The sequence below is a fragment of the Calliopsis andreniformis genome, unplaced genomic scaffold (assembly GCF_051401765.1).
Source record: "Calliopsis andreniformis isolate RMS-2024a unplaced genomic scaffold, iyCalAndr_principal scaffold0008, whole genome shotgun sequence".
Classification (NCBI taxonomy): Eukaryota; Metazoa; Arthropoda; class Insecta; order Hymenoptera; family Andrenidae; genus Calliopsis; species Calliopsis andreniformis.
The window spans coordinates 20,519,742-20,591,830 of NW_027480426.1; positions in this window are offsets into that span (position 1 = coordinate 20,519,742).

The following is a 72,089-nucleotide window of genomic DNA, read 5'->3' on the forward strand; positions in this document are numbered from 1 at the left end:
TCCGGGCAACCTAGGCTTCACCCTAGGGCGCTGCTCCAACAGATTGATTAGTTAGGGCCTTAGAAGTCAATGCCCGAAGCATAAAGTGCAATAAAAGTACAACAGTTCTTCCATCATATAACAGGAATAATTGCAACCAGTGTGAAAGTAATGGTCATTTCCATGTTCCGGGCAACCTAGGCTTCACTCTAGGGCGTTGCTCCACCAGATCGAATAGTTAGGATCTTAGAATTCAACGCCAGAAGCATAAAATACAATAAAGATGCAACAGTTTTTCCATCGTATAACAGGAATAACTGCAAACAGTATGAAAGTACTGGTCATTTCTACGTTCCGGGTAACCTAGGTTTCACTCTAGGGCGTTGCTCCACCAGATCGTATAGCTAGGGACTTAGAATTCAACGCCATAAGAATAAAATACAATATAAATATAACAGTTTTTCCATGGTATAAAACGAATAATAGCAACCAGTGTGAAGGTTATGGTCATTTCATCGTTCCGGGCAATCTAGGCTTCACTCTAGGGCGCTGCTCCACCAGATCAATCAGTTAGGGCCTTAGAAGTCAACGTCCGAAGCATAAAATACAAAATAAATAGAACTGTTTTTCCATTGTATAAAACGAATAATTGCTACCAGTGTAAAAGTTATGGTCATTTCTACGTTCCGGGTAACCTAGGCATCACTGTAGGGCGTTGCTCCACCAGATCGAATAGTTAGGGCCTTAGAAGTCCACGCCAGAAGCATAAAATACGATAAAGATGCAACAGTTTTTCCATCGTATAAAACGAATAATTGCAACCAGTGTGAAATTTATGGTCATTCCTACATTCCGAGCAACCTAGACTTCACTCTAGAGCGTTTCTCCACCAGATCGAATAGTTAGGTCCTTAGAAGTCAACGCCAGAAGCATAAAATACGATATAAATACATCAGTTTGTCCATCGTAGAAAAGGAATATTTGCAACCAGTGCGAAAGTTATTGTCATTTCTGCGTTCCGGGCAACCTAGGCTTCACTCTAGGGCGTTGCTCCACCATATTCAACAGTTAGGGCCTTAGAAGTCAACGCCCGAAGCAGAAAATACAAAATAAATAGTACAGTTTTTGCATCGTATAAAACGAATAATTGCTACCAGTTTGGAAGTTATGGTCATTTCCACGTTCCGGGCAGCCTAGGCTTCACTCTAGGGCGTTGCTCCACCAGATGGAATAGTTAGGGCCTTAGAAGTCAACGCCCGAAGCATAAAATACAAAATAATTAAAACAGTTTTTCCATTGTATGAAACGAATAATTGCAACCCGTATGAAACTTATGGCCTTTTCCACTTTCCGAGCAACCTAGGCTTCACCCTAGGGCGTTGCTCCAACAGATTGAATAGTTAGGGCCTTAGAAGTCAACGCCCGAAGCATAAAATACGATATAAATACAACAGCTTTTCCATCGTATAAAACGGATAATTGCAACCAGTGTGAAAGTAATGGTCATTTCTACGTTCCGAGCAACCTAGGCGTCACTCTAGGGCGTTGCTCCACCAGATCGAATAGCTAGGGACTTAGAATTCATCCCTAAAAGCATAAAATACAATTAAAATACAACAGTTTTTCTATCGTATAACAGGAATAATTGCAACCAGTGTGAAAGTAATGGTCATTTCTACGTTCCGGGCAACGTAGGTTTCACTCTAGGGCGTTGATCCGCCAGAGGGAATAGTTAGGGCCTAAGGAGTCAACTCCAGAAGCATAAAATACAATATAAATACAACAGTTTTTCAATCGTATTAAACGAATAATTGCAACCAGTGTGAAAGTTATGGTCATTTCTACGTTCCGGGCAACCTAGGCTTCACTCTAGGGCGTCGCTCCAATAGGTCGAATAGCTAGGGACTTAGAATTCAACGCCAGAAGGATAAAATACAATATATGTACAACAGTTTTTTCATCGTATAAAATGAATACTTGCAAACATTGTGAAAGTTATGGTCATTTCTACGTTCCAGGCAACCTAGGCTTCACCCTAGGGCGTTGTTCCACCAGATCGAATAGGTAGGGCCTAAGAAGTCAACGCCATAAGAATAAAATACAATATAAATATAACAGTTTTTCCATCGTATAAAACGAATAATAGCAACCAGTGTGAAAGTTATGGTCATTTCAACGTTCCGGGCAACCTAGGCTTCACTCTAGGGCGTTGCTCCACCAGATCGAATAGTTATTGCCTTAGAAGTCAACGCCCGAAGCATAAAATACGATATAAATACAACAGCTTTTCCATCGTATAAAACGGATAATTGCAACCAGTGTGAAAGTAATGGTCATTTCTACGTTTCGAGCAACCTAGGCGTCACTCTAGGGCGTTGCTCCACCAGATCGAATAGCTAGGGACTTAGAATTCATCTCTAAAAGCATAAAATACAATTAAAATACAACAGTTTTTCCATCGTATAACAGGAATAATTGCAACCAGTGTGAAAGTAATGGTCATTTCTACGTTCCGGGCAACGTAGGTTTCACTCTAGGGCGTTGATCCGCCAGAGGGAATAGTTAGGGCCTAAGGAGTCAACTCCAGAAGCATAAAATACAATATAAATACAACAGTTTTTCAATCGTATAAAACGAATAATTGCAACCAGTGTGAAAGTTATGGTCATTTCTACGTTCCGGGCAACCTAGGTTTTACTCTAGGGCGTCGCTCCAATAGGTCGAATAGCTAGGGACTTAGAATTCAACGCCAGAAGGATAAAATACAATATATGTACAACAGTTTTTTCATCGTATAAAATGAATACTTGCAAACATTGTGAAAGTTATGGTCATTTCTACGTTCCAGGCAACCTAGGCTTCACCGTAGGGCGTTGTTCCACCAGATCGAATAGGTAGGGCCTAAGAAGTCAACGCCATAAGAATAAAATACAATATAAATATAACAGTTTTTCCATCGTATAAAACGAATAATAGCAACCAGTGTGAAAGTTATGGTCATTTCAACGTTCCGGGCAACCTAGGCTTCACTCTAGGGCGTTGTTCCACCAGATCGAACAGTTAGGCCCTAAGAAGTCAACGCCAGAAGCATAAAATACAATATAAATATAACAGTTTTTCCATCGTATAAAACGAATGATAGCAACCAGTGTGAAAGTTATGGTCATTTCTACGTTCCGGGCAACCTAGGCTTCACTCTAGGGCGTTGCTCCACCAGATCGAATAGTTATTGCCTTAGAAGTCAACGCCCGAAGCATAAAATACAAAATAAATAAAACAGTTTTTCCATTGTATGAAACGAATAATTGCATCCAGTATGAAACTTATGGTCTTTTCCACTTTCCGAGCAACCTAGGCTTCACCCTAGGGCGTTGCTCCAACAGATTGAATAGTTAGGGCCTTAGAAGTCCACGCCAGAAGCATAAAATACGATAAAGATGCAACAGTTTTTCCATCGTATAAAACGAATAATTGCAACCAGTGTGAAATTTATGGTCATTCCTACATTCCGAGCAACCTAGACTTCACTCTAGAGCGTTTCTCCACCAGATCGAATAGTTAGGTCCTTAGAAGTCAACGCCAGAAGCATAAAATACGATATAAATACAACAGTTTGTCCATCGTAGAAAAGGAATATTTGCAACCAGTGCGAAAGTTATTGTCATTTCTGCGTTCCGGGCAACCTAGGCTTCACTCTAGGGCGTTGCTCCACCATATTCAACAGTTAGGGCCTTAGAAGTCAACGCCCGAAGCAGAAAATACAAAATAAATAGTACAGTTTTTGCATCGTATAAAACGAATAATTGCTCCCAGTTTGGAAGTTATGGTCATTTCCACGTTCCGGGCAGCCTAGGCTTCACTCTAGGGCGTTGCTCCACCAGATGGAATAGTTAGGGCCTTAGAAGTCAACGCCCGAAGCATAAAATACAAAATAATTAAAACAGTTTTTCCATTGTATGAAACGAATAATTGCAACCCGTATGAAACTTATGGCCTTTTCCACTTTCCGAGCAACCTAGGCTTCACCCTAGGGCGTTGCTCCAACAGATTGAATAGTTAGGGCCTTAGAAGTCAACGCCCGAAGCATAAAATACGATATAAATACAACAGCTTTTCCATCGTATAAAACGGATAATTGCAACCAGTGTGAAAGTAATGGTCATTTCTACGTTCCGAGCAACCTAGGCGTCACTCTAGGGCGTTGCTCCACCAGATCGAATAGCTAGGGACTTAGAATTCATCTCTAAAAGCATAAAATACAATTAAAATACAACAGTTTTTCTATCGTATAACAGGAATAATTGCAACCAGTGTGAAAGTAATGGTCATTTCTACGTTCCGGGCAACGTAGGTTTCACTCTAGGGCGTTGATCCGCCAGAGGGAATAGTTAGGGCCTAAGGAGTCAACTCCAGAAGCATAAAATACAATATAAATACAACAGTTTTTCAATCGTATTAAACGAATAATTGCAACCAGTGTGAAAGTTATGGTCATTTCTACGTTCCGGGCAACCTAGGCTTCACTCTAGGGCGTCGCTCCAATAGGTCGAATAGCTAGGGACTTAGAATTCAACGCCAGAAGGATAAAATACAATATATGTACAACAGTTTTTTCATCGTATAAAATGAATACTTGCAAACATTGTGAAAGTTATGGTCATTTCTACGTTCCAGGCAACCTAGGCTTCACCCTAGGGCGTTGTTCCACCAGATCGAATAGGTAGGGCCTAAGAAGTCAACGCCATAAGAATAAAATACAATATAAATATAACAGTTTTTCCATTGTATGAAACGAATAATTGCAACCCGTATGAAACTTATGGCCTTTTCCACTTTCCGAGCAACCTAGGCTTCACCCTAGGGCGTTGCTCCAACAGATTGAATAGTTAGGGCCTTAGAAGTCAACGCCCGAAGCATAAAATACGATATAAATACAACAGCTTTTCCATCGTATAAAACGGATAATTGCAACCAGTGTGAAAGTAATGGTCATTTCTACGTTCCGAGCAACCTAGGCGTCACTCTAGGGCGTTGCTCCACCAGATCGAATAGCTAGGGACTTAGAATTCATCTCTAAAAGCATAAAATACAATTAAAATACAACAGTTTTTCTATCGTATAACAGGAATAATTGCAACCAGTGTGAAAGTAATGGTCATTTCTACGTTCCGGGCAACGTAGGTTTCACTCTAGGGCGTTGATCCGCCAGAGGGAATAGTTAGGGCCTAAGGAGTCAACTCCAGAAGCATAAAATACAATATAAATACAACAGTTTTTCAATCGTATTAAACGAATAATTGCAACCAGTGTGAAAGTTATGGTCATTTCTACGTTCCGGGCAACCTAGGCTTCACTCTAGGGCGTCGCTCCAATAGGTCGAATAGCTAGGGACTTAGAATTCAACGCCAGAAGGATAAAATACAATATATGTACAACAGTTTTTTCATCGTATAAAATGAATACTTGCAAACATTGTGAAAGTTATGGTCATTTCTACGTTCCAGGCAACCTAGGCTTCACCCTAGGGCGTTGTTCCACCAGATCGAATAGGTAGGGCCTAAGAAGTCAACGCCATAAGAATAAAATACAATATAAATATAACAGTTTTTCCATCGTATAAAACGAGTAATAGCAACCAGTGTGAAAGTTATGGTCATTTCAACGTTCCGGGCAACCTAGGCTTCACTCTAGGGCGTTGCTCCACCAGATCGAATAGTTATTGCCTTAGAAGTCAACGCCCGAAGCATAAAATACGATATAAATACAACAGCTTTTCCATCGTATAAAACGGATAATTGCAACCAGTGTGAAAGTAATGGTCATTTCTACGTTTCGAGCAACCTAGGCGTCACTCTAGGGCGTTGCTCCACCAGATCGAATAGCTAGGGACTTAGAATTCATCTCTAAAAGCATAAAATACAATTAAAATACAACAGTTTTTCCATCGTATAACAGGAATAATTGCAACCAGTGTGAAAGTAATGGTCATTTCTACGTTCCGGGCAACGTAGGTTTCACTCTAGGGCGTTGATCCGCCAGAGGGAATAGTTAGGGCCTAAGGAGTCAACTCCAGAAGCATAAAATACAATATAAATACAACAGTTTTTCAATCGTATAAAACGAATAATTGCAACCAGTGTGAAAGTTATGGTCATTTCTACGTTCCGGGCAACCTAGGTTTTACTCTAGGGCGTCGCTCCAATAGGTCGAATAGCTAGGGACTTAGAATTCAACGCCAGAAGGATAAAATACAATATATGTACAACAGTTTTTTCATCGTATAAAATGAATACTTGCAAACATTGTGAAAGTTATGGTCATTTCTACGTTCCAGGCAACCTAGGCTTCACCGTAGGGCGTTGTTCCACCAGATCGAATAGGTAGGGCCTAAGAAGTCAACGCCATAAGAATAAAATACAATATAAATATAACAGTTTTTCCATCGTATAAAACGAATAATAGCAACCAGTGTGAAAGTTATGGTCATTTCAACGTTCCGGGCAACCTAGGCTTCACTCTAGGGCGTTGTTCCACCAGATCGAACAGTTAGGCCCTAAGAAGTCAACGCCAGAAGCATAAAATACAATATAAATATAACAGTTTTTCCATCGTATAAAACGAATGATAGCAACCAGTGTGAAAGTTATGGTCATTTCTACGTTCCGGGCAACCTAGGCTTCACTCTAGGGCGTTGCTCCACCAGATCGAATAGTTATTGCCTTAGAAGTCAACGCCCGAAGCATAAAATACAAAATAAATAAAACAGTTTTTCCATTGTATGAAACGAATAATTGCATCCAGTATGAAACTTATGGTCTTTTCCACTTTCCGAGCAACCTAGGCTTCACCCTAGGGCGTTGCTCCAACAGATTGAATAGTTAGGGCCTTAGAAGTCAACGCCCGAAGCATAAAATACGATATAAATACAACAGCTATTCCATCGTATAAAACGGATAATTGCAACCAGTGTGAAAGTAATGGTCATTTCTACGTTCCGAGCAACCTAGGCGTCACTCTAGGGCGTTGCTCCACCAGATCGAATAGCTAGGGACTTAGAATTCATCTCTAAAAGCATAAAATACAATTAAAATACAACAGTTTTTCCATCGTATAACAGGAATAATTGCAACCAGTGTGAAAGTAATGGTCATTTCTACGTTCCGGGCAACGTAGGTTTCACTCTAGGGCGTTGATCCGCCAGAGGGAATAGTTAGGGCCTAAGGAGTCAACTCCAGAAGCATAAAATACAATATAAATACAACAGTTTTTCAATCGTATAGAACGAATAATTGCAACCAGTATGAAAGTTATGGTCATTTCTACGTTCCGGGCAGCCTAGGTTTTACTCTAGGGCGTCGCTCCAATAGGTCGAATAGCTAGGGACTTAGAATTCAACGCCAGAAGGATAAAATACAATATATGTACAACAGTTTTTTCATCGTATAAAATGAATACTTGCAAACATTGTGAAAGTTATGGTCATTTCTACGTTCCAGGCAACCTAGGCTTCACCCTAGGGCGTTGTTCCACCAGATCGAATAGGTAGGGCCTAAGAAGTCAACGCCATAAGAATAAAATACAATATAAATATAACAGTTTTTCCATCGTATAAAACGAATAATAGCAACCAGTGTGAAAGCTATGGTCATTTCTACGTTCCGGGCGACCTAGTCTTCAGTCTGGGGCGTTGTTCCACCAGATCGAATAGTTAGGGCCTAAGAAGTCAACGCCAGAAGCATAAAATACAATATAAATATAACAGTTTTTCCATCGTATAAAACGAATAATAGCAACCAGTGTGAAAGTTATGGTCATTTCAACGTTCCGGGCTTCCTAGGCTTCACTCTATGGCGTTGCTCCACCACATCGAATAGCTACGGCCTTAGAAGTCAACGCCTGAAGCATAAAATGCAATAAAAATACAACAGTTTTTTCACCGTATAACAGGAATAATTGCAACAAGCGTGAAGGTAATGGTCATTTCTGCGTTCCGGGCAACCTAGGCTTCACCCTAGGGCGTTGTTCCACCAAATCGAATAGTTAGGGCCTAAGAAGTGAACAGCCAGAAGCATAAAATACAACATAAATACAACAGTTTTTCCATCATATAAAACGAATAATTGCAACCAGGATGAAAGTTATGGTCATTTCTACTTTCCGGGCAACCTAGGCTTCACCCTAGGGCGCTGCTCCAACAGATTGATTAGTTAGGGCCTTAGAAGTCAATGCCCGAAGCATAAAATGCAATAAAAGTACAACAGTTCTTCCATCATATAACAGGAATAATTGCAACCAGTGTGAAAGTAATGGTCATTTCCATGTTCCGGGCAACCTAGGCTTCACTCTAGGGCGTTGCTCCACCACAACGAATAGCTACGTCCTTAGAAGTCAACGCCTGAAGCATAAAATGCAATAAAAATACAACAGTTTTTTCACCGTATAACTGGAATAGTTGCAACAAGCGTGAAGGTAATGGTCATTTCTGCGTTCCGGGCAACCTGGCTTCACTCTAGGGCGTTGCTCCACCAGATCGTACAGCTAGGGACTTAGAAGTCAACGCCAGAAGCATAAAACACAATATAAATACAACAACTTTTCCATCGTATAACAGGAATAATAGCAACCAGTGTGAAAGATATGGTCACTTCTACGTTCCGGGCAACCTAGGGTTCACTCTAGGGCGTTGCTCCACCAGATCAATCAGTTAGGGCCTTAGAAGTCAACGCCCGAAGCATAAAATACAAAGTAAATAGAACAGTTTTTCCATTGCATAAAACGAATAATTGCTACCAGTGTAAAAGTTATGGTCATTTCTACGTTCCGGGTAACCTAGGCTTCACTCTACGGCGTTGCTCCACCAGATCGAATAGTTAGGGCCTTAGAAGTCCACGCCAGAAGCATAAAATACGATAAAGATGCAACAGTTTTTACATCGTATAAAACGAATAATTGCAACCAGTGTGAAATTTATGGTCATTTCTACTTTCCGGGCAACCTAGGCTTCACCCTAGGGCGCTGCTCAAACAGATTGATTAGTTAGGGCCTTAGAAGTCAATGCCCGAAGCATAAAGTGCAATAAAAGTACAACAGTTCTTCCATCATATAACAGGAATAATTGCAACCAGTGTGAAAGTAATGGTCATTTCCATGTTCCCGGCAACCTAGGCTTCACTCTAGGGCGTTGCTCCACCTGATCGAATAGTTAGGGCCTTAGAAGTCAACGCCAGAAGCCTAAAATACAATAAAGATGCAACAGTTTTTCCATCGTATAACAGGAATAACTGCAACCAGTGTGAAAGTAATGGTCATTTCTACGTTCCGAGCATCCTAGGCTTCACTCCAGGGCGTTCTTCAACCAGATCGAATAGTTAGGGCCGAAGGAATCAAGGCCAGAAGCATAATATAGAATATAAATATAACAGTTTTTCCATCGTATAGAACGAATAATAGCAACCAGTGTCAAAGTTATGGTCATTTCTACGTTCCAGGCAACGTAGGCTTTACTCTACGGCGTCGTTCCACCCAGATCGAATATTTAGGGCCTAAGAAGTCAACGCCAGACGCATAAAATATAATATAAATATAACAGTTTTTGCATCGTATAAAACGAATAATAGCAACCAGTGTGAAAGTTATGGTCATTTCTACGTCCCGGGCAACCTAGGCCTCACTCTAGGGCGTTGCTCCACCAGATTGAATAGTTAGGGCCTAAGAAGCGAACGCCAAGAGCATAAAATACAATATATATACAGCAGTTTTTCCATCGTATAAAACGAACAATTGCAACCAGTGTGAAAGTTATGGTCATTTCTACGTTCCGGGCAACCTAGGCTTCACTCTAGGGCGTTGCTCCACCAGATAGAATAGCTAGGGCCTTAGAAGTCGACGCCAGAAGCATAAAATACAATATAAATACAACAGCATTTCCATCGTATAAAATGAATAATTGCAAACAGTGTGAAAGTAATGGTCATTTCTACGTTCCGGGCAACCTAGGCTTCACTGTAGGGCGTTGCACCACCAGATCGAATAGTTAGGGCCTTAGAAGTAAACGCCAGAAGCATAAAAGACAATATAAATACAACAACTTTTCCATCGTATAACAGAAATAATAGCAACCAGTGCGAAAGTTATGGTCATTTCTACGTTCCAGGCAACCTAGGCTTCACTCTAGGGCGTTGCTCCACCAGATCGAATAGTTAGGGCCTTAGAAGTCAACGCCCGAAGCCTAAAATGCAATAAAACTACAACAGTTTTTCCATCACATAACAGGAATAATTCCAACCAGTTTGAAAGTGATGGTCATTTCTACGTTCCGGGCAACCTAGGCTTCACTCTAGGGCGTTGTTACACCAGTTCGAATAGTTAGGGCCTTAGAAGTCAACGCCCGAAGCATAAAATGCAATAAAACTACAACAGTTTTTCCATCGCATAACAGGAATAATTCCAACCAGTTTGAAAGTGATGGTCATTTCTACGTTCCGGGCTACCAAGGCTTCACTCTAGGGCGTTGTCACACCAGATCGAATAGCTACGACCTTAGAAGTCAAAGCCAGAAGCAGAAAATACAATAAAAAGGCAACAGTTTTTCCATCGTATAACAGGAATAACTGCAAATAGTATGAAAGTACTGGTCATTTCTACGTTCCGGGTAACCTAGGTTTCACTCTAGGGCGTTGCTCCACCAGATCGTATAGCTAGGGACTTAGAATTCAACGCCATAAGAATAAAATACAATATAAGTACAACAGTTTTTCCATCGTATAAAATGAATAATTGCAACCAGTGTGAAAGTTATGGTCATTTCTACATTCCGAGCAACCTAGGCTTCACTCTAGGGCGTTGCTCCACCTGATCGAATAGGTAGGGCCTTAGAAGTCAACGCCAGAAGCATAAAATACAATAAAGATGCAACAGTTTTTCCATCGTATAAAACGACTAATTGCAAACAGTCTGAAAGTAATGGTCATTTCTACGTTCCAGGCAACCTAGGCTTCACCCTAGGGCGTTGTTCCACCAGATCGAATAGGTAGGGCCTAAGAAGTCAACGCCATAAGAATAAAATACAATATAAATATAACAGTTTTTCCATCGTATAAAACGAATAATAGCAACCAGTGTGAAGGTTATGGTCATTTCAACGTTCCGGGCAATCTAGGCTTCACTCTAGGGAGTTGCTCCACCAGATCAATCAGTTAGGGCCTTAGAAGTCAACGCCCGAAGCATAAAATACAAAATAAATAGAACAGTTTTTCCATTGTATAAAACGAATAATTGCTACCAGTGTAAAAGTTATGGTCATTTGTACGTTCCGGGCAACCTGGGCTTCACTCTAGGGCGTTGCTCCACCAGATCGAATAGTTAGGGCCTTAGAAGTCCACGCCAGAAGTATAAAATACGATAAAGATGCAACAGTTTTTCCATCGTATAAAACGAATAATTGCAACCAGTGTGAAATTTATGGTCATTCCTACATTCCGAGCAACCTAGACTTCACTCTAGAGCGTTGCTCCACCAGATCGAATAGTTAGGTCCTTAGAAGTCAACGCCAGAAGCATAAAATACGACATAAATACAACAGTTTGTCCATCGTAGAACAGGAATATTTGCAACCAGTGCGAAAGTTATGGTCATTTCTGCGTTCCGGGCAACCTAGGCTTCACAATAGGGCGTTGCTCCACCAGATTCAACAGTTAGGGCCTTAGAAATCAATGCCCGAAGCATAAAATACAAAAGAAATGGAACAGTTTTTCCATTGTATAAAACGAATAATAGCAATCAGTGTGAAAGTTATGGTCATTTCTACTTTCCGGGCAACCTAGGATTCACCCTAGGGCGTTGCTCCAACAGATTGAATAGTTAGGGCCCTAGAAGTCAATGCCCGAAGCATAAAATGCAATCAAAATACAACAGTTTTTACATCATATAACAGGAGTAATTGCAACCATTTTGAAAGTGATGTTCATTTCTACGTTCCGGGCAACCTAGGCTTCATTTTAGGGCGTTGCTCCACCAGATCGAATAGCTAGGGCCTTAGGAGTCAACGCCTGGAGCATAAAACACAAAATAAATAGTACAGTTTTTCCATCGTATAAAACGAATAATTGCTACCAGTGTGGAAGTTATGGTCATTCCCACGTTCCGGGCAGCCTAGGCTTCACTCTAGGGCGTTGCTCCACCAGATGGAATAGTTAGGGCCTTAGAAGTCAACGCCAGATGCATAAAATACAATAAAGATGCAACAGTTTTTCCATCGTGTAAAACGAATAATTGCAAACAGTCTGAAAGTAATGGTCATTTCTACGTTCCAGGCAACCTAGGCTTCACCCTAGGGCGTTGTTCCACCAGATCGAATAGGTAGGGCCTAAGAAGTCAACGCCATAAGAATAAAATACAATATAAATATAACAGTTTTTCAATCGTATAAAACGAATAATAGCAACCAGTGTGAAGGTTATGGTCATTTCAACGTTCCGGGCAATCTAGGCTTCACTCTAGGGCGTTGCTCCTCCAGATCAATCAGTTAGGGCCTTAGAAGTTAACGCCCGAAGCATAAAATACAAAATAAATAGAACAGTTTTTCCATTGTATAAAACGAATAATTGCTACCAGTGTAAAAGTTAAGGTCATTTCTGCGTTCCGGGTAACCTAGGCTTCACTCTAGGGCGTTGCTCCACCAGATCGAATAGTTAGAGCCTTAGAAGTCCACGCCAGAAGCATAAAATACGATAAAGATGCAACAGTTTTTCAATCGTATAAAACGAATAATTGCAACCAGTGTGAAATTTATGGTCATTCCTACATTCCGGGCAACCTAGGATTCACCCTAGAGCGCTGCTCCAACAGATTGAATAGTTAGGGCCCTAGAAGTCAATGCCCGAAGCATAAAATGCAATCAAAATACAACAGTTTTTACATCATATAACAGGAATAATTGCAACCATTTTGAAAGCGATGTTCATTTCTACGTTCCGGGCAACCTAGGCTTCACTCTAGGGCGTTGCTCCACCAGATCGAATAGCTAGGGCCTTAGAAGTCAACGCCTGGAGCATAAAATACAATATAAATATAACAGTTTTTCCATCGTATAAAACGAATAATAGCAACCAGTGTGAAGGTTATGGTCATTTCAACGTTCCGGGCAATCTAGGCTTCACTCTAGGGCGTTGCTCCTCCAGATCAATCAGTTAGGGCCTAAGAAGTCAACGCCAGAAGCATAAAATACAATATAAATACAATAGTTTTTCCATCGTATAAAACGAGTAATTGCAACCAGTGTGAAAGTGATGGTCATTTCTACATTCAGAGCAACCTAGGCTTCACTCTAGGGCGTTGCTCCACCAGATCGAATAGTTAGGGCCTTAGAAGTCAACGCCAGAAGCATAAAACACAATATAAATACAACAACTTTTCCATCGTATAACAGGAATAATAGCAACCAGTGTGAAAGATATGGTCACTTCTACGTTCCGGGCAACCTAGGGTTCACTCTAGGGCGTTGGTCCACCAGTTCCAATAGATAGGGCGTAAGCAGTCAACGCCAGAAGCACCAATTACAAAATAAATACAACAGTTTTTCGATCGTATAAAGCGAATAATTGCAACCAGTGTGAAAGTAATGGTCATTTCAACGTTCCGGGCAACCAAGGCTTCACTCTAGGGCGTTGTCACACCAGATCGAATAGCTACGACCTTAGAAGTCAAAGCCAGAAGCAGAAAATACAATAAAAATGCAACAGTTTTTCCACCGTATAGCATGGCTAATTGCAACCAGTGCGAAAGTAATGATCATTTCGACGTTTCGGGCAACCTAGGCTTCACTCTAGGGCGCTGCTCCACCAGATCGAATAGCTAGGGACTTAGAATTCAACGCTAAAAGCATAAAGTACAATAAAGATGCAACAGCTTTTCCATCGTACAACAGGAATAATTGCAACCAGTGTGAAGGTAACGGTCTGACCTACGTTCCGGGCAACCTAGGCTTCACTCCAGGGCGTTGCTAAATCAGATCGAATAGATAGGATCTTAGAAGTCAACGCCCGAAGCATAAAATACAATATAAATATAACAGTTTTTCCATCGTATAAAACGAATGATAGCAACCAGCGTGAAAGTTATGGTCATTTCTACGTTCCGGGCAACCTAGGCTTCACTCTAGGGCGTTGCTCCACCAGATCGAATAGTTATTGCCTTAGAAGTCAACGCCCGAAGCATAAAATACAAAATAAATAAAACAGTTTTTCCATTGTATGAAACGAATAATTGCAACCAGTATGAAACTTATGGTCTTTTCCACTTTCCGAGCAACCTAGGCTTCACCCTAGGGCGTTGCTCCAACAGATTGAATAGTTAGGGCCTTAGAAGTCAACGCCCGAAGCAAAAAATACGATATAAATACAACAGCTTTTCCATCGTATAAAACGGATAATTGCAACCAGTGTGAAAGTAATGGTTATTTCTACTTTCCGAGCAGCCTAGGCGTCACTCTAGGGCGTTGCTCCACCAGATCGAATAGCTAGGGACTTAGAATTCATCTCTAAAAGCATAAAATACAATTAAAATACAACAGTTTTTCCATCGTATAACAGGAATAATTGCAACCAGTGTGAAAGTAATGGTCATTTCTACGTTCCGGGCAACGTAGGTTTCACTCTAGGGCGTTGATCCGCCAGAGGGAATAGTTAGGGCCTAAGGAGTCAACTCCAGAAGCATAAAATACAATATAAATACAACAGTTTTTCAATCGTATAAAACGAATAATTGCAACCAGTGTGAAAGTTATGGTCATTTCTACGTTCCGGGAAACCTAGGTTTCACTCTAGGGCGTCGCTCCAATAGGTCGAATAGCTAGGGACTTAGAATTCAACGCCAGAAGGATAAAATACAATATATCTACAACAGTTTTTTCATCGTATAAAATGAATACTTGCAAACATTGTGAAAGTTATGGTCATTTCTACGTTCCAGGCAACCTAGGCTTCAACCTAGGGCGTTGTTCCACCAGATCGAATAGGTAGGGCTTAAGAAGTCAACGCCATAAGAATAAAATACAATATAAATATAACAGTTTTTCCATCGTATAAAACGAATAATAGCAACCAGTGTGAAAGTTATGGTCATTTCTACGTTCCGGGCGACCTAGTCTTCAGTCTGGGGCGAGGTTCCACCAGATCGAATAGTTAGGGCCTAAGAAGTCAACGCCAGAAGCATAAAATACGATAAAGATGCAACAGTTTTTCCATCGTATAAAACGAACAATTGCAACCAGTGTGAAATTTATGGTCATTCCTACATTCCGAGCAACCTAGACTTCACTCTAGAGCGTTTCTCCACCAGATCGAATAGTTAGGTCCTTAGAAGTCAACACCAGAAGCATAAAATACGATATAAATACAACAGTTTGTCCATCGTAGAACAGGAATATTTGCAACCAGTGCGAAAGTTATGGTCATTTCTGCGTTCCGGGCAACCTAGGCTTCACTCTAGGGCGTTGCTCCACCAGATTCAACAGCTAGGGCCATAGAAGTCAACGCCCGAAGCATAAAATACAAAATAAGTAGTACAGTTTTTGCATCGTATAAAACGAATAATTGCTACCAGTGTGGAAGTTATGGTCATTTCCACGTTCCGGGCAGCCTAGGCTTCACTCTAGGGCGTTGCTCCACCAGACGGAATAGTTAGGGCCTTAGAAGTCAACGCCAGATGCATAAAATACAATAAAGATGCAACAGCTTTTCCATCGTATGACAGGAATAATTGCAGCCAGTTTGAAAGTGATGGTCATTTCTACGTTCCGGGCAACCTAGGCTTCACTCTAGGGCGTTGTACCACCAGATCGAACAGTTAGGCCCTAAGAAGTCAACGCCAGAAGCATAAAATACGATATAAATACAACAGCTTTTCCATCGTATAAAACGGATAATTGCAACCAGTGTGAAAGTAATGGTCATTTCTACGGTCCGAGCAACCTAGGCGTCACTCTAGGGCGTTGCTCCACCAGATCGAATAGCTAGGGACTCAGAATTCATCTCTAAAAGCATAAAATACAATTAAAATACAACAGTTTTTCCATCGTATAACAGGAATAATTGCAACCAGTGTGAAAGTAATGGTCATTTCTACGTTCCGGGCAACGTAGGTTTCACTCTAGGGCGTTGATCCGCCAGAGGGAATAGTTAGGGCCTAAGGAGTCAACTCCAGAAGCATAAAATACAATATAAATACAACAGTTTTTCAATCGTATTAAACGAATAATTGCAACCAGTGTGAAAGTTATGGTCATTTCTACGTTCCGGGCAACCTAGGTTTCACTCTAGGGCGTCGCTCCAATAGGTCGAATAGCTAGGGACTTAGAATTCAACGCCAGAAGGATAAAATACAATATATGTACAACAGTTTTTTCATCGTATAAAATGAATACTTGCAAACATTGTGAAAGTTATGGTCATTTCTACGTTCCAGGCAACCTAGGCTTCACCCTAGGGCGTTGTTCCACCAGATCGAATAGGTAGGGCCTAAGAAGTCAACGCCATAAGAATAAAATACAATATAAATATAACAGTTTTTCCATCGTATAAAACGAATAATAGCAACCAGTGTGAAAGTTATGGTCATTTCAACGTTCCGGGCAACCTAGGCTTCACTCTAGGGCGTTGTTCCACCAGATCGAACAGTTAGGCCCTAAGAAGTCAACGCCAGAAGCATAAAATACAATATAAATATAACAGTTTTTCCATCGTATAAAACGAATGATAGCAACCAGTGTGAAAGTTATGGTCATTTCTACGTTCCGGGCAACCTAGGCTTCACTCTATGGCGTTGCTCCACCAGATCGAATAGTTATTGCCTTAGAAGTCAACGCCCGAAGCATAAAATACAAAATAAATAAAACAGTTTTTCCATTGTATGAAACGAATAATTGCAACCAGTATGAAACTTATAGTCTTTTCCACTTTCCGAGCAACCTAGGCTTCACCCTAGGGCGTTGCTCCAACAGATTGAATAGTTAGGGCCTTAGAAGTCAACGCCCGAAGCATAAAATACGATATAAATACAACAGCTTTTCCATCGTATAAAACGGATAATTGCAACCAGTGTGAAAGTAATGGTCATTTCTACGTTTCGAGCAACCTAGGCGTCACTCCAGGGCGTTGCTCCACCAGATCGAATAGATAGTGCCTTAGAAGTCAACGCCAGAGGCATAAAATACAATATAAATACAACAACTTTTCAATCGTATAAAACGAATAATTGCAACCAGTGTGAAAGTTATGGTCACTTCTACGTTCCGGTCAACCTTGGCTTCACTCTAGGGCGTTGCTCCACTAGATCGAACAGCTAGGGCCTTAGAAGTCAACGCCAGAAGCATAAAATACAATATAAATACAACAGTTTTTCCATCGTATAAAACGAATAATTGCAACCAGTATGAAACTTATGGTCATTTCTACTTTCCGAACAACCTAGGCTTCACCCTAGGGCGTTGCTCCAACGGATTGAACAGTTAGGGCCTTAGAAGCCAACGCCCGAACCATAAAATGCAAAAAAAATACAACAGTGTTTCCATCATATAACAGCAATTATTGCAACCAGTTTGAAAGTGATGGCCAATTCTACGTTCCCGGCAACCTAGGTTTCACTCCAGGGCGTTGCTCCACCAGACCGAATAGTTACGGCCTAAGAAGTCAACGCCAGAAGCATAAAATACGATATAAATACAACATCTTTTCCATCGTATATAACGAAGAATTGCAACCAGTGTGAAAGTAATGGTCATTTCTACGTTCCGAGCACCCTAGGCGTCTCTCTAGGGCGTTGCTCCACCACATCTAATAGCTACGGCCTTAGAAGTCAACGCCAGAGGCATAAAATACATTATAAATACAACAGCATTTCCATCGTGTAAAACCAATAATTCCAACCAGTATGAAACTTATGGTCATTTCTACTTTCCGAGCAAGCTAGGCTTCACCCTAGGGCATTGCTCCAACGGATTGAATAGTTAGGGCCTTAGAAGTCAACGCCCGAACCATAAAATGCAAAAAAAATACAACAGTGTTTCCATCGTATAACAGGATTAATTGCAACCAGTTTGAAAGTGATGGTCATTTCTCCTTTCCGGGCAACCTAGGCTTCACTCAAGGGCGTTGCTTCAATCGACCGAATTGCTAGGGCCTTAGAAGTCAACGCCAGACGCATAAAATACAATATAAATTCAACAGTTTTTCCATCGTATAAAACGAATAATTGCAACCAGTATGAAACTGATGGTCATTTCTACTTTCCGAGCAACCTAGGCTTCACCCTAGGGCGTTGCTCCAACAGATTGAATAGTTAGGACCTTTGAAGTGAACGCCCGAACCATAAAATCCAAAAAAAATACAACAGTGTTTCCATCATATAACAGGAATAATTGCAACCAGTTTGAAAGTGATAGCCAATTCTACGTTCCGGGCAACCTAGGCTTCTCTCTAGGGCGTTGCTCCACCAGATCGAATAGATAGTGTCTTAGAAGTCAACGCCAGAGGCATAAAATACAATATAAATACAACAGCGTTTCCATTGTATAAAACGAATAATTGCAACCAGTGTGAAAGTTATGGTCATTTCTACATTCCGAGCAACCTAGGATCCACTCTAGGGCGTTGCTCCACCAGATCGAATAGTTAGGTCCTTAGAAGTAAACGCCAGAAGCATAAAATACGATATAAATACAACAGCGTTTGCATCGTATAAAACGAATAATTGCAACCAGTGTGAAAGTTATGGTCATTTCTACATTCCGAGCAACCTAGGATTCACTCTAGGGCGTTGCTCCACCAGATCGAATAGTTAGGTCCTTAGAAGCAAACGCCAGAAGCATAAAATACGATATAAATACAACAGCTTTGCCATCGTATAAAAGGAATAATTGCAAACAGTGTGAAGGTAATGGTCATTTCTACGTTCCGGGCAAGCTAGGCTTCACCCTAGGCCGTTGTTCCACCAGATCGAATAGTTAGGGCCTAAGAAGTTAACGCCAGAAGCATAAAATGCAATAAAAATACAACAGTTTTTCCAATGTATAACATTATTAATTGCAACCAGTTTGAAAGTGATGGTCTATTCTCCTTTCCGGGCAACCTAGGCTTCACTCTAGGGCGTTGCTCCACTAGATCGAATAATAAGGGCCTTAGGAGTCAACGCCAGAAGCATAAAATACAATATAAATACAACAGTTTTTCCATAGTATAAAACGAATAATTGCAACCAGTATGAAACTGATGGTCATTTCTACTTTTCGAGCAACCTAGGCTTCACCCTAGGTCGTTGCTCCAACAGATTGAATAGTTGGGGCCTTAGAAGTCAGCGCCCGAAGCATAAAATGCAATAAAAATACAACAGTGTTTCCATCGTATAAAACGCATAATTGAAACGAGTATGAAACTTATGGTCATTTCTACTTTCCGAGCAAGCTAGGCTTCACCCTAGGGCGTTGCTCCAACGGATTGATTAGTTAGGGCCTTAGAAGTCAACGCCCGAACCATAAAATGCAAAAAAAATACAACAGTGTTTCCATCGTATAACAGGATTAATTGCAACCAGTTTGAAATGGATGGCCAATTCTACGTTCCGGGCAACCTAGGCTTCACCCTATTGCGTTGCGCCACCAGATCGAATAGTTAGTACCTTAGAAGTCAACGCCAGAAGCATAAAATACAATATAAATACAACAGCTTTTCCATCGTATAAAACGAATAATAGCAACCAGTTTGAAACTTATGGTCATTTCTACTTTCCGAGCAACCTAGGCTTCACCCTAGGGCGTTGCTCCAACAGATTGAATAGTTAGGGTCTTAGAAATCAACGCCCGAACCATAAAATGCAAAAAAAATAAAACAGTGTTTCCATCATATGACAGGAATAATTGCAACCAGTTTGAAAGTGATGGCCAATTCTACGTTCCGGGCAACCTAGGTTTCACTCCAGGGCGTTGCACCAGCAGACCGAATAGTTACGGCCTAAGAAGTAAACGCCAGAAGCATAAAATACGATATAAATACAACAGCTTTTCCATCTTATAAAACGAATAATTGCAATCAGTGTGAAAGTAATGGTCATTTCTACGTTCCGAGCACCCTAGGCGTCTCTCTAGGGCGTTGCTCTACCACATCTAAAAGCTACGGCCTTAGAAGTCAACGCCAGAGGCATAAAATACAATATAAATACAACAGTGTTTCCATCATATAACAGGAATAATTGCAACCAGTTTGAAAGTGAAGGCCATTTCTACGTTCCGGGCAACCTAGGCTTCACTCTATGACGTTCTTCCACCACATCGAATAGCTACGGCCTCAGAAGTCAACGCCTGAAGTATCAAAGGCATTAAAAATACAACAGTCTCTCCATTCTATAACAGGAATAATTGCAACCCGTGTGAAAGTTATGGTCATTTCTACGTTCCAGGCAACCTAGGCTTCACTCTAGGGCGTTGTTCCACCAGATCGAATAGTTAGGGCCTAAGAAGTCAACGACAGAAGCATAAAATACAATATAAATATATCAGTTTTTCCATCGTATAAAACGAATAATAGCAGCCAGTGTGAAAGTTATGGTCATTTCTACGGTCCGGGCAACCTAGGCTTCACTCTAGGGCGTTGCTCCACCAGATCGAACAGTTAGGGCCTTAGAAGCCAACGCTCGAAGCATTAAATACCAAATAAATAGAACAGTTTTTCCATTGTATAAAACGAATAATTGCTACCAGTGTAAAAGTTATGGTCATTTCTACGTTCCGGGCAACCTAGGCTTCACCCTAAGCCGTTGTTCCGCCAGATCGAATAGTTAGGGCCTAAGAAGTGAACGCCAGAAGCATAAAATGCAATACAGATAAAACAGTTTTTCCAACGTATAACTGGATTAATTGCAACCAGTTTGTAAGTGATGGTCATTTCTCCTTTCCGGGCAACCTAGGCTACACTCTAGGGCGTTGCTCTACTAGATCGAATAGCTAGGGCCTTAGAAGCCAACGCCAGAAGCATAAAGTACAATATAAATACAACAGTTTTTCCATCGTATAAAACAAATAATTGCAACCAGTATGAAACTTATGGTCATTTCGACTTTCCCAGCAACCTAGGCTTCACCCTAGGGCGTTGCTCCAACAGATTGAATAGTTAGGGCCTTAGAAGTCAACGCCCGGACCATAAAATGCAAAAAAAATACAACAGTGTTTCCATCATATAACAGGAATAATTGCAACCAGTTTGAAAGTGATGGCCAATTCTACGTTCCGGGCAACCTACGCTTCACTCTATTGCGTTGCTCCACCAGATCGAATAGTTAGTGCCTTAGAAGTCAACGCCAGAAGCATATAATACAATATAAATACAACAGTGTTTCCATCGTATAAAACGAATAATTGCAACCAGTATGAAACTTATGGTCATCTCTACTTTCCGAGCAAGCTAAGCTTCACCCTAGGGCGTTGCTCCAACAGATTCAATAGTTAGGACCTTAGAAGTGAACGCCAGAACCATAAAATGCAAAAAAATACAACAGTGTTTCCAACTTATAACAGGAATAATTGCAACCAGTTTGATAGTGATAGCCAATTCTACGTTCCGGGCAACCCAGACTTCTCTCTAGGGCGTTGCTCCACCAGATCGAATAGATAGTGCCTTAGAAGTCAACGCTAGAAGCATAAAATACAATATAAATACAACAGTTTTTCCATTGTATAAAACGAATAATTGCAACCAGTATGTAACTTATGGTCATTTCTACTTTCCAAGCAACCTAGGCTTCACCCTAGGGCCTTGCTCCAACAGATTGAATAGTTAGGGCCTTAGAAGTCAACGCTCGAACCTTAAAATGCAAAAAAAATACAACAGTGTTTCCATCATATATCAGGAATAACTGCAACCAGTTTGAAAGTGATGGCCAATTCTACGTTCCGGGCAAACTAGGTTTCACTCCATGGCGTTGCTCCACCAGACCGAATAGTTACGGCCTTAGAAGTCAACGACAGAAGCATAAAATACGATATAAATACAACAGCTTTTCCATCGTATAAAACGAATAATTGCAACCAGTATGATACTTATGGTCATTTCTACTTTCCGAGCAAGCTAGGCTTCACCCTAGGGCGTGGCTCCAACAGATTGAAAGTTAGGGCCTTAGAAGTCAACGCCCGAAGCATAAAATGCAATAAAAATACAACAGTGTTTCCATCGTATAAAACGAATAATTGCAACCAGTTTGAAAGTGATGGCCAATTCTACCTTCCGGGCAACCTAGGCTTCACTCTAGGGCGTGCTCCACCAGATCGAATAGTTAGTGCCTTAGAAGTCAACGCCAGAAGCATAAAATACAATATAAATACAACAGTTTTTCCATCGTATAAAACGAATAATTGCAACCAGTATGAAACTTAAGTTCATTTCTACTTTCCGAGCAACCTAGGCTTCACCCTAGGGCGTTGCTCCAACGGATTGAATAGCTAGGGCCTTAGAAGTCAACGCCCGAACCATAAAATGCAAAAAAAATACAACAGTGTTTCCATCATATAACAGCAATAATTGCAACCAGTTTGAAAGTGATGGCCAATTCTACGTTCCGGGCAACCTAGGTTTCACTCCAGGGCGTTGCTCCACCAGACCGAATAGTTACGGCCTAAGAAGTCAACGCCAGAAGCATAAAATACGATATAAATACAACAGCTTCTCCATCGTATAAAACGAATAATTGCAACCAGTGTGAAAGTAATGGTCATTTCTACGTTCCGAGCACCCTGGGCGTCTCTCTAGGGCGTTGCTCCACCACATCTAATAGCTAGGGCCTTAGAAGTCAACGCCAGAGGCATAAAATACAGTATAAATGCAACAGCTTTTCCATCGTATAAAACGAATAATTCCAACCAGTATGAAACTTATGGTCATTTCTACTTTCCGAGCAACCTAGGCTTCACCCTAGGGCGTTGCTCCAACGGATTGAATAGTTAGGGCCTTAGAAGTCAGCGCTAGAAGCATAAAATACAATATAAATACAACAGTTTTTCCATTGTATAAAACGAATAATTGCAACCAGTATGTAACTTATGGTCATTTCTACTTTCCAAGCAATCTAAGCTTCACCCTAGGGCCTTGCTCCAACAGATTGAATAGTTAGGGCCTTAGAACTCAACGCCCGAACCTTAAAATACAAAAAAAATACAACAGTGTTTCCATCATATATCAGGAATAACTGCAACCAGTTTGAAAGTGATGGCCAATTCTACGTTCCGGGCAACCTAGTTTTCACTCCATGGCGTTGCTCCACCAGACCGAATAGTTACGGCCTAAGAAGTCAACGACAGAAGCATAAAATACGATATAAATACAACAGCATTTCCATCGTATAAAACGAATAATTGCAACCAGTATGAAACTTATGGTCATTTCTACTTTCCGAGCAAGCTAGGCTTCACCCTAGGGCGTTGCTCCAACAGATTGAATAGTTAGGGCCTTAGAAGTCAACGCCCGAAGCATAAAATGCAATAAAAATACAACAGTGTTTCCATCATATAACAGTAATAATTGCAACCAGTCTGAAAGTGACGACCAATTCTACGTTCCGGGCAACCTAGGCTTCACTCTAGGGCGTTGCTCCATCAGATCGAATAGTTAGTGCCTTAGAAGTCAACGCCAGAAGCATAAAATACAATATAAATACAACAGTTATTCCATCGTATAAAACGAATAATTGCAACCAGTTTGAAAGTGATGGCTAATTCTACCTTCCGGGCAACCTAGGCTTCACTCTAAGGCGTTGCTCCACCAGATCGAATAGTTAGTGCCTTAGAAGTCAACGCCAGAAGCATAAAATACAATATAAATACAACAGCTTTTCCATCGTATAAAACGAATAATTGCAACCAGTATGAAACTTAAGTTCATTTCTACTTTCCGAGCAACCTAGGCTTCACCCTAGGGCGTTGCTCCAACAGATTGAATAGCTAGGGCCTTAGAAGTCTACGCCCGAACCATAAAATGCAATAAAAATACAACAGTGTTTCCATAATATAACAGGAATAATTGCAACCAATTTGGAAAGTGATGGCCAATTCTACGTTCCGGGCAACCTAGGCTCCACTCTAGGGCGTTGCTCCACCAGATCGAATAGTTAGAGCCTTAGAAGTCAACGCCAGAAGCATAAAATACAATATAAATACAACAGCTTTTCCATCGTATAAAACGAATAATTGCAACCAGTATGAAACTTATGGTCATTTCTACTTTCCGAGCAACCTAGGTTTCACCCTAGGGCGTTGCTCCCACAGATTGAATAATTAGGGCCTTAGAAGTCTACGCCAGAACCATAAAATGCAAAAAAAATACAACAGTGTTTCCATCATATAACAGGAATGATTGCGACCAGTTTGAAAGTGATGGCCAATTCTACGTTCCGGGCAACCTAGGTTTCACTCCACGGCGTTGCTCCACCAGACCGAATAGTTACGGCCTAAGAAGTCAACGCCAGAAGCATAAAATACGATATAAATACAACAGCTTCTCCATCGTATAAAACGAATAATTGGAACCAGTGTGAAAGTAATGGTCATTTCTACGTTCCGAGCACCCTAGGCGTCTCTCTAGGGCGTTGCTCCACCACATCTAATAGCTACGGCCTTAGAAGTCAACGCCAGAGGCATAAAATACAGTATAAATGCAACAGCTTTTCCATCGTATAAAACGAATAATTCCAACCAGTATGAAACTTATGGTTATTTCTACTTTCCGAGCAACCTAGGCTTCACCCTAGGGCGTTGCTCCAACGGATTGAATAGTTAGGGCCTTAGAAGTCAGCGCTAGAAGCATAAAATACAATATAAATACAACAGTTTTTCCATTGTATAAAACGAATAATTGCAACCAGTATGTAACTTATGGTCATTTCTACTTTCCAAGCAATCTAAGCTTCACCCTAGGGCCTTGCTCCAACAGATTGAATAGTTATGGCCTTAGAACTCAACGCCCGAACCTTAAAATACAAAAAAAATACAACAGTGTTTCCATCATATATCAGGAATAACTGCAACCAGTTTGAAAGTGATGGCCAATTCTACGTTCCGGGCAACCTAGTTTTCACTCCATGGCGTTGCTCCACCAGACCGAATAGTTACGGCCTAAGAAGTCAACGACAGAAGCATAAAATACGATATAAATACAACAGCTTTTCCATCGTATAAAACGAATAATTGCAACCAGTATGAAACTTATGGTCATTTCTACTTTCCGAGCAAGCTAGGCTTCACCCTAGGGCGTTGCTCCAACAGATTGAATAGTTAGGGCCTTAGAAGTCAACGCCCGAAGCATAAAATGCAATAAAAATACAACAGTGTTTCCATCATATAACAGTAATAATTGCAACCAGTCTGAAAGTGACGACCAATTCTACGTTCCGGGCAACCTAGGCTTCACTCTAGGGCGTTGCTCCATCAGATCGAATAGTTAGTGCCTTAGAAGTCAACGCCAGAAGCATAAAATACAATATAAATACAACAGTTATTCCATCGTATAAAACGAATAATTGCAACCAGTTTGAAAGTGATGGCTAATTCTACCTTCCGGGCAACCTAGGCTTCACTCTAAGGCGTTGCTCCACCAGATCGAATAGTTAGTGCCTTAGAAGTCAACGCCAGAAGCATAAAATACAATATAAATACAACAGCTTTTCCATCGTATAAAACGAATAATTGCAACCAGTATGAAACTTAAGTTCATTTCTACTTTCCGAGCAACCTAGGCTTCACCCTAGGGCGTTGCTCCAACAGATTGAATAGTTAGGGCCTTAGAAGTCTACGCCCGAACCATAAAATGCAATAAAAATACAACAGTGTTTCCATAATATAACAGGAATAATTGCAACCAATTTGGAAAGTGATGGCCAATTCTACGTTCCGGGCAACCTAGGCTTCACTCTAGGGCGTTGCTCCACCAGATCGAATAGTTAGTGCCTTAGAAGTCAACGCCAGAAGCATAAAATACAATATAAATACAACAGCTTTTCCATCGTATAAAACGAATAATTGCAACCAGTATGAAACTTATGGTCATTTCTACTTTCCGAGCAACCTAGGTTTCACCCTAGGGCGTTGCTCCCACAGATTGAATAATTAGGGCCTTAGAAGTCTACGCCAGAACCATAAAATGCAAAAAAAATACAACAGTGTTTCCATCATATAACAGGAATAATTGCGACCAGTTTGAAAGTGATGGCCAATTCTACGTTCCGGGCAACCTAGGTTTCACTCCAGGGCGTTGCTCCACCAGACCGAATAGTTACGGCCTAAGAAGTCAACGCCAGAAGCATAAAATACGATATAAATACAACAACTTTTCCATCGTATAAAACGAATAATTGCAACCAGTGTGAAAGTAATGGTCATTTCTACGTTCCGAGCACCCTAGGCGTCACCCTAGGGCGTTGCTCCACCACATCTAATAGCTACAGCCTTAGAAGTCAACGCCAGAGGCATAAAGTACAATATAAATACAACAGCGTTTCCATCGTATAAAACGAATAATTGCAACCAGTGTGAAAGTTATGGTCATTTCTACATTCCGAGCAACCTAGGATCCACTCTAAGGCGCTGCTCCACCAGATCGAATAGTTAGGTCCTTAGAAGTAAACGCCAGAAGCATAAAATGCAATAAAAATACAACAGTGTTTCCATCGTATAAAACGAATAATTGCAACCAGTATGATACTTATGGCCATTTCTACTTTCCGAGCAAGCTAGGCTTCACCCTAGGGCGTTGCTCCAACAGATTCAATAGTTAGGACCTTAGAAGTGAACGCCCGAACCATAAAATGCAAAAAAAATACAACAGTGTTTCCATCATATAACAGGAATAATTGCAAGCAGTCTGAAAGTGATGGCCAATTCTACGTTCCGGGCAACCTAGGCTTCCCTCTAGGGCGTTGCTACACCAGATCGAATAGTTAGAGCCTTAGAAGTCAACGCCAGAAGCATAAAATACGATATAAATACAACAGCTTTTCCATCGTATAAAACGAATAATTGCAACCAGTTTGAAAGTGATGGCCAATTCTACCTTCCGGGCAACCTAGGCTTCACTCTAGGGCGTGCTCCACCAGATCGAATAGTTAGTGCCTTAGAAGTCAACGCCAGAAGCATAAAATACAATATAAATACAACAGTTTTTCCATCGTATAAAACGAATAATTGCAACCAGTATGAAACTTAAGTTCATTTCTACTTTCCGAGCAACCTAGGCTTCACCCTAGGGCGTTGCTCCAACGGATTGAATAGTTAGGGCCTTAGAAGTCAACGCCCGAACCATAAAATGCAAAAAAAATACAACAGTGTTTCCATCATATAACAGCAATAATTGCAACCAGTTTAAAAGTGATGGCCAATTCTACGTTCCGGGCAACCTAGGTTTCACTCCAGGGCGTTGCTCCACCACACCGAATAGTTACGGCCTAAGAAGTCAACGCCAGAAGCATAAAATACGATATAAATACAACAGCTTCTCCATCGTATAAAACGAATAATTGCAACCAGTATGATACTTATGGTCATTTCTACTTTCCGAGCAACCTAGGCTTCACCCTAGGGCGTTGCTCCAACAGATTGAAAGTTAGGGCCTTAGAAGTCAACGCCCGAAGCATAAAATGCAATAAAAATACAACAGTGTTTCCATCGTATAAAACGAATAATTGCAACCAGTTTGAAAGTGATGGCCAATTCTACGTTCCGGGCAACCTAGGTTTCACTCCAGGGCGTTGCTCCACCAGAACGAATAGTTACGGCCTAAGAAGTGAACGCCCGAAGCGTAAAATACAATATAGATACAACAGTTTTTCCAACGTATAAAACTAATAATTGCAACCAGTATGAAACTTAAGTTCATTTCTACTTTCCGGGCAACCTAGGCTTCACCCTAGGGCGTTGCTCCACCTGATCGAATAGTTAGGGCCTTAGAAGTCAACGCCAGAAGCCTAAAATACAATAAAGATGCAACAGTTTTTCCATAGTATAAAACGAATAATTGCAAACAGTCTGAAAGTAATGGTCATTTCTACGTTCCAGGCAACCTAGGCTTCAGCCTAGGGCGTTGTTCCACCAGATCGAATAGTTAGGGCCTAAGAAGTCAACGCCAGAAGCATAAAATACAATATAAATATAACAGTTTTTCCATCGTATAAAACGAATAATAGCAACCAGTGTGAATGTTATAGTCATTTCTACGTTCCGGGCTTCCTAGGCTTCACTATATGGCGTTGCTCCACCACATCGAATAGCTACGTCCTTAGAAGTCAACGCCTGAAGCATAAAATGCAATAAAAATACAACAGGTTTTTCACCGTATAACTGGAATAGTTGCAACAAGCGTGAAGGTAATGGTCATTTCTGCGTTCCGGGCAACATGGCTTCACCCTAGGGCGTTGTTCCACCAAATCGAATAGTTAGGGCCTAAGAAGTGAACGCCAGAAGCATAAAATACAATATAAATACAACAGTTTTACCATCATATAAAACGAATAATAGCAACCAGTGTGAAGGTTATGGTCATTTCAACGTTCCGGGCAATCTAGGCTTCACTCTAGGGCGTTGCTCCACCAGATCCATCAGTTAGGGCCTTAGAAGTCAACGCCCGAAGCATAAAATACAAAATAAATAGAACAGTTTTTCCATTGCATAAAACGAATAATTGCTACCAGTGTAAAAGTTATGGTCATTTCTACGTTCCGGGTAACCTAGGCTTCACTCTAGGGCGTTGCTCCACCAAATCGAATAGTTAGGGCCTTAGAAGTCCACGCCAGAAGCATAAAATACGATAAAGATGCAACAGTTTTTCCATCGTATAAAACGAATAATTGCAACCAGTGAGAAATTTATGGTCATTCCTACATTCCGAGCAACCTGGGCTTCACCCTAGGGCGTTGTTCCACCTGATGGAATAGTTAGGGCCTAAGAAGTCAACGCCAGAACCATAAAATACGATATAAATACAGCAGCTTTTCCATCGTATAAAACGAATAATTGCAACCAGCGTGATAGTTATGCTTATTTCTACGTGCCGGGCAACCTAGGCATCACCCTAGGGCGTTGCTCCAACAGATTGAATAGTTACGGCCTTAAAAGTCAATGCCCGAAGCATAAAATGCAATACAAATACAACAGTGTTTCCATCATATAACGGGAATAATTGCAAACAGTTTGAAAGTGATGGCCATTTCTACGTTCCGGGTAACCTAGGCTTCACTCTAGGGCGTTGTTCCACCACATCGAACAGTTGGGCCCTAAGAAGTCAACGCCAGAAGCATAAAATACAATATAAATATAACAGTTTTTCCATCGTATAAAACGAATGATAGCAACCAGTGTGAAAGTTATGGTCATTTCTACGTCCCGGGCAACCTAGGCTTCACTCTAGGGCGTTGCTCCACCAGATCGAATAGTTATTGCCTTAGGAGTCAACGCCCGAAGCATAAAATACAAAATAAATAAAACAGTTTTTCCATCGTATAAAACGAATAATTGCAACCAGTATGAAACTTATGGTCTTTTCCACTTTCCGAGCAACCTAGGCTTCCCCCTAGGGCGTTGTTCCACCAGATCGAATAGTTAGGGCCTAAGAAGTCAACGCCAGAAGCATAAAATACAATATAAATACAACAGTTTTTCCATCGTATAAAACGAATAATAGCAACCAGTGTGAAAGTTATAGTCATTTCTACGTTCCGGGCTTCCTAGGCTTCACTATATGGCGTTGCTCCACCACATCGAATAGCTACGTCCTTAGAAGTCAACGCCTGAAGCATAAAATGCAATAAAAATACAACAGGTTTTTCACCGTATAACTGGAATAGTTGCAACAAGCGTGAAGGTAATGGTCATTTCTGCGTTCCGGGCAACCTGGCTTCACCCCAGGGCGTTGTTCCACCAAATCGAATAGTTAGGGCCTAAGAAGTGAACGCCAGAAGCATAAAATACAATATAAATACAACAGTTTTACCATCATATAAAACGAATAATAGCAACCAGTGTGAAGGTTATGGTCATTTCAACGTTCCGGGCAATCTAGGCTTCACTCTAGGGCGTTGCTCCACCAGATCAATCAGTTAGGGCCTTAGAAGTCAACGCCCGAAGCATAAAATACAAAATAAATAGAACAGTTTTTCCATTGCATAAAACGAATAATTGCTACCAGTGTAAAAGTTATGGTCATTTCTACGTTCCGGGTAACCTAGGCTCCACTCTAGGGCGTTGCTCCACCAAATCGAATAGTTAGGGCCTTAGAAGTCCACGCCAGAAGCATAAAATACGATAAAGATGCAACAGTTTTTCCATCGTATAAAACGAATAATTGCAACCAGTGTGAAATTTATGGTCATTCCTACATTCCGAGCAACCTGGGCTTCACCCTAGGGCGTTGTTCCACCACATGGAATAGTTAGGGCCTAAGAAGTCAACGCCAGAACCATAAAATACGATATAAATACAGCAGCTTTTCCATCGTATAAAACGAATAATTGCAACCAGCGTGATAGTTATGCTTATTTCTACGTACCGGGCAACCTAGGCATCACCCTAGGGCGTTGCTCCAACAGATTGAATAGTTAGGGCCTTAAAAGTCAATGCCCGAAGCATAAAATGCAATACAAATACAACAGTTTTTCCATTGTATAACAGGAATAATTGCAACCAGTGTGAATGTAATGGTCGTTTCTACGTTCCGGGCAACCTAGGATTCACTCTAGGGCGTTGCTCCAACAGATTGAATAGTTAGGGCCTTACAAGTCAATGCCCGAAGCATAAAATGCAATAAAAATACAACAGTGTTTCCATCATATAACGGGAATAATTGCAAACAGTTTGAAAGTGATGGCCATTTCTACGTTCCGGGTAACCTAGACTTCACTCTAGGGCGTTGTTCCACCACATCGAACAGTTAGGCCCTAAGAAGTCAACGCCAGAAGCATAAAATACAATATAAATATAACAGTTTTTCCACCGTATAAAACGAATGATAGCAACCAGTGTGAAAGTTATGGTCATTTCTACGTCCCGGGCAACCTAGGCTTCACTCTAGGGCATTGCTCCACCAGATCGAATAGTTATTGCCTTAGAAGTCAACGCCCGAAGCATAAAATACAAAATAAATAAAACAGTTTTTCCATCGTATAAAACGAATAATTGCAACCAATATGAAACTTATGGTCTTTTCCACTTTCCGAGCAACCTAGGCTTCCCCCTAGGGCGTTGCTCCAACAGATTGAATAGTTAGCGCATTAGAAGTCAACGCCCGAAGTATAAAATACGATATAAATACAACTGCTTTTCAATCGTATAAAACGAACAATTGCAACCAGTGTGAAAGTTATGGTCATTTCTACGTTCCGGGCAACCTAGGTTTCACTCTAGGGCGTCGCTCCAATAGGTCGAATAGCTAGGGACTTAGAATTCAACGCCAGAAGGATAAAATACAATATATGTACAACAGTTTTTTCATCGTATAAAATGAATACTTGCAAACATTGTGATAGTTATGGTCATTTCTACTTTCCGGGCAACATAGGCTTCCCCCTAGGGCGCTGCTCCAACAGATTGAATAGTTAGGGCCTTAGAGCTCAATGCCCGAAGCATAAAATGCAATAAAAGTACAACAGTTCTTCCATCATATAACAGGAATAACTGCAACCAGTTTGAATGTGATGGTCATTTCTACTTTCCGAGCAACCTAGGCTTCACCCTAGGGCGTTGCTCCAACAGATTGAATAGTTAGGACCTTTGAAGTGAACGCCCGAACCATAAAATCCAAAAAAAATACAACAGTGTTTCCATCATATAACAGGAATAATTGCAACCAGTTTGAAAGTGATGGCCAATTCTACGTTCCGGGCAACCTAGGCTTCTCTCTAGGGCGTTGCTCCACCAGATCGAATAGATAGTGCCTTAGAAGTCAACGCCAGAGGCATAAAATACAATATAAATACAACAGCTTTTCCATCGTATAAAACGAATAATTGCAACCAGTATGAAACTTATGGTTATTTCTACTTTCCGAACAACCTAGGCTTCACCCTAGGGCGTTGCTCCAACGGATTGAACAGTTAGGGCCTTAGAAGCCAACGCCCGAACCATAAAATGCAAAAAAAATACAACAGTGTTTCCATCATATAACAGCAATAATTGCAACTAGTTTGAAAGTGATGGCCAATTCTACGTTCCCGGCAACCTAGGTTTCACTCCAGGGCGTTGCTCCACCAGACCGAATAGTTACGGCCTAAGAAGTCAACGCCAGAAGCATAAAATACGATATAAATACAACATCTTTTCCATCGTATATAACGAAGAATTGCAACCAGTGTGAAAGTAATGGTCATTTCTACGTTCCGAGCACCCTAGGCGTCTCTCTAGGGCGTTGCTCCACCACATCTAATAGCTACGGCCTTAGAAGTCAACGCCAGAGGCATAAAATACAATATAAATACAACAGCATTTCCATCGTATAAAACCCATAATTCCAACCAGTATGAAACTTATGGTCATTTCTACTTTCCGAGCAAGCTAGGCTTCACCCTAGGGCATTGCTCCAACGGATTGAATAGTTAGGGCCTTAGAAGTCAACGCCCGGACCATAAAATGCAAAAAAAATACAACAGTGTTTCCATCATATAACAGGAATAATTGCAACCAGTTTGAAAGTGATGGCCAATTCTACGTTCCGGGCAACCTACGCTTCACTCTATTGCGTTGCTCCACCAGATCGAATAGTTAGTGCCTTAGAAGTCAACGCCAGAAGCATATAATACAATATAAATACAACAGTGTTTCCATCGTATAAAACGAATAATTGCAACCAGTATGAAACTTATGGTCATCTCTACTTTCCGAACAAGCTAAGCTTCACCCTAGGGCGTTGCTCCAACAGATTCAATAGTTAGGACCTTAGAAGTGAACGCCAGAACCATAAAATGCAGAAAAATACAACAGTGTTTCCAACTTATAACAGGAATAATTGCAACCAGTTTGATAGTGATAGCCAATTCTACGTTCCGGGCAACCCAGGCTTCTCTCTAGGGCGTTGCTCCACCAGATCGAATAGATAGTGCCTTAGAAGTCAACGCCAGAAGCATAAAATACAATATAAATTCAACAGTTTTTCCATCGTATAAAACGAATAATTGCAACCAGTATGAAACTTAAGTTCATTTCTACTTTCCGAGCAACCTAGGCTTCACCCTAGGGCGTTGCTCCAACGGATTGAATAGTTAGGGCCTTAGAAGTCAACGCCCGAACCATAAAATGCAAAAAAAATACAACAGTGTTTCCATCATATAACAGCAATAATTGCAACCAGTTTGAAAGTGATGGCCAATTCTACGTTCCGGGCAACCTAGGTTTCACTCCAGGGCGTTGCTCCAACAGATTGAATAGTTAGGGCCTTAGAAGTCAACGCCAGAGGCATAAAATACAATATAAATACAACAGCTTTTCCATCGTATAAAACGAATAATTGCAACCAGTGTGAAAGTGATGGCCAATTCTACGTTCCGGGCAACCTAGGCTTCACTCTAGGGCGTTGCTCCACCAGATCGAATAGTTAGTGCCTTAGAAGTCAACGCCAGAAGCATAAAATACAATATAAATACAACAGTTTTTCCATCGTATGAAACAAACAATTGCAACCAGTATCAAACATATGGTCATTTCTACTTTCCGAGCAACCTAGGCTTCACCCTAGGGCGTTGCTCCAACGGATTGAATAGTTAGGGCCTTAGAAGTCAACGCCCGAACCATAAAACGCAAAAAAAATACAACAGTGTTTCCATCATATAACAGGAATAATTGCAACCAGTTTGAAAGTGATGGCCAATTCTACTTTCCGGGCAACCTAGGTTTCACTCCAGGGCGTTGCTCCACCAGACCGAATAGTTACGGCCTTAGAAGTCAACGCCAGAAGCATAAAATACAATATAAATACAACAGCATTTCCATCGTATAAAATGAATAATTGTAAACAGAGTGAAAGTAATGGCCATTTCTACCTTCCGGGAAACCTGGCCTTCACCCTAGGGCGTGCTTCCACCAGGTCGAATAGTTAGGGCCTTAGAAGTCAACGCCAGAAGCATAAAAGACAATATAAATACAACAACTTTTCCATCGTATAACAGGAATAATAGCAACCAGTGTGAAAGTTATGGTCATTTCTACGTTCCAGGCAACCTAGGCTTCACTCTAGGGCGTTGCTCCACCAGATCGAATAGTTAGGGCCTTTGAAGTCAACGCCCGAAGCCTAAAATGCAATAAAACTACAACAGTTTTTCCATCGCATAACAGGAATAATTCCAACCAGTTTGAAAGTGATGGTCATTTCTACGTTCCGGGCAACCTAGGCTTCACTCTAGGGCGTTGTTACACCAGATCGAATAGTTAGGGCCTTAGAAGTCAACGCCCGAAGCATAAAATGCAATAAAACTACAACAGTTTTTCCATCGCATAACAGGAATAATTCCAACCAGTTTGAAAGTGATGGTCATTTCTACGTTCCGGGCTACCAAGGCTTCACTCTAGAACGTTGTCACACCAGATCGAATAGCTACAACCTTAGAAGTCAAAGCCAGAAGCAGAAAATACAATAAAAATGCAACAGTTTTTCCACCGTATAGCATGGCTAATTGCAACCAGTGCGAAAGTAATGATCATTTCGACGTTTCGGGCAACCTAGGCTTCACTCTAGGGCGCTGCTGCACCAGATCGTATAGTTAGGGCCTAAGAAGTCAACGCCTGAAGCATAAAATACAATATAAATACAACAGCTTTTCCATCGTATAAAACGAATAATTGCAACCAGTGTGAAAGTTATGGTCACTTCTACGTTCCGGTCAACCTTGGCTTCACTCTAGGGCGTTGCTCCGCCAGCTCGAATAGTTAGGGCCTTAGAAGTCAACGCCAGAAGCATAAGATACAATATAAATACAACAGTTTTTCCATCGTATAACAGGAATAATTGCAACCAGTGTGGAAGTTATGGTCATTTCTACGTTCCGGGCAACCTAGCCTTCATCCTGTGGCGTTGCTCCACCATCTCGTATGGTTAGGGCCTTAGAAGTCAACTCCCGAAGCATAAAATACAATAAAAATACCATAGTTTTTACATCCTATAACAGGAATAATTGCATTCAGTGTGAAATTTACGGACTTTTCTACATTCCGAGCAACCTAGTCTTCACTCTAGGGCGTTGCTCCACCAGATCGAATAGTTAGGGCCTTAGAAGTCAACGTCAGAAGCATAAAATACAATAAAACTACAACAGTTATTCCATCGTATATCAGGGATAACTGCAACCAGTGTGAAAGTAATGGTCATTTCTACGTTCCGAGCATCCTAGGCTTCACTCCAGGGCGTTGTTCAACCAGCTCGAATAGTTAGGGCCGAAGGAATCAAGGCCAGAAGCATAATATAGAATATAAATATAACAGTTTTTCCATCGTATAGAACGAATAATAGCAACCAGTGTGAAAGTTATGGTCATTTCTACGTTCCGGGCATCGTAGGCTTTACTCTACGGCGTCGTTACACCAGATCGAATAGTTAGGGCCTAAGAAGTCAACGCCAGAAGCATAAAATACGATATAAATACAACAGCTTTACCATCGTATAAAACGAATAATTGCAACCAGTGTGAAAGTAATGGTCATTTCTACGTTCCGAGCAACCTAGGCGTCACTCTAGGGCGTTGCTCCTCCAGATCGAATAGCTAGGGACTTATAATTCATCGCTAAAAGCATAAAATACAATTAAAATACAACAGTTTTTCCATCGTATAACAGGAATAATTGCAACCAGTGTGTAAGTAATGGTCATTTCTACGTTCCGAGCAACCTAGGCGTCACTCTAGGGCGTTGCTCCACCAGACCGAATAGCTATTGACTTAGATTTCAACGTCATAAGAATAAAACACAATATAAGTACAACAGTTTTTCCATCGTATAAAATGAATAATTGCAACCAGAGTGAAAGTTATGGTCATTTCTACATTCCGAACAACCTAGGTTTCACTCCAGGGCGTTGCTCCACCAGATCGAATAGCTACGGCCTAAGAAGTCACCGCCAGAAGCATAAAATACGTTAAAGATGCAACAGTTTTTCCATCGTATAAAACGAATAATTGAAACCAGTGTGAAAATTATGGTCATTTCTACATTCCGAGCAACCTAGGCTTCACTCTCGGGCGTTGCTCCACCAGATCGAATAGTTAGGTCCTTAGAAGTCAGCGCCAGAAGTATAAAATACAATAAAAATACAACAGTCTTTCCATCCTATAACAGGAATAATTGCAAGCCGTGTGAAAGTGATGGTCATTTCTACGTTCCAGGCAACCTACGCTTCACTCTAGGGCGTTGTTCCACAAGATCGAATAGTTAGGGCCTAAGAAGGCAACGGCCGAAGCATAAAATAATATATAAATAGAACAGCTTTTCCATCGTATAAAACGAATAATTGCTACCAGTGTGAAAGTTATGGTCATTTCTACGTTCAGGGCAACCTACCCTTCACCCTAGGGCGTTGCTCGACCAGATGGAATAGTTAGGGCCTAAGAAGTCAACGCCAGACGCATAAAATACAATATAAATATAACAGCTTTTCTATCGTATAAAACGGATGATAGCAACCAGTGTAAATGTCATGGTCATTTCTACGTTCCGGGCAACCTAGGCTTCACCCTAGGGCGTTGTTCCACCAGATGGAATAGTTAGGGCCTAAGAAGTCAACGCCAGAAGCATAAAATACGATATAAATACAACAGCTTTTCCATCGTATAAGACGAATAATTGCAACCAGTGTGAATGTACTGGTCATTCCTACGTTTGGGCAACCTAGGCTTCACTCTAGGGCGTTGCTCCACCAGATCGAGTAGTTAGGGCCTTAGAAGTCAACGCCAGAAGCATAAAATACAATAAAGATGCAAAAGCTTTTCCATCGTATAACAGGAATAACTGTAAACACTGTGAAAGTACTGGTCATTTCTACGTTCCGGGTAACATAGGTTTCACTCTAGGGCGTTGCTCCAGCAGGTCGAATCTCTAGGGACTTAGAGTTCAACGGCATAAGAATAAAATACAATATAAGTACAATAGTTTTTCCATCGTATAAAATGAATAATTGCAACCAGTGTGAAACTTATGGTCATGTCTACATTCCGAGCACCCTAGGCTTCACTCTAGGGCGATGCTCCACCTGATCGAGTAGTTAGGGCATTAGAGGTCAACGCCAGAAACATAAAATACAATAAATATGCAACAGTTTTTCCATTGTATAAAACGAATAATTGTAAACAGTGTGAAAGTAATGATCATTTCTACGTTCCAGGCAACCTAGGCTTCACTCTAGGGCGTTGTTCCACCAGATCGAATAGTTAGGGCCTAAGAAGTCAACGCCAGAAGAATAAAATACGATATAAATACAACAGCTTTTCCATCGTATAAGAAGAATAATTGCAAGCAGTGTGAATGTAATGGTCATTTCTACGTTCCGGGCAACCTAGGCTTCACTCTAGGGCGATGCTCCACCAGATCGAGTAGTTAGGTCCTTAGAAGTCAAAGCCAGAAGCAGAAAATACAATAAAAATGCAACAGTTTTTCCACCGTATAGCATGGCTAATTGCAACCAGTGCGAAAGTAATGATCATTTCGACGTTTCGGGCAACCTAGGCTTCACTCTAGGGCGCTGCTGCACCAGATCGTATAGTTAGGGCCTAAGAAGTCAACGCCTGAAGCATAAAATACAATATAAATACAACAGCTTTTCCATCGTATAAAACGAATAATTGCAACCAGTGTGAAAGTTATGGTCACTTCTACGTTCCGGTCAACCTTGGCTTCACTCTAGGGCGTTGCTCCGCCAGCTCGAATAGTTAGGGCCTTAGAAGTCAACGCCAGAAGCATAAGATACAATATAAATACAACAGTTTTTCCATCGTATAACAGGAATAATTGCAACCAGTGTGGAAGTTATGGTCATTTCTACGTTGCGGGCAACCTAGCCTTCATCCTGTGGCGTGGCTCCACCATCTCGTGTGGTTAGGGCCTTAGAAGTCAACTCCCGAAGCATAAAATACAATAAAAATACCATAGTTTTTACATCCTATAACAGGAATAATTGCATTCAGTGTGAAATTTATGGACATTTCTACATTCCGAGCAACTTAGTCTTCACTCTAGGGCGTTGCTCCACCAGATCGAATAGTTAGGGCCTTAGAAGTCAACGTCAGAAGCATAAAATACAATAAAACTACAACAGTTATTCCATCGTATATCAGGGATAACTGCAACCAGTGTGAAAGTAATGGTCATTTCTACGTTCCGAGCATCCTAGGCTTCACTCCAGGGCGTTGTTCAACCAGCTCGAATAGTTAGGGCCGAAGGAATCAAGGCCAGAAGCATAATATAGAATATAAATATAACAGTTTTTCCATCGTATAGAACGAATAATAGCAACCAGTGTGAAAGTTATGGTCATTTCTACGTTCCGGGCAACGTAGGCTTTACTCTACGGCGTCGTTACACCAGATCGAATAGTTAGGGCCTAAGAAGTCAACGACAGGCGCATAAAATATAATATAAATATAACAGTTTTTGGATCGTATAAAACGAATAATAGCAACCAGTGTGAAAGTTATGGTCATTTCTACGTCCCGGGCAACCTTGGCCTCACTCTAGGGCGTTGCTCCACCAGATTGAATAGTTAGGGCCTTAGAAGTCAACGCCAGGAGCATAAAATACAATAAAAATACAACAGTTTTTCCATCGTATAACAGGAATAATTGCAACCAGTGTGAAAGATGTGGTCATTTCTACGTTCCGTGCAACGTAGGCGTCACTCTAGGGCGTTGCTCCACAACATCGAATAGCTACGGCCTTAGAAGTCAACGCCAGAAGCATAAAACAAAATATAAATGCAACAGCATTTCCATCGTATAAAATGAATAATTGCAAACAGTGTGAAAGTAATGGTCATTTCTACCTTCTGGGAAACCTGGCCTTCACCCTAGGGCGTGCTTCCACCAGGTCGAATAGTTACGGCCTTAGAACTCAACGCCAGAAGCATAAAATACAATATAAATATAACAACTCTTCCATCGTATAGAACGAATAATAGCAACCAGTGTGAAAGTTATGGTCATTTCTACGTTCCGGGCAACCTAGGCTTCACTCTGTAGGGCGTTGCTCCACCAGATCGAATAGTTAGGGACTAAGAAGTGAACGCCCGTAGCATGAAATGCACTAAATATACAAGAGTTTTTCCATCGTAAAACAGGAATAATTGCAACCAGTGTGAAAGTGATGGTCATTTCTACGTTCCGGGCGGCCTAGTCTTCAGTCTGGGGCGTTGTTCCACCAGATCGAATAGTTAGGGCCTAAGAAGTCAACGCCAGAAGAATAAATTACAATATAAGTACAACAGTTTTTCCTTCGTATAAAATGAATAATTGCAAACTTTGTGCAAGTACTGGTCATTTCTACGTTACGGGCAACCTAGGCTTCACTCTAGGGCGGTGCTCCACCAGATCCAATAGGTAGGGCCTAAGAAGTCAACGACAGAAGCATAAAATACAATATAAATACAACAGCTTTTCCATCGAATATAATGTATATTTGCAGTGTGAATGTAATTGTCATTTCTACGTCCCGGGCAACCTAGGCCTCACTCTAGGGCGTTGCTCCACCAGATTGAATAGTTAGGGCCTTAAAAGTCAACGCCAGGAGCATAAAATACAATAAAAATACAACAGTTTTTCCATCGTTTAACAGGAATAATTGCAACCAGTGTGAAAGATGTGGTCATTTCTACGTTCCGGGCAACCTAGTCTTCACTCTAGGGCGTTGCTCCACCAGATCGAATAGCTAGGGACTTAGAATTCAACGCTAAAAGCATAAAATACAATAAAGATCCAACAGTTTTTCCATCGTATAACAGGAATAATTGCAACCAGTGTGAAGGTAACGGTCTGTCCTACGTTCCGGGCAACCTAGGCTTCACTCCAGGGCGTTGCTAAACCAGATCGAATAGATAGGACCTTAGAAGTCAACGCCAGAAGCATAAAGTACACAATAAATAGAACAGATTTTCCATTGTATAAAACGAATAATAGCAACCAGTGTGAAAGTTATGGTCATTTCTACGTTCCGTGCAACCTAGGCGTCACTCTAGGGCGTTGCTCCACAACATCGAATAGCTACGGCCTTAGAAGTCAACGCCAGAAGCATAAAATACAAAATAAATAAAACAGTTTTTCCACCGTATGAAACGAATAATTGCAACCAGTATGAACCTTATGGTCTTTTCCACTTTCCGAGCATACCTAGGCTTCACTCTAGGGCGTTGCTCCACCAGACCGAATAGTTAGTACCTTAGAAGTCAACGCCAGAAGCATAAAATACAATATGAATACAACAGTTTTTCGATCGCTTAAAATGAATAATTTCAAACATTGTGAAAGTAATGGTCATTTCTACGTTCCGGGCAACATAGGCGTCACTCTAGAGCGTTGCTCCACTACATCTAATAGTTACGGCCTTAGAAGTCAACGCCAGAAGAATAAAATACAATAAAGATGCAACAGCTTTTCCATCGTATAAAACGAATAATTGCAGCCAGTGTGAAAGTTATGCTCATATCTACTTTCCGGGCAACCTAGGCTTCACCCTAGGTCGTTGCTCCAACAGATTGAATAGTTACGACCTCAGAAGTCAGCGCCTGAAGTATAAAATACAATAAAAATACAACAGTCTTTCCACCCTATAACAGGAATAATTGCAACCCGTGTGAAAGTGATGGTCATTTCTACGTTCCAGGCAACCTAGGCTTCACTCTAGGGCGTTGTTCCACAAAATTGAATAGTTAGGGCCTAAGAAGGCAACGCCCGAAGCATAAAATGATAAATAAATAGAACAGTTTTTCCATCGTATAAAACGAATAATTGCTACCAGTGTGAAAGTCATGGTCATTTCTACGATCAGGGCAACCTACCCTTCACACTAGGGCGTTGCTCCACCAGATGGAATAGTTAGTGCCTGAGAAGTCAACGCCAGAAGCATAAAATACAATAATGATGCAAAAGCTTTTCCATCGTATAACAGGAATAACTGTAAACAGTGTGAAAGTAATGGTCATTTCTACGTTCCAGGCAACCTAGGCTTCACTCTAGGTCGTTGTTCCACCAGATGGAATAGTTAGGGCCTAAGATGCCAACGCCAGAAGCATAAAATACATTATAAATATAACAGTTTTTCCATCGTATAAAACGAATAATAGCAACCAGTGTGAAAGTTATGGTCATTTCTACGTTCAGGGCAGCCCACGCTTCACTCTAGGGCGTTGCTCCACCAGATGGAACAGTTAGGGCCTTAGAAGTCAACGCCAGAAGCATAAAATACAATAAAGATGCAACAGTTTTTCAATCGTATAACAGGAATAATTGCAACCAGTGTGAAGGTAATGGTATGTTCTACGTTCCGGGCAACCTGTGCTTCACTCTAGGGCGGTGCTCTACCAGAATAAATAGTTAGGGCCTAAGAAGTCAACGCCAGATGCATAAAACACAATGTATATACAACAGCTTTTCCATCGTATATAATGTATATTTGCAAACAGTGTGAAAGTAATGGTCATTTCCATGTTCCGGGCAACCTAGGCATCACCCTAGGGCGTTGTTCCACCAGATCGAATAGTTAGGGCCTAAGAAGTCAACGCCAGAAGAATAAAATACAATATAAGTACAACAGTTTTTCCATCGTATAAAGTGAATAATTGCAAACATTGTGAAAGTAATGGTCATTTCTACGTTCCGGGCAACCTAGGCGTCACTCTAGGGCGTTGCTCCACCACACCTAATAGCTACGGCCTTAGAAGTCAACGCCAGAAGCATAAAATACAATAAAGATGCAAAAGCTTTTCCATCGTATAACAGGAATAACTGTAAACAGTGTGAAAGTAATGGTCTTTTCTACGTTCCAGGCAACCTAGGCTCCACTCTAGGTCGTTGTTCCACCAGATCGAGTAGTTAGGGCGTAAGATGCCAACGCCAGAAGCATAAAATACAATATAAATATAACAGTTTTTCCATCGTATAAAACGAATAATAGCAACCAGTGTGAAAGTTATGGTCATTTCTACGTTCCGGGCAGCCCACGCTTCACTCTGGGGCGTTGCTCCAGCAGATGGAACAGTTAGGGCCTTAGAAGTCAACGCCAGAAGCATAAAATACAATAAAGATGCAACAGTTTTTCCATCGTATAACAGGAATAATTGCAACCAGTGTGAAGGTAATGGTATGTTCTACGTTCCGGGCAACCTATGCTTCACTCTAGGGCGGTGCTCTACCAGATTAAATAGTTAGGGCCTAAGAAGTCAACGCCAGAAGCATAAAACACAATATAAGTGCAACACCTTTTCCATAGTATATAATGTATATTTGCAAACAGTGTGAAGGTATTGGTCATTTCCATGCTCCCGGCAACCTAGTCTTCACTCTAGGGCGTTGCTCCACCAGATCGAATAGTTAGGGCCTAAGAAGTCAACGCCAGAAGAATAAAATACAATATAAGTACAAAAGTTTTTCCATCGTATAAAACGAATTATTGCAACCAGTTTGAAAGTGATGGCCAATTCTACCTTCCGGGCAACCTAGGCTTCACTCTAGGGCGTTGCTCCACCCGATCGAATAGTTAGTGCCTTAGAAGTCAACGCCAGATGCATAAAGTACAATATAAATACAACAGTTTTTTGATCGTATAAAACGAATAATTGCATCCAGTGTGAAAGTTATGGTCATTTCCACATTCCGAGGAACCTAGGCTTCACTCTAGGGCGTTGCTCCACCAGATCAAACAGTTAGGGCCTTAGAAGCCAACGCCCGAAGCATTAAATACAAAATAAATAGAACAGTTTTTCCATTGTATAAAACTAATAATTGCTACCAGTGTAAAAGTTATGGTCATTTCTACGTTCCGGGCAACCTAGGCGTCACTTTAGGGCGTTGCTCCACCACTCCTAATAGCTACGGCCTTAGAAGTCAACCCCAGATGAATAAAATACAATAAAGATGCCACAGCTTTTCCATCGTATAAAACGAATAATTGCAACCAGTGTGAAAGTTATGGTCAGTTCTACTTTCCGGGCAAACTAGGCTTCACCCTACGGCGTTGTTCCACCAGATCGAACAGTTAGGGCCTAAGAAGTCAACGCCAGAAGCATAAAATACGATATAAACATAACAGCTTTTCTATCGTATAAAACGAGTGATAGCAACCAGTGTAAATGTCATGGTCATTTCTACGTTCCGGGCAACCTAGGCTTCACCCTAGGGCGTTGTTCCACCAGATGGAATAGTTAGGGCCTAAGAAGTCAACGCCAGAAGCATAAAATACGATATAAATACAACAGCTTTTCCACCGTATAAGACGAATAATTGCAACCAGTTTGAATGTACTGGTCATTTCTACGTTTGGGCAACCTAGGCTTCACTCTAGGGCGTTGCTCCACCAGATCGAGTAGTTAGGGCCTAAGAAGTCAACGCCAGATGCATAAAACACAATATAAATACAACAGCTTTTCCATCGTATATAATGTATATTTGCAAACAGTGTGAAAGTAATGGTCATTTCCATGTTCCGGGCGACCTAGGCTTCACCCTAGGGCGTTGTTCCACCAGATCGAATAGTTAGGGCCTTAAAAGTCTATGCCCGAAGCATAAAATGGAATAAAAATACAACAGTTTTTCCATCGTATAACAGGAATAATTGCAACCAGTGTGAAAGTAATGGTCATTTCTACGTTCCCGGCAACGTAGGTTTCACTCTAGGGCGTTGATCCACCAGAGGGAATAGTTAGGGCCTAAGAAGTCAACGCCAGAAACATAAAATACAATATAAATACAACAGCTTTTCAATCGTATAAAACGAATAATTGCAACCAGTGTGAAAGTTATGGACATTTCTACATTCCTGCCAACCTAGGCTTCACCCTAGGGCGTTGATCCACCAGATCAAATAGTTAGGGCCTAAGAAGTCAACGCCAGAAGCATAGAATACAAAATAAATACAACAGCTTTGCCATCGTATAAAATGAATAATTGCAAACAGTGCGAAAGATATGGACATTTCTACGTTCCGGGCTACCTAGGCTTCACTCTATGGAGTTCTTCCACCACATCGAATAGCAACGGCCTCAGAAGTCAACGCCAGAAGCATAAAATACAATATAAATATAACAGTTTTTCCATTGTATAAAACGAATAACAGCAACCAGTGTGAAAGTTATTGTCATTTCTACGTTCCGGGCAACCTAGGCTTCACTCTAGGGCGTTGTTCCACCAGATCAAACAGTTAGGGCCATAGAAGTCAACGCCCGAAGCATAAAACACAAAATAAATAGAACGGATTTTCCATTGTATAAAACGAATAATTGTTACCAGTGTAAAAGTTATGGTCATTTCTACGTTCCGGGCAACCTAGGCTTCACCCTAGGGCGTTGTTCCACCAGATGGAATAGTTAGGGCCTTAGAACTCATCGCCAGATGCATAAAATACAATAAAGATGCAACAGTTTTTCCATCGTATAACAGGAATAATTGCAACCAGTGTGAATGTAATGGTCATTTCTACGTTCCCGACAACGTAGGCTTCACTCTAGGTCGTTGATCCACCAGAGGGCATAGTTAGGGCCTAAGAAGTCAACGCCAGAAGCATAAAATACAATATAAATACAACAGCTTTCCAATCGTATAAAACGAATAATTGCAACCAGTGTGAAAGTTATGGACATTTCTACATTCCGGCCAACCTAGGCTTCACCCTAGGGCGTTGATCCACCAGATCGAATAGTTAGGGCCTAAGAGGTCAACGCCAGAAGCATAAAATACAATATAAATATAACAGTTTTTCCGTTGTATAAAACGAATAATAGCAACCAGTGTGAAAGTTATTGTCATTTCTACATTCCGGGCAACCTAGGCTTCACTCTAGGGCGTTGTTCCACCAGATCAAACAGTTAGTGCCATAGAAGTCAACGCCCGAAGCATAAAACACAAAATAAATAGAACGGTTTTTCCATTGTATAAAACGAATAATTGCTACCAGTGTAAAAGTTATGGTCATTTCTACGTTCCGGGCAACCTACTCTTCACCCTAGGGCGTTGTTCCACCAGATCGAATAGTTAGGGCCTAAGAAGTGAACGCCAGAAGCATAAAATACAACATAAATACAACAGTTTTTCCATCGTATAAAACGAATAATTGCAACCAGTATGAAACTTATGGTCATTTCTACGTTCCGGGCAACCTAGGCTTCACTGTATGGCGTTCTTCCACCACATCGAATAGCTATGGCCTCAGAAGTCAACGCCTGAAGTATAAAATACAATAAAAATACAACAGTCTTTCCACCCTATAACAGGAATAATTGCAACCCGTATGAAAGTGATGGTCATTTCTACGTTCCAGGCAACCTAGGCTTCACTCTAGGGCGTTGTTCCACAAAATCGAATAGTTAGGGCCTAAGAAGGCAACGCCCGAAGCATAAAATGATATATAAATAGAACAGTTTTTCCATCGTATAAAACGAATAATTGCTACCAGTGTGAAAGTCATGGTCATTTCTACGATCAGGGCAACCTACCCTTCACACTAGGGCGTTGCTCCACCAGATGGAATAGTTAGGGCCTAAGAAGTCAACGCCAGAAGCATAAAATACAATAATGATGCAAAAGCTTTTCCATCGTATAACAGGAATAACTGTAAACAGTGTGAAAGTAATGGTCATTTCTACGTTCCAGGCAACCTAGGCTTCACTCTAGGTCGTTGTTCCACCAGATCGAATAGTTAGGTCCTTAGAAGTCAACGCCAGAAGCATAAAATACGATATAAATACAACAGCTTTTCCATCGTATAAGAAGAATAATTGCAAGCAGTGTGAATGTAATGGTCATTTCTACGTTCCGGGCAACCTAGGCTTCACTCTAGGGCGATGCTCCACCAGATCGAGTAGTTAGGTCCTTAGAAGTCAACGCCAGAAGCATAAAATACAATAAAGATGCCACAGCTTTTCCATCGTATAAAACGAACAATTGCAACCAGTGTGAAAGTTATGGTCATTTCTACTTTCCGGGCAACCTAGGCTTCACCCTAGGACGTTGTTCCACCAGATCGAATAGTTAGGGCCTTAGAAGTCAACGCCCGAAGCATAAAATACAGAATACATAAAACACATTTTCCATCGTATAAAACGAATAATTGCTACCAGTGTGGAAGTTATGGTCATTCCTACGTTCCGGGTAACCTAGGCTTTCCTCTAGGGCGGTGCTCCCCAGATCAAATAGTTAGGGCCTTAGAAGTCAACGCCAGAAGCATAAAACACAATATAAGTGCAACACCTTTTCCATAGTATATAATGTATATTTGCAAACAGTGTGAAGGTATTGGTCATTTCCATGCTCCCGGCAACCTAGTCTTCACTCTAGGGCGTTGCTCCACCAGATCGAATAGTTAGGGCCTAAGAAGTCAACGCCAGAAGAATAAAATACAATATAAGTACAAAAGTTTTTCCATCGTATAAAACGAATTATTGCAACCAGTTTGAAAGTGATGGCCAATTCTACCTTCCGGGCAACCTAGGCTTCACTCTAGGGCGTTGCTCCACCCGATCGAATAGTTAGTGCCTTAGAAGTCAACGCCAGATGCATAAAGTACAATATAAATACAACAGTTTTTCCATCGTATAAAACGAATAATTGCATCCAGTGTGAAAGTTATGGTCATTTCCACATTCCGAGGAACCTAGGCTTCACTCTAGGGCGTTGCTCCACCAGATCAAACAGTTAGGGCCTTAGAAGCCAACGCCCGAAGCATTAAATACAAAATAAATAGAACAGTTTTTCCATTGTATAAAACTAATAATTGCTACCAGTGTAAAAGTTATGGTCATTTCTACGTTCCGGGCAACCTAGGCGTCACTTTAGGGCGTTGCTCCACCACTCCTAATAGCTACGGCCTTAGAAGTCAACCCCAGATGAATAAAATACAATAAAGATGCCACAGCTTTTCCATCGTATAAAACGAATAATTGCAACCAGTGTGAAAGTTATGGTCAGTTCTACTTTCCGGGCAAACTAGGCTTCACCCTACGGCGTTGTTCCACCAGATCGAACAGTTAGGGCCTAAGAAGTCAACGCCAGAAGCATAAAATACGATATAAACATAACAGCTTTTCTATCGTATAAAACGAGTGATAGCAACCAGTGTAAATGTCATGGTCATTTCTACGTTCCGGGCAACCTAGGCTTCACCCTAGGGCGTTGTTCCACCAGATGGAATAGTTAGGGCCTAAGAAGTCAACGCCAGAAGCATAAAATACGATATAAATACAACAGCTTTTCCACCGTATAAGACGAATAATTGCAACCAGTTTGAATGTACTGGTCATTTCTACGTTTGGGCAACCTAGGCTTCACTCTAGGGCGTTGCTCCACCAGATCGAGTAGTTAGGGCCTAAGAAGTCAACGCCAGATGCATAAAACACAATATAAATACAACAGCTTTTCCATCGTATATAATGTATATTTGCAAACAGTGTGAAAGTAATGGTCATTTCCATGTTCCGGGCGACCTAGGCTTCACCCTAGGGCGTTGTTCCACCAGATCGAATAGTTAGGGCCTTAAAAGTCTATGCCCGAAGCATAAAATGGAATAAAAATACAACAGTTTTTCCATCGTATAACAGGAATAATTGCAACCAGTGTGAAAGTAATGGTCATTTCTACGTTCCCGGCAACGTAGGTTTCACTCTAGGGCGTTGATCCACCAGAGGGAATAGTTAGGGCCTAAGAAGTCAACGCCAGAAACATAAAATACAATATAAATACAACAGCTTTTCAATCGTATAAAACGAATAATTGCAACCAGTGTGAAAGTTATGGACATTTCTACATTCCTGCCAACCTAGGCTTCACCCTAGGGCGTTGATCCACCAGATCAAATAGTTAGGGCCTAAGAAGTCAACGCCAGAAGCATAGAATACAAAATAAATACAACAGCTTTGCCATCGTATAAAATGAATAATTGCAAACAGTGCGAAAGATATGGACATTTCTACGTTCCGGGCTACCTAGGCTTCACTCTATGGAGTTCTTCCACCACATCGAATAGCAACGGCCTCAGAAGTCAACGCCAGAAGCATAAAATACAATATAAATATAACAGTTTTTCCATTGTATAAAACGAATAACAGCAACCAGTGTGAAAGTTATTGTCATTTCTACGTTCCGGGCAACCTAGGCTTCACTCTAGGGCGTTGTTCCACCAGATCAAACAGTTAGGGCCATAGAAGTCAACGCCCGAAGCATAAAACACAAAATAAATAGAACGGATTTTCCATTGTATAAAACGAATAATTGTTACCAGTGTAAAAGTTATGGTCATTTCTACGTTCCGGGCAACCTAGGCTTCACCCTAGGGCGTTGTTCCACCAGATGGAATAGTTAGGGCCTTAGAACTCATCGCCAGATGCATAAAATACAATAAAGATGCAACAGTTTTTCCATCGTATAACAGGAATAATTGCAACCAGTGTGAATGTAATGGTCATTTCTACGTTCCCGACAACGTAGGCTTCACTCTAGGTCGTTGATCCACCAGAGGGCATAGTTAGGGCCTAAGAAGTCAACGCCAGAAGCATAAAATACAATATAAATACAACAGCTTTCCAATCGTATAAAACGAATAATTGCAACCAGTGTGAAAGTTATGGACATTTCTACATTCCGGCCAACCTAGGCTTCACCCTAGGGCGTTGATCCACCAGATCGAATAGTTAGGGCCTAAGAGGTCAACGCCAGAAGCATAAAATACAATATAAATATAACAGTTTTTCCGTTGTATAAAACGAATAATAGCAACCAGTGTGAAAGTTATTGTCATTTCTACATTCCGGGCAACCTAGGCTTCACTCTAGGGCGTTGTTCCACCAGATCAAACAGTTAGTGCCATAGAAGTCAACGCCCGAAGCATAAAACACAAAATAAATAGAACGGTTTTTCCATTGTATAAAACGAATAATTGCTACCAGTGTAAAAGTTATGGTCATTTCTACGTTCCGGGCAACCTACTCTTCACCCTAGGGCGTTGTTCCACCAGATCGAATAGTTAGGGCCTAAGAAGTGAACGCCAGAAGCATAAAATACAACATAAATACAACAGTTTTTCCATCGTATAAAACGAATAATTGCAACCAGTATGAAACTTATGGTCATTTCTACGTTCCGGGCAACCTAGGCTTCACTGTATGGCGTTCTTCCACCACATCGAATAGCTATGGCCTCAGAAGTCAACGCCTGAAGTATAAAATACAATAAAAATACAACAGTCTTTCCACCCTATAACAGGAATAATTGCAACCCGTATGAAAGTGATGGTCATTTCTACGTTCCAGGCAACCTAGGCTTCACTCTAGGGCGTTGTTCCACAAAATCGAATAGTTAGGGCCTAAGAAGGCAACGCCCGAAGCATAAAATGATATATAAATAGAACAGTTTTTCCATCGTATAAAACGAATAATTGCTACCAGTGTGAAAGTCATGGTCATTTCTACGATCAGGGCAACCTACCCTTCACACTAGGGCGTTGCTCCACCAGATGGAATAGTTAGGGCCTAAGAAGTCAACGCCAGAAGCATAAAATACAATAATGATGCAAAAGCTTTTCCATCGTATAACAGGAATAACTGTAAACAGTGTGAAAGTAATGGTCATTTCTACGTTCCAGGCAACCTAGGCTTCACTCTAGGTCGTTGTTCCACCAGATCGAATAGTTAGGTCCTTAGAAGTCAACGCCAGAAGCATAAAATACGATATAAATACAACAGCTTTTCCATCGTATAAGAAGAATAATTGCAAGCAGTGTGAATGTAATGGTCATTTCTACGTTCCGGGCAACCTAGGCTTCACTCTAGGGCGATGCTCCACCAGATCGAGTAGTTAGGTCCTTAGAAGTCAACGCCAGAAGCATAAAATACAATAAAGATGCCACAGCTTTTCCATCGTATAAAACGAACAATTGCAACCAGTGTGAAAGTTATGGTCATTTCTACTTTCCGGGCAACCTAGGCTTCACCCTAGGACGTTGTTCCACCAGATCGAATAGTTAGGGCCTTAGAAGTCAACGCCCGAAGCATAAAATACAGAATACATAAAACACATTTTCCAGCGTATAAAACGAATAATTGCTACCAGTGTGGAAGTTATGGTCATTCCTACGTTCCGGGTAACCTAGGCTTTCCTCTAGGGCGGTGCTCCCCAGATCAAATAGTTAGGGCCTTAGAAGTCAACGCCAGAAGCATAAAATACAACATAAATACAACAGATTTTCCATCGTATATAATGTATATTCGCAAACAGTGTGAAAGTAATGGTCATTTCCATGTTCCGGGCAACCTAGTCTTCACTATAGGGCGTTGTTCCACCAGATCGAATAGTTAGGGCCTAAGAAGTCAACGCCAGAAGAATAAAATGCAATATAAGTACAAAAGTTTTTCCATCGTATAAAATGAATAATTGCAATCATTGTGAAAGTAATGGTCATTTCTACGTTCCGGGCAACCTAGGCGTCACTTTAGGGCGTTGCTCCACCACACCTAATAGCTACGGCCTTAGAAGTCAACCCCAGATGAATAAAATACAATAAAGATGCCACAGCTTTTCCATCGTATAAAACGAATAATTGCAACCAGTGTGAAAGTAATGGTCATTTCTACGTTCCGAGCAACCTAGGATTCACTCTAGGGCGTTGCTCCACCAGATCAAACAGTTAGGGCCTTAGAAGCCAACGCCCGAAGCATTAAATACAAAATAAATAGAACAGTTTTTCCATTGTACAAAACGAATAATTGCAACCAGTGTGAAAGCTATGGTCATTTCTACATTCCGAGCAACCTAGGATTCACTCTAGGGCGTTTATCCACCAGATCGAATAACTAGGGTCTTAGCATTCAACGCCTGAAGAATAAAATACAATATAAGTTCAACAGTTTGTCAATCGTATAAAATGAATAATTGCAACCAGTGTGAAAGTTATGGTCATTTCTACATTTCGAGCAACCTAGGCTCCACTCTAGGGCGTTGCTCCACAAAATCGAGTAGCTAGGTCCTTAGAAGCCAACGCCAGAAACATAAAATGCAATAAAGATGCAAAAGTTTTTCCATCGTACAACAGGAATATCTGCAAACAGTATGAAAGTAATGGTCATTTCTACGTTCCGGGCAACCTACTCTTCACCCTAGGGCGTTGTTCCACCAGATCGAATAGTTAGGGCCTAAGAAGTGAACGCCAGAAGCATAAAATACAACATAAATACAACAGTTTTTCCATCGTATAAAACGAATAATTGCAACCAGTATGAAACTTATGGTCATTTCTACGTTCCGGGCAACCTAGGCTTCACTGTATGGCGTTCTTCCATCGCATCGAATAGCTATGGCCTCAGAAGTCAGCGCCTGAAGTATAAAATACAATAAAAATACAACAGTCTTTCCACCCTATAACAGGAATAATTGCAACCCGTGTGAAAGTGATGGTCATTTCTACGTTCCAGGCAACCTAGGCTTCACTCTAGGGCGTTGTTCCACAAAATTGAATAGTTAGGGCCTAAGAAGGCAACGCCCGAAGCATAAAATGATAAATAAATAGAACAGTTTTTCCATCGTATAAAACGAATAATTGCTACCAGTGTGAAAGTCATGGTCATTTCTACGATCAGGGCAACCTACCCTTCACACTAGGGCGTTGCTCCACCAGATGGAATAGTTAGTGCCTGAGAAGTCAACGCCAGAAGCATAAAATACAATAATGATGCAAAAGCTTTTCCATCGTATAACAGGAATAACTGTAAACAGTGTGAAAGTAATGGTCATTTCTACGTTCCAGGCAACCTAGGCTTCACTCTAGGTCGTTGTTCCACCAGATGGAATAGTTAGGGCCTAAGATGCCAACGCCAGAAGCATAAAATACATTATAAATATAACAGTTTTTCCATCGTATAAAACGAATAATAGCAACCAGTGTGAAAGTTATGGTCATTTCTACGTTCAGGGCAGCCCACGCTTCACTCTAGGGCGTTGCTCCACCAGATGGAACAGTTAGGGCCTTAGAAGTCAACGCCAGAAGCATAAAATACAATAAAGATGCAACAGTTTTTCAATCGTATAACAGGAATAATTGCAACCAGTGTGAAGGTAATGGTATGTTCTACGTTCCGGGCAACCTGTGCTTCACTCTAGGGCGGTGCTCTACCAGAATAAATAGTTAGGGCCTAAGAAGTCAACGCCAGATGCATAAAACACAATGTATATACAACAGCTTTTCCATCGTATATAATGTATATTTGCAAACAGTGTGAAAGTAATGGTCATTTCCATGTTCCGGGCAACCTAGGCATCACCCTAGGGCGTTGTTCCACCAGATCGAATAGTTAGGGCCTAAGAAGTCAACGCCAGAAGAATAAAATACAATATAAGTACAACAGTTTTTCCATCGTATAAAGTGAATAATTGCAAACATTGTGAAAGTAATGGTCATTTCTACGTTCCGGGCAACCTAGGCGTCACTCTAGGGCGTTGCTCCACCACACCTAATAGCTACGGCCTTAGAAGTCAACGCCAGAAGCATAAAATACAATAAAGATGCAAAAGCTTTTCCATCGTATAACAGGAATAACTGTAAACAGTGTGAAAGTAATGGTCTTTTCTACGTTCCAGGCAACCTAGGCTCCACTCTAGGTCGTTGTTCCACCAGATCGAGTAGTTAGGGCGTAAGATGCCAACGCCAGAAGCATAAAATACAATATAAATATAACAGTTTTTCCATCGTATAAAACGAATAATAGCAACCAGTGTGAAAGTTATGGTCATTTCTACGTTCCGGGCAGCCCACGCTTCACTCTGGGGCGTTGCTCCAGCAGATGGAACAGTTAGGGCCTTAGAAGTCAACGCCAGAAGCATAAAATACAATAAAGATGCAACAGTTTTTCCATCGTATAACAGGAATAATTGCAACCAGTGTGAAGGTAATGGTATGTTCTACGTTCCGGGCAACCTATGCTTCACTCTAGGGCGGTGCTCTACCAGATTAAATAGTTAGGGCCTAAGAAGTCAACGCCAGAAGCATAAAACACAATATAAGTGCAACACCTTTTCCATAGTATATAATGTATATTTGCAAACAGTGTGAAGGTATTGGTCATTTCCATGCTCCCGGCAACCTAGTCTTCACTCTAGGGCGTTGCTCCACCAGATCGAATAGTTAGGGCCTAAGAAGTCAACGCCAGAAGAATAAAATACAATATAAGTACAAAAGTTTTTCCATCGTATAAAACGAATTATTGCAACCAGTTTGAAAGTGATGGCCAATTCTACCTTCCGGGCAACCTAGGCTTCACTCTAGGGCGTTGCTCCACCCGATCGAATAGTTAGTGCCTTAGAAGTCAACGCCAGATGCATAAAGTACAATATAAATACAACAGTTTTTCCATCGTATAAAACGAATAATTGCATCCAGTGTGAAAGTTATGGTCATTTCCACATTCCGAGGAACCTAGGCTTCACTCTAGGGCGTTGCTCCACCAGATCAAACAGTTAGGGCCTTAGAAGCCAACGCCCGAAGCATTAAATACAAAATAAATAGAACAGTTTTTCCATTGTATAAAACTAATAATTGCTACCAGTGTAAAAGTTATGGTCATTTCTACGTTCCGGGCAACCTAGGCGTCACTTTAGGGCGTTGCTCCACCACTCCTAATAGCTACGGCCTTAGAAGTCAACCCCAGATGAATAAAATACAATAAAGATGCCACAGCTTTTCCATCGTATAAAACGAATAATTGCAACCAGTGTGAAAGTTATGGTCAGTTCTACTTTCCGGGCAAACTAGGCTTCACCCTACGGCGTTGTTCCACCAGATCGAACAGTTAGGGCCTAAGAAGTCAACGCCAGAAGCATAAAATACGATATAAACATAACAGCTTTTCTATCGTATAAAACGAGTGATAGCAACCAGTGTAAATGTCATGGTCATTTCTACGTTCCGGGCAACCTAGGCTTCACCCTAGGGCGTTGTTCCACCAGATGGAATAGTTAGGGCCTAAGAAGTCAACGCCAGAAGCATAAAATACGATATAAATACAACAGCTTTTCCACCGTATAAGACGAATAATTGCAACCAGTTTGAATGTACTGGTCATTTCTACGTTTGGGCAACCTAGGCTTCACTCTAGGGCGTTGCTCCACCAGATCGAGTAGTTAGGGCCTAAGAAGTCAACGCCAGATGCATAAAACACAATATAAATACAACAGCTTTTCCATCGTATATAATGTATATTTGCAAACAGTGTGAAAGTAATGGTCATTTCCATGTTCCGGGCGACCTAGGCTTCACCCTAGGGCGTTGTTCCACCAGATCGAATAGTTAGGGCCTTAAAAGTCTATGCCCGAAGCATAAAATGGAATAAAAATACAACAGTTTTTCCATCGTATAACAGGAATAATTGCAACCAGTGTGAAAGTAATGGTCATTTCTACGTTCCCGGCAACGTAGGTTTCACTCTAGGGCGTTGATCCACCAGAGGGAATAGTTAGGGCCTAAGAAGTCAACGCCAGAAACATAAAATACAATATAAATACAACAGCTTTTCAATCGTATAAAACGAATAATTGCAACCAGTGTGAAAGTTATGGACATTTCTACATTCCTGCCAACCTAGGCTTCACCCTAGGGCGTTGATCCACCAGATCAAATAGTTAGGGCCTAAGAAGTCAACGCCAGAAGCATAGAATACAAAATAAATACAACAGCTTTGCCATCGTATAAAATGAATAATTGCAAACAGTGCGAAAGATATGGACATTTCTACGTTCCGGGCTACCTAGGCTTCACTCTATGGAGTTCTTCCACCACATCGAATAGCAACGGCCTCAGAAGTCAACGCCAGAAGCATAAAATACAATATAAATATAACAGTTTTTCCATTGTATAAAACGAATAACAGCAACCAGTGTGAAAGTTATTGTCATTTCTACGTTCCGGGCAACCTAGGCTTCACTCTAGGGCGTTGTTCCACCAGATCAAACAGTTAGGGCCATAGAAGTCAACGCCCGAAGCATAAAACACAAAATAAATAGAACGGATTTTCCATTGTATAAAACGAATAATTGTTACCAGTGTAAAAGTTATGGTCATTTCTACGTTCCGGGCAACCTAGGCTTCACCCTAGGGCGTTGTTCCACCAGATGGAATAGTTAGGGCCTTAGAACTCATCGCCAGATGCATAAAATACAATAAAGATGCAACAGTTTTTCCATCGTATAACAGGAATAATTGCAACCAGTGTGAATGTAATGGTCATTTCTACGTTCCCGACAACGTAGGCTTCACTCTAGGTCGTTGATCCACCAGAGGGCATAGTTAGGGCCTAAGAAGTCAACGCCAGAAGCATAAAATACAATATAAATACAACAGCTTTCCAATCGTATAAAACGAATAATTGCAACCAGTGTGAAAGTTATGGACATTTCTACATTCCGGCCAACCTAGGCTTCACCCTAGGGCGTTGATCCACCAGATCGAATAGTTAGGGCCTAAGAGGTCAACGCCAGAAGCATAAAATACAATATAAATATAACAGTTTTTCCGTTGTATAAAACGAATAATAGCAACCAGTGTGAAAGTTATTGTCATTTCTACATTCCGGGCAACCTAGGCTTCACTCTAGGGCGTTGTTCCACCAGATCAAACAGTTAGTGCCATAGAAGTCAACGCCCGAAGCATAAAACACAAAATAAATAGAACGGTTTTTCCATTGTATAAAACGAATAATTGCTACCAGTGTAAAAGTTATGGTCATTTCTACGTTCCGGGCAACCTACTCTTCACCCTAGGGCGTTGTTCCACCAGATCGAATAGTTAGGGCCTAAGAAGTGAACGCCAGAAGCATAAAATACAACATAAATACAACAGTTTTTCCATCGTATAAAACGAATAATTGCAACCAGTATGAAACTTATGGTCATTTCTACGTTCCGGGCAACCTAGGCTTCACTGTATGGCGTTCTTCCACCACATCGAATAGCTATGGCCTCAGAAGTCAACGCCTGAAGTATAAAATACAATAAAAATACAACAGTCTTTCCACCCTATAACAGGAATAATTGCAACCCGTATGAAAGTGATGGTCATTTCTACGTTCCAGGCAACCTAGGCTTCACTCTAGGGCGTTGTTCCACAAAATCGAATAGTTAGGGCCTAAGAAGGCAACGCCCGAAGCATAAAATGATATATAAATAGAACAGTTTTTCCATCGTATAAAACGAATAATTGCTACCAGTGTGAAAGTCATGGTCATTTCTACGATCAGGGCAACCTACCCTTCACACTAGGGCGTTGCTCCACCAGATGGAATAGTTAGGGCCTAAGAAGTCAACGCCAGAAGCATAAAATACAATAATGATGCAAAAGCTTTTCCATCGTATAACAGGAATAACTGTAAACAGTGTGAAAGTAATGGTCATTTCTACGTTCCAGGCAACCTAGGCTTCACTCTAGGTCGTTGTTCCACCAGATCGAATAGTTAGGGCCTAAGATGCCAACGCCAGAAGCATAAAATACATTATAAATATAACAGTTTTTCCATCGTATAAAACGAATAATAGCAACCAGTGTGAAAGTTATGGTCATTTCTACGTTCCGGGCAGCCCACGCTTCACTCTAGGGCGTTGCTCAACCAGATGGAACAGTTAGGGCCTTAGAAGTCAACGCCAGAAGCATAAAATACAATAAAGATGCAACAGTTTTTCAATCGTATAACAGGAATAAATGCAACCAGTGTGAAGGTAATGGTATGTTCTACGTTCCGGGCAACCTATGCTTCACTCTAGGGCGGTGCTCTACCAGATTAAATAGCTAGGGCCTAAGAAGTCAACGCCAGATGCATAAAACACAATGTAAATACAACAGCTTTTCCATCGTATATAATGTATATTTGCAAACAGTGTTAAAGTAATGGTCATCTCCATGTTCCGGGCAACCTAGGCATCACCCTAGTGCGTTGTTCCACCAGATCGAATAGTTAGGGCCTAAGAAGTCAACGCCAGAAGAATAAAATACAATAATAGTACAACAGTTTTTCCATCGTATAAAGTGAATAATTGCAAACATTGTGAAAGTAATGGTCATTTCTACGTTCCGGGCAACCTAGGCGTCACTCTAGGGCGTTGCTCCACCACACCTAATAGCTACGGCCTTAGAAGTCAACCCCAGATGAATAAAATACAATAAAGATGCCACAGCTTTTCCATCGTATAAAACGAAAAATTGCAACCAGTGTGAAAGTTATGGTCATTTCTACTTTCCGGGCAACCTAGGCTTCACCCTAGGGCGTTGATACACCAGATTGAACAGTTAGGGCCTAAGAAGTCAACGCCAGAAGCATAAAATACAATATAAATACAACAGCTTTTCTATCGTATAAAACGAATGATAGCAACCAGTGTAAATGTCATGGTCATTTCTACGTTCCGGGCAACCTAGGTTTCACCCTAGGGCGTTGTTCCACCAGATGGAATAGTTAGGGCCTAAGAAGTCAACGCCAGAAGCATAAAATACGATATAAATACAACAGCTTTTCCATCGTATAAGACGAATAATTGCAACCAGTGTGAATGTACTGGTCATTTCTACGTTTGGGCAACCTAGGCTTCACTCTAGGGCGTTGCTCCACCAGATCGAGTAGTTAGGGCCTTAGAAGTCAACGCCAGAAGCATAAAATACAATAAAGATGCAAAAGCTTTTCCATCGTATAACAGGAATAACTGTAAACAGTGTGAAAGTAATGGTCATTTCTACGTTCCAGGCAACCTAGGCTCCACTCTAGGTCGTTGTTCCACCAGATCGAGTAGTTAGGGCGTAAGATGCCAACGCCAGAAGCATAAAATACAATATAAATATAACAGTTTTTCCATCGTATAAAACGAATAATAGCAACCAGTGTGAAAGTTATGGTAATTTCTACGTTCCGGACAGCCCACGCTTCACTCTGGGGCGTTGCTCCACCAGATGGAACAGTTAGGGCCTTAGAAGTCAACGCCAGAAGCATAAAATACAATAAAGATGCAACAGTTTTTCCATCGTATAACAGGAATAATTGCAACCAGTGTGAAGGTAATGGTATGTTCTACGTTCCGGGCAACCTATGCTTCACTCTAGGGCGGTGCTCTACCAGATTAAATAGTTAGGGCCTAAGAAGTCAACGCCAGAAGCATAAAACACAATATAAGTGCAACGCCTTTTCCATCGTATATAATGTATATTTGCAAACAGTGTGAAGGTATTGGTCATTTCCATGCTCCCGGCAACCTAGTCTTCACTCTAGGGCGTTGCTCCACCAGATCGAATAGTTAGGGCCTAAGAAGTCAACGCCAGAAGAATAAAATACAATATAAGTACAAAAGTTTTTCCATCGTATAGAACGAATAATTGCAACCAGTGTGAAAGTAATGGTCATTTCTACGTTCCGGGCAACCTAGGCTTCACTCTAGGGCGTTGTTCCACCAGATCAAACAGTTAGGGCCTTAGAAGTCAACGCCAGAAGCATAAAATACGATATAAATACAACAGTTTGTCCATCGTAGAACAGGAATATTTGCAACCAGTGCGGAAGTTGTGGTCATTTCTGCGTTCCGGGCAACCTAGGCTTCACTCTAGGGCGTTGCTCCACCAGATTCAACAGTTAGGGCCTTAGAAGTCAACGCCCGAAGCATAAAATACAAAATAAATGGAACCGTTTTTCCATTGTATAAAACGAATAATAGCAATCAGTGTGAAAGTTATGGTCAATTCTACTTTCCGGGCAACCTAGGATTCACCCTAGGGCGTTGCTCCAACAGATTGAATATTTTGGGCCTTAGAAGGCAATGCCCGAAGCATAAAATGCAATAAAAATACAACAGTTTTTCCATCGTCTAATAGGATTAATTGCCACCAGTTTGAAAGTGATGGTCATTTCTACGTTCCGGGCAACCTAGGCTTCACTCTAGGGCGTTGCTCCACTAGATCGAAAAGCTAGGGCCTTAGAAGTCAACGCCAGAAGCATAAAATACGATATAAATACAACAGTTTGTCCATCGTAGAACAGGAATATTTGGAACCAGTGCGAAAGTTATGGTCATTTCTGCGTTCCGGGCAACCTAGGCTTCACTCTAGGGCGTTGCTCCACCAGATTCAACAGTTAGGGCCTTAGAAGTGAACGCCCGGAGCATAAAATACAAAATAAATAGAACAGTTTTTCCATTGTATAAAACGAATAATAGCAACCAGTGTGAAAGTTATGGTCATTTCTACGTTCCGGGCAACCTAGGTTTCACTCTAGGACGTTGCTCCACCAAATCAAACGGTTAGGGCCTTAGACGCCAACGACCGAAGCATTAAATACAAAATAAATAGAACAGTTTTTCCATTGTATAAAACGAATAATTGCTACCAGTGTAAAAGTTATGGTTATTTCTACGTTCCGGGCAACCTAGGCTTCACCGTGGCGCGTTGCTCCAACAGATTGAATATTTTGGGCCTTAGAAGGCAATGCCCTAAGCATAAAATGCAATAAAAATACAACAGTTTTTCCAACGTCTAATAGGATTAATTGCAACCAGTTTGAAAGTGATGGTCATTTCTACGTTCCGGGAAACCTAGGCTTCACTCTAGAGCGTTGCTCCACCAGTTCGAATAGTTAGGTCCTTAGAAGTCAACGCCAGAAGCATAAAATATGATATAAATACAACAGTTTGTCCATCGTAGAACAGGAATATTTGCAACCAGTGCGAAAGTTATTGTCATTTCTACGTTCCGCGCAACCTAGGCTTCACCCTAGGGCGTTGTTCCACCAGATCGAATAGTCAGGGCCTGAGAAGTGAACGCCAGAAGCATAAAATACAATATAAATACAACAGTTTTTCCATCATATAAAACGAATAATTGCAACCAGTATGAAAGTTATGGCCACTTCTACTTTCCGGGCAACCTAGGCGTCACTCTAGGGTGTTGCTCCACCACATCAAATAGCTACGGCCTTAGAAGTCTACGCCAGAGGCATAAAATACAATATAAATACAACAGCTTTTCCATCGTAAAAAATGAATAATAGCAAACAGTGTGAAAGTAATTGTCATTTCTACGTACCGGGCACCCTAGGCTTCACTCTAGGGCGTTGCTCCACCAGATCGAATAGTTAGGGCCTTAGAAGTCAACGCCAGAAGCATAAAATACAGTATAAATGTAACAGTTTTTCCATCATATAAAACGAATAATTGCAACCAGTATGAAAGTTATGGTCATTTCTACTTTCCGGGCGACCAAGGCTTCACCCTAGGGCGTTGCTCCAACAGATTGAATAGTTAGGGCCTTAGAAGTCAATGCCCGAAGCATAAAATACAATATAAATACAACAGTTTTTCCATCTTATAAAACGAATAATTGCAACCAGTATGAAAGTTATGGTCATTTCTACTTTCCGGGCAACCTAGGCATCACCCTGGGGCGCTGCTCCAAAAGATTGAATAGTTTGGAACTTAGAAGTCAATGCCCGAAGCATAAAATGCAATAAAAATACAACAGTTTTTCCATCGTATAACAGGATTAATTGCAACCAGTTTGAAAGCGATGGTCATTTCTACGTTCCGGGCAACCTAGTCTTCACTCTAGGGCGTTGCTCCACCAGATCGAATAGTTAGGGCCTTAGAAGTCAACGCCCGAAGCATAAAATACAAAATAAATAAAACAGTTTTTCCATCGTATAAAACGAATAATTGCTACCAGTGTGAAAGTTATGGTCATTTCTACGTTCCGCGCAATCTGGGCTTTACCCTAGGGCGTTGTTCCACCAGATGGAATAGTTAGGGCCCAAGAAGTCAACGCCAGAAGCATAAAATACGGTATAAATAAAACAGGTTTTCCACCGTATAAAACGAATAATTGCTACCAGTGTGAACGTTATGGACATTTCTACGTTCCGCGCAACCTGGGCTTTAGCCCAGGGCGTTGTTCCACCAGACGGAAGAGTTAGGGTTTGGAAGAAGTCAACGCCAGAAGCATAAAATACGATATAAATACAACAGCTTTTCCATCCTATATAATGTATATTTTCAAACAGTGTGAAAGTAATGGTCATTTCTACGTACCGGGCAACCTAGACTTCACTCTAGAGCGTTACTCCACCAGATCGAATAGTTAGGTCCTTAGAAGTCAACGCCAGAAGCATAAAATGCAAAATAAATAGAACAGTTTTTCCATTGTATAAAAGGAATAATTGCTACCAGTGTAAAAGTTATGGTCATTTCTACGTTCCAGGCAACCTAGGCTTCTCCCTAGGGCGTTGTTCCACCAGATCGAATAGTTAGGGCCTAAGAAGTGAACGCCAGAAGCATAAAATGCAATAAAAATACAACAGTTTTTCCATCGTGTAGCAGGAATAATATGCAACCAGTGTGATAGTAGTGGTCATTTCTACGTTCCGGGCAACCTAGGATTCACTCCAGGGCGTTGCTCCACCAGATCGAATAGTTACGGCCTAAGGAGTCAACGCCAGAAGCATAAAATACGATAAAGATGCAACAGTTTTTCCATCGTATAAAACGAATAATTGCAACCAGTGTGAAAGTTATGTTCATTTCTACGTTCCGCGCAACCTGGGCTTTACTCTAGCGCGTTGTTCCACCAGATGGAATAGTTAGGGCCTAAGAAGTGAACGCCAGAAGCATAAAATACAATATAAATACAACAGTTTTTCCATCGTATAAAACGAGTAATTGCAACCAGTATGAAACTTATGGTCATTTCTACGTACCGGGCAACCTAGGCTTCACTCTAGGGCGTTGGCTCTACCAGATCGAATAGTTAGGGCCTTAGAAGTCAACGCCCGAAGCATAAAATACCAAATAAATAGAACAGTTTTTCCATCGTATAAAACGAATAATTGCTACCAGTGTGAAAGTTATGGTCATTTCAACTTTCCGGGCAACATAGGCTTCACCCTAGGGCGTTGCTCCACCAGATGGAATAGTTAGGGCCTAAGAAGTCAACGCCAGAAGCATAAAATACGATATAAATACAACAGCTTTTCCATCGTATAAAACAAATAATTGCAACCAGTTTGATAGTGATGGTCATTTCTACGTACCGGGCAACCTAGGCTTCACTCTAGGGCGTTGCTCCACCAGATCGAATAGTTAGGGCCTTAGAAGTCAACGCCCGAAGCATAAAATATAAAATAAATAGAACAGTTTTTCCATCCTATGAAACGAATAATTACTACCAGCGTGAAAGTTATGGTCATTTCTACTTTCCGGGCAACCTAGACTGCACCCTAGGGCGTTGTTCCACCAGATGGAACAGTTAGAGCCTAAGAAGTCAACGCAACAAGCATAAAAAACGATATAAATACAACAGCTTTTCCATCGTATAAAACGAATAATTGCAACCAGTGTGGAAGTTATGGTCATTTCTACGTTCCGGGCAACCTAGGCTTCACTCTAGGGCGGTGCTTCACCAAATCGAATAGCTAGGGCCTTAGAAGGCAACGCCCGAAGCATAAAATAATATATAAATAGAACAGTTTTTCCATCGTATAAAACGAATAATTGCTACCAGTGTGAAAGTTTGGTCATTTCTACGTTCAGGGCAACCTACCCTTCACCCTAGGGCGTTGCTCGACCAGATGGAATAGTTAGGGCCTTAGGAGTCAACGCCAGAAGCATAAAATGCAATAAAGATGCAAAACTTTTTCCATCGTATAACAGGAATAACTGCAAACAGTGTGAAAGTACTGGTCATTTCTACGTTCCGGGTAACATAGGTTTCACTCTAGGGCGTCGCTCCACCAGATCGAATAGCTAGGGACTTAGAACTCAACGCCATAAGAATAAAATACAATATAAGTACAATAGTTCTTCCATCGTATAAAATGAATAGTTGCAACCAGTGTGAAACTTATGGTAATTTCTACATTCCGAGCAACCTATGCTTCACTCTAGGGCGATGCTCCACCTGATCGAGTAGTTAGGGCCTTAGAAGTCAACGCCAGAAGCATAAAATACAATAAAGATGCAACAGTTTTTCCATTGTATAAAACGAATAATTGTAAACCGTGTGAAAGTTATGGTCATTTCTACGTTCCGCGCAACCTGGGCTTTACTCTAGCGCGTTGCTCCACCAGATGGAATAGTTAGGGCCTAAGAAGTCAACGCCAGAAGCATAAAATACGATATAAATACAACAGCTTTTCCATCGTATAAAACAAATAATTGCAACCAGTTTGATAGTGATGGTCATTTCTACGTACCGGGCAACCTAGGCTTCACTCTAGGGCGTTGCTCCACCAGATCGAATAGTTAGGGCCTTTGAAGTCATCGCCCGAAGCATAAAATATAAAATAAATAGAACAGTTTTTCCATCCTATGAAACGAATAATTGCTACCAGCGTGAAAGTTATGGTCATTTCTACTTTCCGGGCAACCTAGACTGCACCCTAGGGCGTTGTTCCACCAGATGGAACAGTTAGAGCCTAAGAAGTCAACGCAACAAGCATAAAAAACGATATAAATACAACAGCTTTTCCATCGTATAAAACGAATAATTGCAACCAGTGTGGAAGTTATGGTCATTTCTACGTTCCGGGCAACCTAGGCTTCACTCTAGGGCGGTGCTTCACCAAATCGAATAGCTAGGGCCTTAGAAGGCAACGCCCGAAGCATAAAATAATATATAAATAGAACAGTTTTTCCATCGTATAAAACGAATAATTGCTACCAGTCTGAAAGTTTGGTCATTTCTACGTTCAGGGCAACCTACCCTTCACCCTAGGGCGTTGCTCGACCAGATGGAATAGTTAGGGCCTTAGGAGTCAACGCCAGAAGCATAAAATGCAATAAAGATGCAAAACTTTTTCCATCGTATAACAGGAATAACTGCAAACAGTGTGAAAGTACTGGTCATTTCTACGTTCCGGGTAACATAGGTTTCACTCTAGGGCGTTGCTCCACCAGATCGAATAGCTAGGGACTTAGAACTCAACGCCATAAGAATAAAATACAATATAAGTACAATAGTTCTTCCATCGTATAAAATGAATAGTTGCAACCAGTGTGAAACTTATGGTAATTTCTACATTCCGAGCAACCTATGCTTCACTCTAGGGCGATGCTCCACCTGATCGAGTAGTTAGGGCCTTAGAATTCAACGCCAGAAGCATAAAATACAATATAAATATAACAGTTTTTCTATCGTATAAAACGAATGATAGAAACCAGTGTAAAAGTTATGGTCATTTCTACGTTCCGGGCAACCTAGGCGTCACTCTAGGGCGTCGCTCCACCACACCTGATACCTACGGCCTTAGAAGTCAACCCCAGATGAATAAAATACAATAAAGGTGCCACAGCTTTTCCATCGTATAAAACGAATAATTGCAACCAGTGTGAAAGTTATGGTCATTTCTACTTTCCGGGCAACCTATGCTTCACTCTAGGTCGGTGCTCTACCAGATTAAATAGTTAGGGCCTAGGAAGTCAACGCCAGAAGCATAAAACACAATATAAATACAACAGCTTTTCCATCGTATAAAAGGAATAATTGCAAACAGTGTGAAAGTAATGGTCATTTCTACATTCCGAGCAACCTAGGCTTCACTCTAGGGCGTTGCTGCACCAGATCGAATAGTTAGGTCCTTAAAAGTCAACGCCAGAAGTATAAAATACGATATAAATACAATAGCTTTTCCATCGTATAAAAGGAATAATTGCAAACAGTGTGAAAGTAATGGTCATTTCTACGTTCCGGGCAACCTACGCTTCACTCTACGGCGTTGTTCCACCAGATCGAATAGTTAGGGCCTAAGAAGTAAACACCAGAAGAATAAAATATACAATAAATACAACAGCCTTTACACCGTATAAAACGAATAATTGCAACCTGTGTGAAGGTTATGGTCATATCTACGTTCCGGGCAACCTACGCTTCACCCTAGGGCGTTGTTCCACCAGATCGAATAGTTAGGGCCTAAGAAGTCAACGCCAGAAGAATAAAATACGATATAAATACAACAGCATTTCCATCGTATTAAATGAATAATGCAAACAGTGTGAAAGTAGTGGTCATTTCTACGTTCCGAGCAACCTAGGCTTCACTCTAGGGCGGTGCTCCAACATATCGAATAGCTACGGCCTTAGAAGTCTACGACTGAAGCATAATATACAATAAAAATACAACAGTCTTTTCATCGTACAACAGGAATAATTGCAACAAGCGTGATAGTAATGATCATTTCGGCGTTTCGGGCATCCTAGACTTATCTCTGAGGCTTTGCTCCACCAGATCGAATAGTTAGGGCCTAAGAAGTCAACGCCAGAAGCATAAAATACAATATAAATATAACAGTTTTTCCATCGTATAAAACGAATAATAGCAGCCAGTGTGAAAGTTATGGTCATTTCTACGTTCCGGGCAACCTAGGCTTCACTCTAGGGCGTTGCTCCACCAGATCGAATAGTTAGGTCCTTAGAAGTCAACGCCAGAAGTAAAAAATACGATATAAATACAACAGCATTTCCATCGTATAAAACGAATAATAGCAACCAGTGTGAAAGTTATGGTCATTTCTACGTTCCAGGCAACCTAGGCTTCTCCCTAGGGCGTAGTTCCACCAGATCGAATAGTTAGGGCCTAAGAAGTGAACGCCAGAAACATAAAATACAATATAAATGCAACAGTTTTTTCATCGTATAAAACGAATAATTGCAACCGGTATGAAATATATGGTCATTTCTACTTTCCGGGAAACCTAGACTTCACCCTAGGGCGTTGCTCCAACAGATTGAATAGTTAGGGCCTTAGAAGTCAATGCCGGAAGCATAAAATGCAAAATAAATAGAACAGTTTTTCCATCGTATAGAACGAATAATTGCTACCAGTGTGAAAGTAATGGTCACTTCTACGTTCCGAGCAACCTAGGCGTCACTCTAGGGCGATGCTGCACCAGGTCGAATAGCTAGGGACTTATAATTCATCGCTAAAAGCATAAAATACAATTAAAATACAACAGCTTTTCCATCGTATAACAGGAATAATTGCAACCAGTGTGAAAGTAATGGTCATTTCTACGTTCCGAGCAACCTAGGCGTCACTCTAGGGCGTTGCTCCTCCAGGTCGAATAGTAAGGTCCTTAGAAGTCGACACCAGAAGCATAAAATACGATATAAATACAACAGCTTTTCCATCGTATAAAAGGAATAATTGCAAACAGTGTGAAAGTTATGGTCATTTCTACATTCCGAGCAACCTAGGCTTCACTCTAGGGCGTTGCTCCACCTGATCGAATAGTTAGGGCCTTAGAAGCCAACGCCAGAAGCATAAAATACAATAAAGATGCAACAGCTTTTCCATCGTATAGACGGAATAATTTGCAACCAGTGTGATAGTAGTGGTCATTTCTGCGTACCGGGCAACCTAGGTTTCACTCCTGGGCGTTGCTCCACCAGATCGAATAGTTACGGCCTAAGAAGTCAACGCCAGAAGCATATAATACGATAATGATGCAACAGTTTTTCCATCGTATAAAACGAATAATTGCAACCAGTGTGAAAGTTATGGTCATTTCTACATTTCGAGCAACCTAGGCTTCACTCTAGGGCGTTGCTCCACCAGATCGAATAGTTAGGTCCTTAGAAGTCAGCGCCAGAAGTATAAAATACAATAAAAATACAACAGTATTTCCATCCTATAACAGGAATAATTGCTACCCGTGTGAAAGTGATGGTCATTTCTACTTTCCGGGCAACCTAGGCTTCACCCTAGGGCGTTGTTCCACCAGATCGAACAGTTAGGACCTAAGAAGTCAACGCCAGAAGCATAAAATACAATATGAATATAACAGTTTTTCTATCGTATAAAACGAATGATAGCAACCAGTGCGAAAGTTATGGTCACTTCTACGTTCCGGGCAACCTAGAATTCACTCTGGGGCGTTGCTGCGCCAGATCGAATAGTTAGGGCCTTAGAAGTCAGCGCCCGAAGCATAAAATACAGAATAAATAAAACACATTTTCCATCGTATAAAACGAATAATTGCTACCAGTGTGGAAGTTATGGTCATTTCTACGTTCCGGGTAACCTACGCTTTACTCTAGGGCGGTGCTCCCCAGATCAAATAGTTAGGGCCTAAGAAGTCAACGCCAGAAGCATAAAATACAACATAAATACAACAGATTTTCCATCGTATATAATGTATATTTGCAAACAGTGTGAAAGTAATGGTCATTTCCATGTTCCGGGTAACCTAGGCTTCACTCGAGGGCGTTGTTCCGCCAGATCGAATAGTTAGAGCCTATGAAGTCAACGCCAGAAGAATAAAGTGCAATATAAGTACAAAAGTTTTTCCATCGTATAAAATGAATAATTGCAATCATTGTGAAAGTAATGGTCATTTCTACGTTCCGGGCAACCTAGGCGTCACTCTAGGGCGTTGCTCCACCACACCTAATAGCTACGGCCTTAGAAGTCAACCCCAGATGAATAAAATACAATAAAGATGCCACAGCTTTTCCATCGTATAAAACGAATAATTGCAACCAGTGTGAAAGTTATGGTCATTTCTACTTTCCGGGCAACCTAGGCTTCACCCTAGGGCGTTGTTCCACCAGATCGAACAGTTAGGGCCTAAGAAGTCAACGCCAGAAGCATAAAATACAATATAAATAAAACAGCTTTTCTATCGTATAAAACGAATGATAGCAACCAGTGTAAATGTCATGGTCATTTCTACGTTCCGGGCAACCTAGGCTTCACCCTAGGGCGTTGTTCCACCAGATGGAATAGTTAGGGCCTAAGAAGTCAACGCCAGAAGCATAAAATACAATAAAGATGCAAAAGCTTTTCCATCGTATAAAACGAATAATTGCAACCAGTGTGAAAGTTATGGTCATTTCTACTTTCCGGGCAACCTAGGCTTCACCCTACGGCGTTGTTCCACCACACCTGATACCTACGGCCTTAGAAGTCAACCCCAGATGAATAAAATACAATAAAGGTGCCACAGCTTTTCCATCGTATAAAACGAATAATTGCAACCAGTGTGAAAGTTATGGTCATTTCTACTTTCCGGGCAACCCAGGCTTCACGCAAGGGCGTTGTTCCACCAGATCGAACAGCTAGGGCCTAAGAAGTCAACGCCAGAAGCATAAAATACAATATAAATATAACAGTTTTTCTATCGTATAAAAAGAATGATAGCAACCAGTGTAAAAGTCATGGTTATTTCTATGTTCCGGGCAACCTAGGCTTCACCCTAGGGCGTTGTTCCACCAGATGGAATAGTTAGGGCCTAAGAAGTCAACGCCAGAAGCATAAAATACGATATAAATACAACAGCTTTTCCATCGTATAAGACGAATAATTGCAACCAGTGTGAATGTACTGGTCATTTCTACGTTCCGGGCAACCTAGGCTTCACTCTAGCGCGTTGCTCCACCAGATCGAGTAGTTAGGGCCTTAGAAGTCAACGCCAGAAGCATAAAATACAATATAAATATAACAGTTTTTCTATCGTATAAAAAGAATGATAGCAACCAGTGTAAAAGTCATGGTTATTTCTATGTTCCGGGCAACCTAGGCTTCACTCTAGGGCGGTGCTCCACCAGATCGAGTAGTTAGGGCCTTAGAAGTCAACGCCAGAAGCATAAAATACAATATAAATATAACAGTTTTTCCATCGTATAAAACGAATAATAGCAACCAGAGTGAAATTTATGGTCACTTCAACGTTCCGGGCAACCTAGACTTCACTCTAGGGCGTTGCTCCACCAGATGGAATAGTCAGGACCTTAGAAGTCAACGCCAGAAGCAGAAAGTACAATAAAGATGCAACAGTTTTTCCATCGTATAACAGGAATAATTGCAACCAGTGTGAAGGTAATGGTATGTTCTACGTTCCGGGCAACCTATGCTTCACTCTAGGTCGGTGCTCTACCAGATTAAATAGTTAGGGCCTAGGAAGTCAACGCCAGAAGCATAAAACACAATATAAATACAACAGCTTTTCCATCGTATATAATGTATATTTGCAAACAGTGTGAAAGTAATGGTCATTTCCATGTTCCGGGCAACATAGTCTACACTCTAGGGCGTTGTTCCACCAGATCGAATAGTTAGGGCCTAAGAAGTCAACGCCAGAAGAATAAATCACAATATATGTACAACAGTTTTTCCATCGTATAGAATGAATAATTGCTAACATTGTGAAAGTTATGGTCATTTCTACGTTCCGGGCAACCTAGGTTTCACTCGAGGGCGTCGCTCCAATAGGTCGAATAGCTAGGGACTTAGAATTCAACGCCAGAAGGATAAAATACAATATATGTACAACAGCTTTTTCATCGTATAAAATGAATAATTGCAAACATTGTGAAAGTTATGGTCATTTCTACTTTCCGGGCAGCCTAGGCTTCACCATAGAGCGCTGCTCCAACAGATTGAATAGTTAGGGCCTTAGAACTCAATGCCCGAAGCATAAAATGCAATAAAAGTACAACAGTTCTTCCATAATATAACAGGAATAATTGCAACCAGTTTGAATGTGATAGTCATTTCTACGTTCCGGGCAACTTAGGCTTCACTCTAGGGCGTTGCTGCACCAGATCGAATAGCTAGGACCTTAGAAGTCAACGCCCGAAGCATAAAATACAAAATAAATGGAACATTTTTTCCATCGTATAAAACGAATAATTGCTACCAGTGTGAAAGTTATGGTCATTTCTACGTTCCGGGCAACCTAGGCTTCACCCTAGGGCGCTGCTCCAACAGGTTGATTAGTTAGGGCCTTAGAAGTCAATGCCCGAAGCATAAAATGCAATAAAAGTACAACAGTTCTTCCATCATATAACAGGAATAATTGCAACCAGTTTGAAAGTGATGGTCATTTCTACTTTCCGGGCAACCTAGGCTTCACCCTAGGCCCTTGTTCCACCAGATCGAATAGTTAGGGCCTAAGAAGTGAACGCCAGAAGCATAAAATGCAATAAAAATACAACAGCTTTTCCATCGTGTAGCAGGAATAATTTGCAACCAGTGTGATAGTAGTGGTCATTTCTACGTTCCGGGCAACCTAGGTTTCACTCCAGGGCGTTGCTCCACCAGGTCGAATAGTTACGGCCTAAGAAGTCAACGCCAGAAGCATAAAATACTATAAAGATGCAACAGTTTTTCCAACGTATAAAACGAATACTTGCCAACAGTGTGAAAGTTATGTTCATTTCTACGTTCCGCGCAACCTGGGCTTTACTCTAGCGCGTTGTTCCACCAGATGGAATAGTTAGGGCCTAAGAAGTGAACGCCAGAAGCATAAAATACAATATAAATACAACAGTTTTTCCATCGTATAAAACGAATAATTGCAACCAGTATGAAACTTATGGTCATTTCTACGTACCGGGCAACCTAGGCTTCACTCTAGGTCGTTGGCTCTACCAGATCGAATAGTTAGGGCCTTAGAAGTCAACGCCCGAAGCATAAAATACCAAATAAATAGAACAGTTTTTCCATCGTATAAAACGAATAATTGCTACCAGTGTGATAGTTATGGTCATTTCTACTTTCCGGGCAACCTAGGCTTCACCCTAGGGCGTTGTTCCACCAGATGGAATAGTTAGGGCCTAAGAAGTCAACGCCAGAAGCATAAAATACGATATAAATACAACAGCTTTTCCATCGTATAAAACAAATAATTGCAACCAGTTTGATAGTGATGGTCATTTCCACGTACCGGGCAACCTAGGCTTCACTCTAGGGCGTTGCTCCACCAGATCGAATAGTTAGGGCCTTAGAAGTCAACGCCCGAAGCATAAAATATAAAATAAATAGAACAGTTTTTCCATCCTATAAAACGAATAATTGCTACCAGCGTGAAGGTTATGGTCATTTCTACTTTCCGGGCAACCTAGACTGCACCCTAGGGCGTTGTTCCACCAGATGGAACAGTTAGAGCCTAAGAAGTCAACGCCACAAGCATAAAAAACGATATAAATACAACAGCTTTTCCATCGTATAAAACGAATAATTGCAACCAGTGTGGAAGTTATGGTCATTTCTACGTTCCGGGCAACCTAGGCTTCACTCTAGGGCGGTGCTTCACCAAATCGAATAGCTAGGGCCTTAGAAGTCAATGCCCGAAGCATAAAATACAAAATAAATAGAACAGTTTTTCCACCGTATAAAACGAATAATTGCTACCAGTGTGAAAGTTATGGTCATTTCTACGTACCGGGCAACCTAGGCTACACTCTAGGGCGTTGCCCCACCAGATCGAATAGTTAGGGCCTTAGAAGTCAACGCCCGAAGCTTAAAATACAATATAAATAAAACTGTTTTTCCATCGTATAAAAGGAAAAATTGCTACCAGTGTGAAAGTTATGGTCATTTCTACGTTCCGCGCAATCGGGGCTTTACCCGAGGGCGTTGTTCCACCAGATGGAATAGTTAGGGCCTAAGAAGTCAACGCCAGAAGCATAAAAAACGATATAAATACAACAGCTTTTCCATCGTATAAAACGAATAATTGCAACCAGTGTGGAAGTTATGGTCATTTCTACGTTCCGGGCAACCTAGGTTTCACTCTAGGGCGGTGATCCACCTAATCGAATAGCTAGGGCCTTAGAAGTCAACGCCAGAAGCATAAAATACAATAAAAATACAACAGCTTTTCCATCGTATAACAGGAATAATTGCAACCAGTGTGAAAGTAATGTTCATTTCTACGTTCCGGGCAACCTAGGTTTCACTCCAGGGCGTTGCTCCACCAGATCGAATAGTTACGTCCTAAGAAGTCAACGCCAGAAGCATAAAATACGATATAAATACAACAGCTTTTCCATCGTATAAAACGAATAATTGCAACAAGTGTGAAAGTAATGGTCATTTCTACGTTCCGAGCAACCTAGGCGTCACTCTAGGGCGTTGCTCCACCAGATCGAATAGCTAG